Source organism: Perissodus microlepis, chromosome 20, assembly GCF_051167445.1.
Source record: "Perissodus microlepis isolate ML-2025 ecotype Zambia chromosome 20, ASM5116744v1, whole genome shotgun sequence".
Lineage (NCBI taxonomy): Eukaryota > Metazoa > Chordata > Actinopteri > Cichliformes > Cichlidae > Perissodus > Perissodus microlepis.
In genome coordinates, this window is record NC_140480.1 from 12,551,386 (window position 1) to 12,623,474 (window position 72,089).

Consider the following 72,089-nt stretch of genomic DNA (forward strand, 5'->3'; position numbering starts at 1 on the left):
GGACCTCCACATCTTTTTAGCGTTAAGTTATTTCCTCAGTGTCACACATGGATTAGTTTTCGTCTCTTTCAATAAGAAAGTCAAATCTTCAGACCTTAAAGCAATCTTTGTTTCTTTCAATCATCTTAATATTTTTAATCTCCTGTAATATAATTGCAGTTAACCAGAGCTTAGCTACTCTGATCTACAGTGATTTTGGGGGTTTGGATTTGTTTTTCACAGGTGCAGAGCCTTTTTCTACAAAATTATGAATAAACTGCATTTTTTAAAAGTACCATTAATCATGTAGACTGACAAGTAACTAAACATGTAACACAGTGATCAGTAGAGAAGAAAGAAAATAACCCATTTACACATTTCTAGTTCAGATCAAAATTATTGTTCTGATTAAGGAAACAGTAAATTTGGCCACGTTATTGTCCTGATCCTCCAATTTTCCCTTTTCAATGTGAAAAAATTCAACTTTTTTTTTTTTTTTTAAATAAAAGCAGATGCACACCCAGATATTTCTTACAGTAAGAATCCTCCAACAACCTTTCAAAAGAAACATTTTTTGTCTTTCCTCAATTTTGAGAGCAACTGAACCCACAAACCTGAAGCTCGAGACCCCAAACTAACCAAATGTAATGTTTCCTTAATCAGCACAGTCATTTTTAACTTTTTGTGTGTTATGTTTACTCACAGTTTTGATGCTTGCTTCTTCGACTTGATCCATGATTAGCTTTTCACCGTCGCTCTGCTGTTTTCTCTCTCCTCATGCTTCTCCTTCATGCGTCCTGTCCTCAAATATAATCCAACCTGCCTCCTTGTTTCCTCCTTGACTTGTATTAGCAAAATTTCCAGGTAAATTAAGAGAAATCCAAAAAAGTTTTCCTGTTTCAAAAGCTCTTCCAGTTGCCTGTCTTCTTGTCCTCCTTCAAATGTGCATTTTTCGACTTATGTATTTATTTGAATTCATATTGCCATGACAACATAGCACAGAGCATCATGGTAGTTTAAAGCAGGTGGTTCTGTCCTCTGCAGAAATGCTGGTGTTCCATAGTGATGTAGAAGTATGTTAATAGTCTTGAAACAGACACTCACTGATCCGGTAAGAGCAGGAATTTAACTACAAACCCTCATAGTCCCCATCAGTATTCTTCATTTTGCTCTGCAGCAATGGTCACAGTGGCTGCTTTAAGTACGTTTGCCCCATAGAAATCCACTGATGTTCAGTGAGTCCCTTTGATACATATTTAGACCTTCATAATTTTCAGGGTGCATGAGTGTTATATCTCCATCTCATCCTAAACATTTTACCAACCAACACGTTCTCACTCCCAACTCGTCAAACGTGTGACGCATGGTCAGGCTCCCTCTGCTTCACTTATTGACATGCAGGGTCCTCTCATTGAATACTATAGAGCTCCCTTAACGTTGCTTATTGACGACAAGAGATTGCCGCGGAAGAGCCTGTTGTCCGTATATTTATATATTTCCGAAATCACATTGTAGTGACGTATACTGAACACAATAAATTATATAATGTAAACAACTACCTGGAAAAACAGGTAGAACGATACTTTTGTATCGTTTATTGCATTTATGGAGGGAGTGATGTATGCTGGGTAATGGCACAGCTAGCGACTGGGTGACTTTATTCACCCGCTTCGGATGTTATCAGTCCATACAATGGGCGTTATTAGCACAAATCAGTCCCATAGATATGGGCCATCTCCTGCTAGATTGTTCAGAAGGTTGTTCTCATCCATCCAGATGGAGGATCCAGAATCCACTCTGGCTGGAATCCGGTGGATACAGCAGTGTGTACAGGTAAGACCATTTAAACAGACAGCATTTATAGAATGACTATTAAAAGTCAGCCAGTGTCAGTAATGTTAATGTGCTTATGTTAGTAATACACCGAGTGCTAATATAACAGCTTTAAGATGCATTTGTAGATATTATTACGTGTTTTACCGTCTTTATGGTGCTAGCTTAAAGTTACGGTGTAAACGTTAGCTTATATTGTAGTAAAGCTGTTACTGTTTAAACGATGTTAGCACAGAAATATTAGCTTCTGTCATGACTGATGAAGTTACTAGTTAATAAAGTTTTCAGTAAAGTGTTTAATCGCAGCCACAGATTGACAGCAAATATCTCGATTAGCTTCAGTGCATCTATAATAAATATGTGCAAGTTTCAGTGCTTCGTTTAAACTGTATGATACTTATACTGACCCAAGGTCAGTGTAAAATACAATCCTAGCTGTGTGAACAAAGCCTGGCTCCTTTAATCCTGCATGACAAACCTCAGAATGCAGGTTATTATTACTCTTTCCTGCTGGCACACCTGTCACACCTGAGAGTCAGCTAGAAACTCACAGTGACGTGGACATCATGCAAAGACTGCCAGACTCTGTAATACTGCAAATGATCAGTGACTCATGTTAACACTAAACTTTAAACGGTATCTCTGTGTCTCTCTGTGTGTGCTGAACATTTAGGATTGAGTCAGGCTGCATCAGCTGAAGCTGTTATTTGTATATATCAGTATTTTTTTCATTCAGGTGTGGGGAAAATACGTAAGACTGCAGTGAAGCGATGTACCAGATTAATCCCTGGCCAAAGGTATCGTACTTAAATCAGACTACTGATCCAGCCACATCAGCCTTTTGTGAGGTCTGTTTAAAGTAGACTAAAAATGAACTGCAGGTTCCTGAGAGGTGGACTGTGAGCACAGAAACACATGTTCATACATACAGCTGCAGCAAACTTACATTAATTTTAAATAGATTTGTTACTCTGATGTCTGTCTCTGTGTTTGTCCTCTGACAGACTGGTGACCTGTCCAGGTGTGCTCTACCTATGACTACTGGGACAGGCTCTAGCCTCTGTAAAAGAAATTTTCTGTTATTCTCATTTAAAGTATTTAAGTGCTTATGCATATGCTTAGTTGTGACACTGTTATAGACTGTTCAGTGAAAGTTTCTAAAACTAGATGAACTTACTTCAGCGTCAGCAGTTTGAGAAAACAACTCCCTTTACAGGTGCTGATAAGGCCAAGGGCACAAAACAGCATAACCATTGATCCGTTAGGTTTCATAGCGAGACACGTGAAGTGTGGTAGGATCAGTTTGTAACTTCCTCCCTCTTCCTTGGAATGCATAAAGGAGTAGGAGCACAACTTCTGTGGCAGCGCTGACATGACTGAACTGTGATGTTTGATGTGTGTTGGCGCAGTAATAAATAGCTTGATCACAGCTCTTTCTGTGTTGCAGACTTTATTTAAAAAATTCCACGACACCCCCCACCCTCCCACTGTGAACCTGAATTGAATATTCAGAAGACATTTGTTTAAATAGTTCTACAAATCTGAGCTGTTGGTGTGTCCTTGGATTGTGTGGTAATAATATTAGAGCTAGCAATCTTTCTTACTGAATCTCTACTATGAGTCATGTTACCTGAGATTAATTCTATGTTTACCTGTCAGCCTGGACAAATGTGCTGTGTGAAGGAAATTAAATTAAATCAGATCTTAACTGCATACATTTAAGGAACCTGTTCATATTTAATTGAAATATGAACCAGTGATTTTTTGATTGCTGATTCCAAGAGAGTCTTTGTGGAAATCCTGTTTGGCTTTTTGTTATTTTAATTCTCTTCTCTGTTTTCCAGAACAGTTCTCCACAGTCGCTGTCCACATGGGTCAGTGGGACCAAGAAGCACTCTGCTAATGTGTGGACTCTGACCAGCAACATCCAGCAAGACCCAGACAGCGTTTTCTATCTCCCAGCTGGAGTTTTTTGTTTGTCTGTGACTGGAGAGTCAGATTTTTGTTGAGCTTCACACTTGCAGAGGTAAGTCAGTTTGCAGAGATCCCTCCCACCCTGGCTTTTATGTCCTAGATTTCTTATCTGAAACAGTAATATTTCAGTGACTGCTGCTTATACCACAGGTTAATACACGCTACTGATCCCTGATAGGAGAATCATCAATTTTGGCAACAAAGAAGCCTGGTGGATGTTTGTTTGCAGTCTGATGATGGGACATCATGCTCTGCATCTTCAAAGTTTGCCCCCTCATTATTATTCATACCCAGTAATGTGAAGTATGCTTATATCTACTATAACTGAACCAACCTGGTGCTCTTCATTTATGGAGGCTGTTGAGTCTGAATGTTGGATGTTGTGTATCTCGTGTTCTCTGGGCTTTGTTGTCCTCAGTCTTTTTGCAGGATCAGAAAACAAAACCAGGAGGCGTGTAAATGTTTCTTCTCCATGATGTTTCTTCAAATGTTTCTTCTGGATGATGATAAGACTGTGACACGGGATGCCACCTTTGGTCTTGTGATGAAGCAAAGCTCAGGAAGAAGTGGGATTAAATGGTACCCACATGTGTGCTGCTGAGAAGGATGTACAGGGGCACCTGCAGCCAAATCCAAGCTTCAGGTTAGTTGTAGTTGCAGAACGCTATAGGACTGAGACAGCTGAGGCATCAAATGTTTGATTAAACGGATGAAAAAGAGAAGTTTTTTCCCTATAATTATCACTTCTTAAAATCTGTAGCAACTTCAAGTCTGTCAGCGTGCTGAGCATGCTCAGAATGTGACAATATATTTTTGTTCAATATTTAATTTCTTTCAGTTGCAATTGTTAAATGAAAAAAAAATAAAAATATATTCTTATAATTTAGCAAACTAATTTATCAAAAAATATATATACATATATCTGTATTAGTTTTAATAAATTAATTTGACACCTGTATTGAAAATACCATATTGTATTCATACAGAATCAGTATGGTATCATTGTTTGTCTGCTCACTGATTGTTGAAACTAAGAGCTACTTTGATCTGTTTAGATCTAAAGTATCCAAAGTTGAGCTCTAATGTTTCTTCACCCCTGTGTGTGTGATATCTGATTTCCTACATGCTGGCAGAGCAGCAGTTTGTGCTCACAGATGGTGACGGTGTGGAGAGACGGTGGTGTTTCCTCAGAAGAACCAGCAGAGTCACAAAGGACACCAGTCCATCTCACCACCTTGACTTGCTGACTGATGTTCGTCTGCACTGCACAGAGGAAATCAACTGACCGAGGTTTGTCCAGTGACGTGTTATGAAATGTATATTTGTTTTATGCTTACAGATATGTTTTTCTTGACAAAGGCTCTGCAGAGGTTAGACAAAGCAGAGAAAATATGTGCTTTACATTTTACTGTGATTTATTGAGATATTTGTTGCCTGATGTTCAGCAGGAATGGAGAAATAGAATCAAAGGGAGATGTTTTTGATGTTTTTGTAATGATGTAAGTAAATCTTCAATATTATTTATTTTCTTGGTTATATTAGGAGTGTTTCTGAGTGAGGGGGAGAGGAGTCATCATCCAGTTTAAGTGACGTAGATCAGTGGATACACTTGTCTCCCCTTTAAAGGAGACAATCCAAGTCATCCTTAAATGTTAGTGCTTTCAAATACACAAACATTTTTAAAGGACAAAAATGAACATCCAACTTTGACTGTAATACAAAATAAATCTTTGCATGTGTGTTTTCAAACTCTCAGATGGGCAGGATATCAGTCTTGGACTGTCTAACCTGCCGGAGCAGCACTGAATGACCACCACACATGAGCATGTTCCTGCAACATTCAGCATCTGATCTGTCATCTGTGTGCTTCTGCTTTTGGTAAGTAGAGTTACCCAACTCCAGTAACTCTAAACACATGCCATCCATTTCTAACGGCCTGGTTACTTCCTGTCAGTTACTTTAGAAACCATGTGGTCACCTGACCTAACACTGTTTCTTCTTCTTCCCCTTAATGTTCAAGTGTCAAATGTCCAACAGCTGGAGAGGAAACTACACCAGTGTACTGGGATGTTTCAGCAACACGTGCCAGATGCTGTTCCTTCATGGTGACATCACCAGAGACAGCCCCACCCACCTAAGGACCTCGCCATTGATCATGATGATTATAATGATGACAGCGAGCGGAACTAAGACTGTAAAAATCCACGACCACAATTTTTCTTTCTAATTATTAATGAATACTGAGAGCCTCTTTCTGTGTTTTGTCTGTTTTGGGGTTGTTGTTTTTTACCTCATTTGTTACTAACAAAGTTCACCAAACTCACACAGTTTACATTCTGTATGTTTCCATCTTTACCAGCCACACTCTAACTGCATTTAAGAAAATAATCCTTAGAAATCGTCGTTTTTCTCTTTCGTAATTGATGATAATTCAGTGAATATACTGCGCTGCTTCCTTTTATTGCGTCACACATTGCTTTAAGTTTTTCAGTGTCCAGTTATTTTTTACGGCTGTTTGAATTCTCTGTATGTTTGACCCTGTAGACTGTTTGATGGACTGCTTGTCTTCCTGTTTGTTACCGCCGCCTGTTTTTGACTAAAGATTTGGATTTCTGACTTCAACACAGCCTCTGCGTGTCCTCCCTTTGTGTCCTCTTCCTCTGTGAATGTGTTGCATGTGTCACAGATTCATTTTATTAACAGTTTTCACACAGTGAGTTGCATCAGCATTCATCCACAGCACATTTCAGAAGGATTCAGATTAATACAGTGATCTTATAGTCAGAATTATCCTGACAGACTGCCACTGTAAATTATCTTTCATCAGGTAAATTTTCAAATAAAGTCAAATAAAGTTCAGTATTTCAAAGCAGGAGTTATGAAGAATCATACTGGCATTAGGACTAATAATATGTACTTACAAAGTCAAAGTTTTTTAATTATGCTAGAATACTGGAAGACAATCAACTTTTAGTGTTTTCCGCATATTAATTATTCTGAAATAGAGATGGTGACCCTAACTGTACAGACGCACACTAAACAACTGACAATCTAACAGACATCATTGGCCTGAGCTGTCATGCACAGTGAGTCTGATCCTTTGCTGTGAGAGTCTGACAAGCATGTTTCTGGTCAGTTTGGAAGAAATAATATCACAATGTTGATCTTTTTTTCCAATATTCCTTCTCTTTTACAACATAAACTGTGATCAAAGCTACTTATGTTCACAGCATGTAATAATACTGACAGTCCAGGGCATTGTGGTCTGTTGAGCTAGGGTTAGGGTTAGCAATTCAGACATATGTAATCAATATTAAACGTCTCTGACGTGGGCCACTGTCCGCAGTGTTGGGAAATCCATACCAGGCTGGAACGAGTCAAGGTAGGTGAGCATCCACGAGAAGACACAGCAGATGCATCCTACTAATACTGACAGGACCAGGAGACTCCAGAAACCGAGCATCTTCTCTTCAGTGCCATCCTCTCCTGTCACCCTCTCTGCCCGCAGCTCTTTGAGTATGGGGTAGATAAGGGCGCAGAGAAAGCCTTATTACTAATTTGTATTATAATTCAATTTTCATGAAATATTCATATTCAGTATTGGTCCTTTTATATTATAACCACGTATCCACCCAGGCTCATGGTAGGGCAGGGCTCTGTCCTGGGATGCTTGAGTACAAGGTAATGTACACCCTGACCAGGTATCCAGTCTGTCAGAATTGTTTTCAATATTTGGTTCAAAAACATGAGTGACAACAAAAATCCAACTAGGATTCTTGCATATGATGAATGAAGTCTGTCTTTGACTGTATTGTCCAGCTGATCCATCAAACCCCCAGCAGGTGAACCTTATTCATGACATAACACGGCAACAATGTAAAAAATTAAACAGCAACAGTCTAAATGTAAAGTGCATTCTAAACTCCTCTTCAATAAATTATATGCAAAGAGTCATTCAGGACTGTAAAACGTGAACTACAGAACCCAGAGTCTTCATCATTAAATCTCTGGTTGCTTCATTTTTCTATCTATCCTATATCAGATACTTTAAAGGTTAGGTAAAGTTGCATTCTCATGGTGAGGCAAAGTGCTTTATGTGTGTGTGTGCGTGTCATGAACGGCTATAAAAGGCCTATAATTAAAGAACAAAGCGGGGTTTGAGTTCGAGTTGCGGCAGACTGTCACTACTTGTAAATGGAACGCAGCCTTCCTACGGCGGACAGCTAATAACAGGAATCGGACGCGGTCCACCCAAGTCCACAGCAACCACCATAGCAACCGCCTAGCATGACCTTAAAAACATATTCTGTCTTCATAACTATCAAAAACATGAAATGATTTGCAAAGTGTTTAAGTGTTACAGCTGCAGAGAGCTATGGCGGTATCTTTGGAAGCTGTTTACATAGCTAATAATATACGATGTAACCATGGACAGTCAGTCACGTGAGCTAGCGGTGCATGTTTACTACAGTGAATAAGGTGATTACGTGCACAGCGTCCACACGCTGCAGGGGGTAAAGACATTACTTCAATATTGTTTTATATTGATATATATTTGCCTTCTGTTGACCATCACCTCAGGTTCACCATTACAGTTTCAGCATACAGATGCACACTGTCTAAATATCAACACATTCAAAAACTCATGTCTCAGAAATAAGCACAGCTGTTCATGTTTGTCATTAGAGTTTTATTTGTAAGAAAATTATGAACTTCATATTGTGTATCAAATAAAAGAACATTTCACAACTCTGAGTCAACAGAAACAGGTAACAGAAATGTCTCTAATGTAGACATGTACAGTGTAGTGTAAGCATTAAAAGATCATAAAGGAAAAACTAACATTTATGTGAAACTAATTGTAATAAAAAAATGAACAGGTGGTTTATAGATGTAAAAGAAAGAATCTGAAAACAACACTTTTTTGGTCTAAGTGATCAAAGTAGAAAACAGAACTGATGTTCAAAAACAAACCGTAGCTGCACTAATATTACACATCTCCATTGTTGTGGTGAACAGACATGTTGCTTTTAAAACCACATGCAGTGTGTGACCGTGACTGTTCACTGAGACCATGAACGCCACTTCGCTGAAGCCTTCGCCTTCTTCTTCTTCTTCTAAAATGGAAGCAGAAGGAGCACGAGCTGCTTTGATCTACTGAAAGGAAAAAGCAGAACATCTGAGCTGAAACCAGTCAGCTGAAATCATTAAGACAGGAACAATCATTCAATGCAGTGTCTCAGGTGGCTTAGCCTGTTACAACTGTTGATACAAGCTAAATACGGTTAACACACAGTGTCAGGGAGCTCCAGTGTGGGAACTAGTGGCTTTAGGTTTGTAGTCATTTAACTTTCATCCATTCATTCATTTAATTCAGGAGGAAGAAATGTCAGGTTGATGCAGGCTGGTTACATGCATTTGGTCCCATGCTGTCTTTAACTAAATGACTTGGTTCATTTTATGGCTGGGCTGTACGTGGGGTTATATCATGTTATTTGGGCAGGAGTACCTGTCCCCTGTTAGACTTAGAAAGTTTCTCCATAAGTAGAGTTTCTAACTCTTCTAGCACATCTGTTGCTGACAGCTTTTTGGTGGCTCTTTTTACCCCACACTGGTTGTGAGTGTGTAAATAGCCCCACTAGTTCTTTTGGGTTGCAGTTAACTTGGGAGGAAGAGGTAGGTCTGCCATGACTAGATGAATAACAATTATCTGGGATACATAAATTTCATAATGCATGCATATATCTCTCTAAACCTGGCCTGAGGGCTGCCATTTTTTACATTCAGTTATTTCTTTGTTGAATCTAAATAATGAATGTGTTACAGTTAAACTGACACTGATCAGTGTAAATGGCTCATTGGGACACAGAAACCTTTAAATTAAACCCTATCACCTGATATCGAGTGTCAAACAATATCAAAGCTGTAAAAGCTGTTTACAGTCAGAATTTATAAAGCTATGATTGTAAATAAATTCAAACAAGTGAGCTTTTCTCTTTGTGCTGAATATCAACACTGTGATTTCTTAGACTGCAAGCTTTACTTTAGCACAACCAGTTGTAGAAGCTGCCACTCCAAATGTCTTTTGATAGCAAGAAAAAATACCTTTTCAGTACACGGCCTGAAGTTCTTCTCTGACATCTTCTGCAATCGGCTTTGTCTGCTGGTTTGAAGACAATAAACCACAAAAAGATGATTTAGTCACTTTGTCTGCGTCATGCAGCTCGAATGTGTCGTGTAACGATGTTGAATAGCCGTCGTTATCCCTCTGCTGTGTCAGTAGGATTGTACTGTACAGCATCTCATTGATATGTGAGGAATGCTAATGTAACACGATAACAGACTTCCATCATTAAAACATAAAGGACAGGAGATATTTACATATTTTTATATTTATATTACATTTTATAGCTGACGGATATTACTAAATAGATAGAATTTACTAAATAGCTGGATGAACATGAAAAATATGTCTATAATAACAAATGACCATGAGAGCCAGTAGAATTAATTCAACTGGACACTCAAAAGATGTCCTTAAATGCTCTTTAAGTGGCAGAACAAACGAACAAACAGTTAATTGCTTACTTGAGATGAAATCTGCTCAGCTACTTTGAAAACAGCTTCTAAGTGGTTCCTCCTTTAACAGGATGACTGCTCAGGGGTAAGGCCATCATGCAATCCAGCAACCTTTATGGTTCTGCTTTGATTCACCAGGAACTATTAGGGAAACCTTCCAGCGCCTCCTGTGAAAGACACAGGCATAAACACACAAACATTTATTAACATGTTCCACAGTCTTCCAGTTTGATTTTCTCATCCTGTGGACAACAACGTACATGGATGCAGGTTTATTGTTAACTTTTGTAAGGTTTATTTAGTGAACATATCCAGCTGCAGCTCCACTGTGATCCTGAACTGGATAAGCACTTAAGAAAATGTGTCAATAAATGGACATACATCAACTTACTATATTTATCCAAACAGACGGGACCAATAATGCTTCACTGAGTTAGAGACTTTAACAGTCTCTTCTATGTAAGAATGTCTCGTGCTGATATACCTGCAAACTTGACAACAAAGGTTTTTCAGACTACATTTAGCTGTCCTCTATGTCAGCTCACACAATCACATTCATGTCACACTTATTTCTGCTTTCCCATTTTATAATTATTACTTACATTTTGATTAGATACCTTGAGTTTGTAAATGATCAGATTACATAATTGGAATACAATGTATCCAATTCAGGGTTGCGGGAGGATGAAGCCTATCCCAGCTGATACAGGACAAAGACAGGCTGCCAGTTTATTGCAGGGCTAACACAATATGTGTAACAGAAAATCCACTTAAATGTTTGATATTTCTTATAATAATCATAATTATGACTATTATTTAAAGGTTTCTTTATAAATACATTTTGATTTTTTATAACACCTAAAATCCAAACCTGAGCTGTTTCAGATTCTGACCTCTGACCTCAGTGACCTGGCTGTGTCCTCACTGCAGCTCCCTCTTGGAAGTACGTCTGCTTCTTGTCTACCCCCAGTGTTGACCGCCTGCCCTTGATATCACGTACTGTACCTGAGGAACAAAAAAGGACAAACACTTGCCTTCATTTAAGAAGTACATTCATACAGAGGTAATCTATGGAAACACACTAGTTCACCCTTTGGGAGAAATCAGTTCCTGTGAAACATTTCTGTAAATGAACATCATGTGGAGAATGAATGAAATGAGTTCTTCAGGTGACTCAGCAGACCCACACTGACAAATGAAATCTAGTTAAACTATTAAGCATATTTGCTCTTCTGAAATCTGTGTTAAACAACAACAAACATAAATTAGTAACAAAAATACAGCTGAGTAGAGGCTTTACAAACCACCAGCAGCCATAATGCAAAATTTTAATCTTCAAATGTTTCTGAGCCGTCTTCAACCTGCTTTTAACACATTAAAGTCCCACAGTCAATGCAGCCTGACTCAATCCTAGATGTTCAGCACACAGAGACACAGAGGTACTGTTTAAAGTTTAGTGTTAACATGAGTCACTGATCATTTGCAGTATTACAGAGTCTGGCAGTCTTTGCATGATGTCCACGTCACTGTAAGTTTCTAGCTGACTCTCAGGTGTGACAGGTGTGCCAGCAGGAAAGAGTAATAATAACCTGCATTCTGAGGTTTGTCATGCAGGATTAAAGGAGCCAGGCTTTGTTCACACAGCTAGGATTGTATTTTACACTGACCCTGGATCAGTATAAGTATCATACAGTTTAAACGAAGCACTGAAACTTGCACATATTTATTATAGATGCACTGAAGCTAATCGAGATATTTGCTGTCAATCTGTGGCTGCGATTAAACACTTTACTGAAAACTTTATTAACTAGTAACTTCATCAGTCATGACAGAAGCTAATATTTCTGTGCTAATATCGTTTAAACAGTAACAGCTTTACTACAATATAAGCTAACGTTTACACCGTAACTTTAAGCTAGCACCATAAAGACGGTAAAACACGTAATAATATCTACAAATGCATCTTAAAGCTGTTATATTAGCACTCGGTGTATTACTAACATAACCACATTAACATTACTGACACTCGCTGACTTTTAATAGTCATTCTATAAATGCTGTCCGTTTAAATGGTCTTACCTGTACACACTGCTGTATCCACATGTATTCCATAAGTTCCAAAAATTTAAATGAGTTCTGACTGTGTTGGGATGATAGTGTTGTTTGTTGTCTGCAGTTGCTGGTCCCTGGTGGAGAGAAGCAGGTGATGCTGGAGTCACTGCAGCCAGATGCACGTTACAGCATCTTGGTCACCGCTGAGTACCACAACAGAGAAGGAGGCAGCGGTTCAGCTCAGGGCAAAACTGGTGAGTCAAACAAGGGAAAGATGCCAAGACAGCTCAAGTGCAACTTCCAGTTAAGACCGACAGGCTTACATGCAAAAAGTGCAAATGTCCCATTACTTTACCCTTACAGGAGGATATGCATACTTGAAGGTTTCCACATATAGAAACATCAAGGTTTTTGGGCAGTATTGTTTCTACAGCACTACACGTACAGTCATTTTGGTCCAGAGACACAGATTCCTTTCTCTGCATAATGATGGGCTGTCTGAACAATGAGACAGAAGCCAGTGCCGGTACAATGACAGTACTGCTCTTGATACTTGGTTGGAAGTTCAAAAATTACTGGGTGCACTGTGTCTACGGTTATTGTCCAAGCTAGTGTGCAGATGACATTCTTTGGCTTTGTGTTTTTTGTTTGTTTTCTGGCTTTTTTCTGTTTCTCTAGACACTTTGTGGGTAAGCAGTGCGAGTGTGGTCAGGTCAGACCACTCCAGTATCTGTGTGTCATGGAGACCAGTATCTGCCGTTGATGGATATCCTATTGTAATCCAGGATGTAAAAGGTATTCTGTAATCAGTGATGTGAAAAGGTGTTTCCCCCCAAGTTAATACAAAATGCAGTTTTTAAATGATGATTTCATAGATTAGGGAGAAAGATTATCCAAACCTCCCTGGTCCTGTGTAAAAACAAATTGCCCCCCTTGTTAAATCACGAGTTAACTGTGATTAACCAATTTTGGAAACCTCAGTTCAGTGTTACTAGACACACTCAGGCCTGATTAATTGCAGACTTGTGAATCAAGAAATCAGTTAAATAGAACCTGTCTGACAAAGTGAAACAGGCTAAAAGACCTCAAAAAGCAACACATCGTGTCACCAGCCATCCTCCTGGTCCTCAGTGTTAATGCCCACTTAACTGGGTCCTTCAGTGGAAAGGCTCAAGCAGATGAAGCCTAATATAACAAGATGAGACTGACAAATATTCTATTTGAATGTTTAAAAAGAAAAATATCACAGTATCTATGCTTTCACTGAGCATATACCTGCATCACGAGTGTCAATGATGAACTCTGCAGCCTGAAAAGTCCTGGCCTCGGTCAGCCCCGGTCCACTCACACGCACACGGCTCACATCACCAATCCCTGACTGCTTGATCATAACAGCAATTGGGCTGCTGGGAACATGACGGCCGTTCTTCTTGATGTTAACAAGGTGCTCACCAATGTCCCTGGGTTACAAATGAGATTCCTAACACAGACAGACAAAACAGATGAGGGTTAACGCTTATTCTTGTGTGTGCACGCAGCCCGTTTCAGTTGCTCCTGCTTCTTTCTCCATGTTTTAACTTTATTACTTTCCCCCTCTGTCTTTTACTTAGGGGTTAATAAAGTATTTGGATTCTGATGAGTCTCATTGTTTTGCAAACTTCTCACTTATCAGACGGACACTCACCAATGTGAGCATCTCAAACACACAACGTGTATCGTGCCTGTTTATCTGCACACTATACTGTATGACAGAGTTTGCTGCACAGAAAGTGCCGTAAGCTATTTTAAAGGAACAGTTTCACAAACAACCTGATTTCTTACAAAATGAAACAATTGTCTTTACACTGCAGTCCTTGTCACTGTTAGATGTAACGCTGGCTCTGGAAAGGCTGCTGACAGCTCTGTCACCTTTGTGATTCTTTTCCTCTGTCAGCGATGAACCTCAGTGGGAGTGACATTCGTGATGTTCACTCTGTCACTCAGTCAAAGAAAAAAAAACTATACATTCAGACGTGAGGTTGAGCTGAACACAATGATACCAAGCAAGGCGAAAAAACCTGAAGGTGAAATACAAATGCAAAATTAAAAGTAGTCAAAAATGGCCAGTTATATTTTGGACCTCAGAGGGTTAACCCAACAAATCATGAAAAATTAGGTTTAAATTTTTATTCATGACAGTGCAGATTTCTCACATTTCAATTTAAGCATGTAACAATTTGATTTTTTCTAACACAAAAGGAGTGAAACTTAGGTTAGACTTGTGTTTGCAAATGACCCACCCCATGTTTTGTAGCTTTCTGGATTTCATACTTATTGGGCTATATATTAATTTATTATACAGACTTATACAGTACATTAAATCAAAATTCACGTTTTATGTAACTGAAATGTTTAATTATGTGGGCTACAGAAAATAATTAAGTTATAGACTATATTTATAAGAAACATGTACACTTACACGAGGAAGTGGTGTCCCAGAAACGATGTGGGCTCCATAGATAATTGGCAAACCTTCTGGAGGAAACCTGGTCTTGTTAGGAGAGACGGCATCCATCCCACTTTGGATGGAGCAGCTCTCATTTCTAGAAATATGGACAAATTTATTAAACCCCCCAAAATATGACTATCCAGAGTTGGGACCAGGAAGCAGAGTTGCAGTCTTACACGCCTCTCTGCAGCTTCTCTCCTCCTGCTACCCCCCCAAAAACCCATCACCATAGAGACTGTGTCAGCTTCCAAAAAGACAAAAAACAAACTAAAAACCAGCAACAAACAACTTAAACATAAACAATTACAAAGAAAGAACAATACAGTATCCACATCTGAACCAAAGAGTAAAACAGTGAAATGTGGATTATTAAATATTAGGTCTCTCTCCTCCAAGTCTCTGTTAGTACATGACTTAATAATTGATCAACAAATTGATTTACTCTGCCTTACAGAAACCTGGTTGCAGCAGGATGATTATGTTAGTTTAAATGAATCAACACCCCCGAGTCATTCTAACTACCAGAAATCTCGAAGCACAGGCCGAGGGGGCGGTGTGGCAGCAATTTTTCACACCAGCCTATTAATTAATGAAAGACCAAGACAGACTTTTAATTCATTTGAAAGCCTGATGCTTAACATTGTCCACCCCAGCTGTGAAACTCAGAAACCAGTCTTACTTGTTATCATCTATCGTCCACCTGGGCCTAATACAGAGTTTCTGTCTGATTTCTCAGACTTTATATCTAATTTAGTTCTGAGCTCAGATAAAATAATTATTGTGGGTGATTTTAACATCCATGTAGATGCTAAAAATGACAGCCTCAACATGGCATTTAATCTGTTATTAGACTCAATTGGTTTCTCTCAAAATGTAAAAGAACCCACCCACCACTTTTATCACACTCTAGATCTTGTTTTAACATATGGCATAGAAACTGAACATTTAACAGTGTTTCCTGAAAACCCTCTCCTGTCTGATCATTTCCTGATAACATTTACATTTACAATAATTGATTACACAGCGGTGGAGAGTAGACTTTATCAAAGTAGATGTCTTTCTGAAAGCGCTGTAACTAAGTTTAAGAATATAATCCACCCACTGTTATCATCTTCAATGCCCTGTACCAACACAGAGCAGAGCAGCTATCTGAACGCTACTCCAACAGAGGTCGATTATCTTGTTAATAATTTTACCTCCTCACTACGTAGGACTCTGGATACTGTAGCTCCAGTGAAAACCAAGGTCTCTAATCAGAAGTACCTGACTCAGTGGTATAATTCTCAAACACGTAGCCTAAAGCAGATGACTCGTAATCTGGAGCAGAGATGGGCAGTAACGCGTTACTTGTAACGCGTTACTGTAATCTGATTACTTTTTTCAAGTAACGAGTAAAGTAAGGGATTACTATTGCAAAAACGGTAATTAGATTACCGTTACTTTCCCGTAGGAACGCTGCGTTACTGCGTTACTAAAACGGTGATTTTTTTGCGAGAATGTCTCATGACAGTGATGTAAGCAAGTGCGACGTTTGTGACAACAGCTGTCTGCAGATCAACAATGGATCATATATCGAGTGCAGGAGAGAGTATGAGCGTGCAGCGTTTAAAGCGTGGAAGTACTGACCTTAGCTGACCTCAGCTGTTGACTGCACCAACCAAACGTCTTCAATCAGGTTTGCCCTGCTCAACACTCGCTCAGTCACAAACAAATCGTTTATTTTAAACGATCTTTTTATAAAGGAATCTCTCAACTTCTTGTGTTTAACTGAGACGTGGCAACAAAACATGGATTATATACATCTGAAGGAAATTTGTTCGACTGGCTGCTCCGTCATCGGAACTCCACGTCTTTCGGGACGTGGCGGAGGTCTCGCTGTTGTGCACCAGGACAGATTCACATGCAGACTGATGAACTCGGATTCTTTTACTTCATTTGAAGTTCAGATGATCAAGGTCGGCTCTTTGCGCACCTTTTATTGTATTTTAATCTACCGACCTCCTGGCCCTGCCGGAGTCTTTTTAACTGAATTTAACGACCTCCTATCATCCATTATTAAATTAGAGAAGGTGGTAATGTTGGGAGATTTTAACCTTCATATTGATGATGCATCCTGTAATATGGCTGCTGACTTCATGACTATCACAGAGTCTTTTAATTTTATGCAGCATGTTTCTGGCCCTACACATGTAAAGGGTCACACATTGGACCTTGTTTTCTCCTTGGGTTTAAATATAAATGACATTCGTGTGGAAAATGTCCATGTGAGTGACCATAGCTGCATATATTTTAACTTGTCGTTTTATTTGGATCCCCTGGCTCCCAAAATAACGATTGAAAGGCGAATCATAAACCAGAACGCCGGCAAAAGGTTCTCTGCCATGTTCGACGCTGAAATGACTTACAATGATTTGGACTCTCTTGTCTCATCCTTTAATAACCAGTGTAATTCTATTTTAGACATAGTGGCACCTCTGAAAAAAAGTACTGTCCTACATTTGAAATCTCATCCTTGGTTAAATGAAAACATTCGTAATTTCAGGAGATACTGTCGCAAGCTAGAACGTTTGTGGAAGGCTTCCAAGCTTGAGGTTTATAAGTTACACCTTAAAGAATCTATCCTCTTGCTAAATGACATGTGGAAAAATGCCAGAACAGAGTATTTTTCACACCTCATAGCTTCAAAAAAGAAAGATCCTAAATTCTTGTTTAAAACAATTAAGAGTATTGTTTCTCCTGATGCTCCTTGTGCACCAGTTCACTCAACATCCGAATGCAATGAGTTTATGAACTATTTCAGAAATAAGGTCATTGCCATCAGGTCTAATATCTCTCCATCATCTTCTCAATATCAAACTTTTAACTTGCTCTCCTCTGATACTCGGTCCTCTTTTACTCCTGTTACATTACAAGACATCAGAGGCCTGCTTTGTCATATAAAACAGACTTCAAGCCCCCTTGATGTCCTTCCATCTTCATTTTTCACTAGTGTGTTTGATTCAATTGGCCCCTGTATTGTGGAAATGATAAATACTTCTCTTCATACTGGCTCAGTCCCCAGCTTCTTTAAACAAGCTATTGTTGAGCCAATATTAAAGAAACCCCAGCTGGATCCATCTCTTCCTAACAGTTATAGGCCAATATCCAAATTGCCTTTTATATCGAAAATTTTAGAAAAAGTAGTACTAGAACAACTTAACTATTTCCTGGATAAAAATGCTGTTATGGACACTTTCCAGTCTGGTTTTCGTAAATTGCATTCCACTGAAACGGCCTTACTTAGAGTATCTAGTGATATCTTGATGGCAGCAGACTCTGGAGAATATACAGTGCTGGTCCTGTTGGATCTCAGCTCTGCTTTTGACACTGTAGATCACAGTATCATGATAAACAGACTCGAGAACTTGTTTGGGATTACTGGTGTTGTTTTAAAATGGTTTATATCATATCTGTCTGAGAGATCTTTTACTGTTTGCATGAATCATGTCACATCAGAATCAACAGTTTTGCCGTGTGGGGTACCTCAGGGATCTGTCCTGGGTCCAATTCTCTTTTTACTTTATGTATTTCCCCTAGGCCAAATTATTAAGCGCTATAAATATATCTCCTATCATCTCTATGCTGACGACATCCAACTATACTGTTCCTTCAAAATGTCTGAGTTTTATAAATTGTCTAATTTAAGTAATTGCCTGACAGAAATCAACAAATGGTTATATGACAATTTTCTCCAACTAAACTCTGATAAAACAGAAACTCTAATTATTGCTCCAGACCACATGGTCCCAGAAATTAGACAGCATATCAGCTTCTTAGACCCTTATGTAAAATCAAGCCTTAGAAATCTCGGTGTCATATTTGACAGCTCGATGTCGCTCCAGCAGCATTCTAAGCAGCTGGTCCGAAACTGTTTTTATCATTTACGGAATATTTCTAAACTCAGACTAATGGTATCAAAGCTTGAACTTGAGATGATTATTCATGCTTTTATTTCTTCTCGTTTAGACTATTGTAATGGCCTTTTTACTTGTTTTAACAAATCAGCCTTAAATCGTCTTCAGACTGTGCAGAATGCTGCAGCACGTCTCTTAACAGGCACCAGGAGAAGATCGCATATCACTCCAGTCTTGGCCTCCCTTCACTGGTTGCCTGTAAATTTTAGGTTTCATTTTAAAATTTTAGTTCTAACCTTTAGGGCCCTACATGGTCAGGCTCCTCAATATTTATCTGACCTGCTGAAACCACATACATCTTCTCGGGCTTTAAGGTCATTAGATCAGAGACTGCTGGTGGTACCGCACACTCGTTTTAAAACTCGTGGTGATCGGGCCTTTCATACTGTGGCACCACGGTTGTGGAATTCTCTCCCACTGTCTCTTCGCTGCACGGACTCCATTGATTCTTTTAAGAAACAGCTGAAGACATTTTTATTTAGAAAAGCATTTGATTAATTTCTTCTTATGCTGTTTTTATAGTTTTATTGTTTTACATTGTTTTATTTACTGTTATATTGTTTTTATATTCCCATTTCCTGTGTTGTAAAGCACTTTGTGATTTTTATCTGTGAAAAGCGCTATATAAATAAATTTTACTTACTTTTTACTTACTTACTACTTTGAATTTGATTCCATAAAAAGTGACAAAAACATTAGTGTCCATTGTGCGTGGGAAGGAAACTTCTTTTTACACCGAAAAAAACCCCTAAACAAGCTCCGAGTGTCCAACGTGGTAATGGGAAATTCACAGAGAAACTGGCGGATTCTTCCACTGACCGCTGCGCCACACCTGCACCAGGGTAAACCTCCGCCTACCCTACTCCTGCTTTACAGGTGAAAATAGAGCAACAGGACCGCTAGTCTTTGATTTTATTTACTTTCTGCTGTGTTTTACTTGCATCTATTTGAAAGACTGAGTGTAAACACAAAAAATATTTTATTTTATGTGCTGGAATGTGCAGAAAATAGGTTTAAATGTTAAACTAATTTCTTCAAGTCAGAGAATGGTGCATATAATTTAATTTTTGCTTGATGCATAAAGTTAAAAGATTAAACTGATAAAACAAGTTTAAAAAAAAGAGACTTTTCCATTTGATTACATTTTGTATGATGGATTATGCAGAAAAAGTAGAATTGGGTTGACAGATCTATCGCTTTATCACCTATTCAGGTTGTAAATCGTGTTTTTAAAAAGTAACTAAGTAACTAAGTAACTAAGTAATTAATTACTTTTGAAAATAAGTAATCAGTAAAGTAACGGGATTACTTTTTTGGGGAAGTAATCAGTAATTAGTTACTGATTACTTTTTTCAAGTAACTTGACCAACACTGGTTGAGAGTGAATTGATTTAAACAGCACAATACGCTGCTGAATCACTCTCATTGTTATTGTTATTTTATTTCCTGTCAGTAGCTGAAGTACTGGTGACAAAAGAGAACGGTTGAGTTTCATCTCATAAAATTGACACCGCTCCAGAATAGCTGGAGTAGAAGGGCGTGTTAATAACCACTCTTATTCGTCTAATACCAGAGAAGGCTCTGCAGTTTCTGTTTAATGGGTAATCAGCCCACTAAGTTTACTGTTGACGAACAGTGGTTAGAAAAAAAATGTCCAGGCGCCGGACAAATTAGTGTGCAAGGATGGAGAAATCCATCTGCACTATTACAACTTAAAGAAGTAGGAGAAAGAAAAGATTTAAAGAAAGAAGGAAAACGCACATAAGAATTAGAATATTTCCAAGTGTGGAAGCGAGAGGTAACAGACAGGGACAGAGGAGAGGAAATAGAGGCAGAGGAAGAGGAGGATTTAGAGGAAAGGGCCAGAGATACGTAGGGCAGACAGACTTACGCGAAAGAAGTGAAGAAAGAGATAATACGTGCTGGAATTGTGGCAAGGAAGGGCATTTCGCCAGAGATTGCAGACATAAAACAGACAAACGGCAATATTCAAAAGAATGACTAAATGAGAAAAAGCCAAATGAAAATGACAAAAGTGACGCAGAAGTATTTAATGTCTATCAATTAGTGTCTGAAGTAAAAGGCAAACTTACGCTGACAGTATATGTTAATGGAAAACCACTGCAGATGTTATGTGATACAGGAGTATGTAAAACCGTTTTGAACAGAAAACCACGGGAAGTACAATTCTCAGAAGATACTTTAATAGTAAAATCAGCATCAGGTCACACTACAGTGCAGTGACTGATAAAACCCTTATTAAGTGAAAACCAGAGATCAAAATAGTTTAAAGTAGTTTAAAAAGGTTGGAAACAGACCCCACCGAACAGATATAAATATAAGAAGTACAAAAATAAAATAAACAAAGACAAAATTACATTAGAACTTATTTTTAACGTATTGAAACTAATAATAGCAAGGATAACAACCTGTAAACTGATATTAACAATGAAACATAGTTGGCATGACGACCATGCCCAGAATGTATAAAATGAATAAAAGGAAATAATTCACACGAAAACCTTTTAAATAAAATAGAGAGATGCATAAGGTACATTAGGGCTGTGTCATTGTTCAGCCAAGGAAAGTGTGTGAAAAGGTAAATGTCTCCAGCTTGGGAAAAGGTGAAACTGCAGATCACCCGAAGCCCTTGATGGATACAAAATAAAATATAAAATATATAATAATAAATTGCTTGGTTCGTCACGCAAAAGAGAGAATGAATGTGACTGAAGGTTGGATCGGAGATGAGACAAACAGAAGACCAGTCTAAAAAGTAGGCACAAACCTGTTCAGAGAAAAAGCAAATTTGTACAGATTGGATGAATTCTAAATTATCTGTTTGCTGAGTAAGATGATCCTAACTATTAAATTGGCTCAGTAGTAGTATAGTGGTATACACTAATAAAATATTGTAATATACTATTGTTATTATATAGAAAGAAAAAGATGATAATATTAATAATGACATAATATTAATAATAAGAAGCAACCTAGTCAGTTATGATGTGAGGTGGATGATTGTTATGAAGTAATCTGCATCAAGCTTAAGGTTTGCTCAAACTCAGTATAATGACATATGAGATGAAGAAAATAAAGAAACTATCTAAACTAATTAAGTGCATAGAGGCACTTGACCTGCTTGAAAACCTGTCATTTATCCTGGATAAAACATTACTGAGATATAGAGCACACCTATAATAACAACTAATAAGCCAAACCCTGTAGACAACAGCTAAAGCTACAGGATTGAGAAGCTGAATTAAATATGTGGACACCGCTAAGTTGATGAGCATGTTACACATTTTCTTTTATTTTTATTTGTTTGTTTTTAGAGCAGAAGCTGCATAAAAGCCAATACATGCAGCTGTCTGTGAGCTCAGTTTTTCCCTCACACTTCTGCTCTGTTTCAGTAGCAGCATTTTTCTTTTTGTGTCCTGACTCATGTATGTTTTCTGTTTTGTTTGATTATTTTATTTTGTTGATTTGGAAACGAATTTGTGACCATACTTGTGGATCACAGTGACACATAGTGATTAGGCATATGATTTATAAATGCCTAGTTTTAGAATTGTGGGCAATTCAAAGTTTAAAAAAAAATATATATATAAAAAACCCTAACTTCAAAGTTTGAAATATGTAAGATGTGTGAGATGGGTGAATTCTTTGAAAAACTAGAAATGATCTAAAAATGCATTAAGTGAAAATATAATGTTGCATCTATAGAGAAGAAAGAAGAAGCATTCAGTTATTTAAAAATAGGCATTACAGACAGATACAGTTTTAGCACTGCCTGACTATGATAAGCCTTTCTACTTACGTGTAGATAGAGGAGCAGGTTATATGAAAGCTGTGATAACACAGGCATTTGGAGAAAAATAACACCTGTTAACATTCCTGGTGAAATTTAGACTCGTGTAAATTAGACTCTGTAGCGTCAGGCCTGCCTGCATGTGCAAGCCTGTGTAGCCGCAGCAGAGGCAGTAAAAGAGTCAGCTGCACGTATGTAGTCATATGTGCATATGAATTGCACGCAGGCCAAGATATAAATATATACACTGACAGCCAGTTTGTTTTTTCAGCAGTGCACCACTTTGCAAAAATTTGGCATAATAGAGGTATGGTCACCTCTACGGATAACCCCGTGCAACACGGCAGCTTATTAAAAATCTTATTGGAAGTGATCAGCTTGCCAAAACAATTGGCACTTTGCAAATGTGCAGCAAATCAAAAAGACAATTTTATTGTCACAAAAGGAAATAATTTTGCAGATCAAGCAGCAAAACAGGCTGCACAACAATCGGCAGAGCTACTAGTATCCGACTACTGCCCACAAATACCACTTGACGTACTAAAAACCGAACAAAAAGCTGCAACAACCACTGAACAGAACAAGTGGCTGAAATGTGGAGCACAACTGAAAGATGACTTAATGGTCTGTGATGGAAAACCAATATTACCAGAGTCGTTACACAGGACAGCGGCTGTAGTGACACATGAAGTAATACATGTGTCAACAGGAGGGAAATATAGTATAGATAAACAATACACACTTTTACACTATAAATTTTGAAACTTCAGCGAAAAATTTGTAAGAACATGCCTATTCTGTCAAAAACACAACTCACAAGGAAACTTAAGACCTAAGAGAGGCCAGTTCTCCACACCATCCACATGGATTTTATTGAATTGAATGAATGTCAAGGATCAAAATATACCTTAGTGATCATAGATGTGTTTTCAAACTGACCAGAGATATATCCAGTAAAAAGCAGAGGCAATCTCCATTGCAAAATGTTTATGTAATCATTTTATTCCAACATATGGTATCCCTTCTCTGATAAGATCAGACAATGGGACACATTTTGTCAATGATGTGATCAGTAAGGTCTCTGAAGCACTAGGATTCAGCATAAGAAATCACTGTGCTTATCATCTATGGAGTGCAGGGTTAGTAGAGAGAACTAACGGCACCATAAAACAGAGACTCAGAAAATGCCTGAAATAGATAAAAATGCAAAGAGTTTAGTTTATTTAAAAGGCAGTGTGTGTGAGAGGAATATGAAATTATTGTGTGAATGATGCTACATTTTAGATTAAAAGTTAGTAGAATTACAGAGGGTTTGTAGATTGTAAATACAAAATGAGTTTGATTAGCCTGTAGAAACACAAAAGAGAGTAACAGGAAGTGTGTGTGTGACAGGACCTTTGCATGCCCATAGAGGGAGTGAGCACCCAGAGAGAAAAACAGAAGAGACAGACTCTAGCCAGATGAAGCAAATGGAGGCTTTAAGAAAAGAAATGAAAATGATATTAATGGTATGGTTTAGTGTGTCAATATAGGTCACAAATAAATAAAGGTGGACTTTTCTCAACCTAGGATTTCGAGCATAGCAGCAAAACCATAGATCAACATAATTGGGAGAAAACAAGCCAAAGTTTGGCTTAAAATTTTACAGCTTGACCTCCCACTTGTCCCGATCCTGAGAAGAAGCTCAAAGGACAGTCAATCTCCTGATGAAGACCAACGGAACATCGTGGACTTGAAGAATTAACAGCAGGCTGGTAAGAACAGTGTGACATAACTGTTTAAAGGCACTGAATGTGATATTTTGCCTGGCTGGGACTTAATCTAAAAGGAAGAAACAGAGAAGAAACAGATTGTGTTTGCTGGAGATTTAAGACAACAAAGGACACTTTGAGAAGGGTACAGGGGCCAGTGGGAAGGTGAAGCCCAGAGGAGTATAATTGGGTTGAAATTGAAGCCTGAACTCATGATGGTGTTTAGAGATGTCCACCAGATCACAACAAAGAGGTAAACAAAAATAGAAAACACACATATATAAATTGTTACATGTGAAATTATTTTTGGAAAGAATCAGAAGTAAGATAGTTTGAATCAGACCTCAGTGAAAAGATGCATGAATTGATGCAAGTGAACTAATAGATAAATCTGTTAGAAAGACAACTTTACGCTGAGAGGCCCTCTTGGATCCACCAGAGCCATTGCAAAAAGTGGAAGTGAGTGATAGCACAACCTAAAGACACCACCACCCCGACTCTTTGGTGATCTACAGGTGAAGGGAGGGCTGATTGGGTATATCCCGCCTTCTACTTCTCGCCTGTAGTCTACTCACCAGAGTAAATCGGTGTGTCTGGTCATCATGAAGATTATTCTGTTTACCACCTTGGCCCTGCTGCTTACAGCATGGACCCTGATGCACTTAAAGGATCAAGAAGCCAACTTGCATAGAAGGGCATGGATATATGACAACTCACACCTGACTGAAGTGACACAGGACTACATCCATCCCTGGATGAACAACGCCTGGTATAGAAAATATATAATCGCACAGAAGGCAAAGATTGATATATATGCTCACACATGCCTGCTACAACACAGCATGCTACATTATATGGCAGACTTATGAACATGACTCAAGTGACATGCGCAGCAAGCTTTGCCAGTCTAGGTTATCAATATTTAGGAATTGTCCTAAACCACAGCGACTTCCTGACTATTGGACTATCGTTTTGGGCTGTTTTTAAATGCATTGACCAGCATCAACAAAGAACAAAATCAGGAAATTGATGCCATGAGAATAACTGTTATGCAACACCGAGTTGCCCTGGACATGATCTTGGCAGAAAAGGGCGGACTGTGTGTTTTGTTTAATATAACTTGTTGTACATATATTCCAGACAATGTGCATTCTGATAATATGACAAATGCTCTACAATTACTTAGAAACGTTCAACAGGCACAGGTAACCGATTGGGCAAATTTACAAAGTAATTGGTGGGATTGGTTTATGAGCGGCTCATGGAGAACATTGATGTTTAAGGTTTTGATGTTTATTGGCCTAATACTTATCATGTTTTGTATCTTTACTACATGCATTATCCCCTGTGTAAGAGGAATGGTATCAAGAATGATATCCCAATCTCTTGTTGCATATGTCACTGTGCCAGACGAGGAGGAAGGAGAAGACGATGAGTATGAAACTAATGTGATGAATGATTATATTTGAATGATACACATTTTATGACGACCAGACCGAAAGCACTCACAATGTAGGGTCTGTGTCTGAAACACATTGATGTATCTGTTTAATTTCAGCTACAAACAGGAGGGAATGATGAAAGATTTTTAATTTTGTGATTATTGTTTAGTTGTAGCTTCATTTAAGATAGGAGAGCTTGTGAGTTGGAACCACCACAGGAAAGGAAAGTGGAACCAGATGTGTAGAGGAATGCGGTGACATACGATACTACCTCCTGAGTTAATGGTCTCTCTCTCTCTCTCTCTCTCCTTATATGGGAATGTTTAAATTTCTATACATACCAAGCTATCTCCTGTTTCAACAGACAAGCTAAAGGTCTCTCCTTTTATGGAAATGTTTTTGTATTCTGAACATGCCACTCCTACTTCCTTGGAAACTTGCTTGAAGTATAAATAAAGGATGTGCTAAGAGCCCTGGGCGGTTTTCCTCTGGGTCACATCTGTTCTGCACACAGTTGGTGCAGAGCAGATTGGACCGTGATGGGGGATCGCCCATGTATATGTACATGTAAATAGATATCTGAGTTTGAGTATCTTTGCCTTCTAACAATTTTCTCTTCACAATAGGCCTTTTATAGCCGTTCATGACACGCACACACACACATAAAGCACTTTGCCTCACCATGAGAATGCAACTTTACCTAACCTAACCTTTAAAGTATCTGATATAGGATAGATAGAAAAATGAAGCAACCAGAGATTTAATGATGAATACTCTGGGTTCTGTAGTTCACGTTTTACAGTCCTGAATGACTCTTTGCATATAATTTATTGAAGAGGAGTTTAGAATGCACTTTACATTTAGACTGTTGCTGTCTAATTTTTTACATTGTTGCCGTGTTATGTCATGAATAAGGTTCACCTGCTGGGGGTTTGATGGATCAGCTGGACAATACAGTCAAAGACAGACTTCATTCATCATATGCAAGAATCCTAGTTGGATTTTTGTTGTCACTCATGTTTTTGAACCAAATATTGAAAACAATTCTGACAGACTGGATACCTGGTCAGGGTGTACATTACCTTGTACTCAAGCATCCCAGGACAGAGCCCTGCCCCACCATGAGCCTGGGTGGATACGTGGTTATAATATAAAAGGACCAATACTGAATATGAATATTTCATGAAAATTGAATTATAATACAAATTAGTAATGAGGCTTTCTCTGCGCCCTTATCTACCCCATACTCAAAGAGCTGCGGGCAGAGAGGGTGACAGGAGAGGATGGCACTGAAGAGAAGATGCTCGGTTTCTGGAGTCTCCTGGTCCTGTCAGTATTAGTAGGATGCATCTGCTGTGTCTTCTCGTGGATGCTCACCTACCTTGACTCGTTCCAGCCTGGTATGGATTTCCCAACACTGCGGACAGTGGCCCACGTCAGAGACGTTTAATATTGATTACATATGTCTGAATTGCTAACCCTAACCCTAGCTCAACAGACCACAATGCCCTGGACTGTCAGTATTATTACATGCTGTGAACACAAGTAGCTTTGATCACAGTTTATGTTGTAAAAGAGAAGGAATATTGGAAAAAAAGATCAACATTGTGATATTATTTCTTCCAAACTGACCAGAAACATGCTTGTCAGACTCTCACAGCAAAGGATCAGACTCACTGTGCATGACAGCTCAGGCCAATGATGTCTGTTAGATTGTCAGTTGTTTAGTGTGCTTCTGTACGGTTAGGGTCACCATCTCTATTTCAGAATAATTAATATGCGGAAAACACTAAAAGTTGATTGTCTTCCAGTATTCTAGCATAATTAAAAAACTTTGACTTTGTAAGTACATATTATTAGTCCTAATGCCAGTATGATTCTTCATAACTCCTGCTTTGAAATACTGAACTTTATTTGAAAATTTACCTGATGAAAGATAATTTACAGTGGCAGTCTGTCAGGATAATTCTGACTATAAGATCACTGTATTAATCTGAATCCTTCTGAAATGTGCTGTGGATGAATGCTGATGCAACTCACTGTGTGAAAACTGTTAATAAAATGAATCTGTGACACATGCAACACATTCACAGAGGAAGAGGACACAAAGGGAGGACACGCAGAGGCTGTGTTGAAGTCAGAAATCCAAATCTTTAGTCAAAAACAGGCGGCGGTAACAAACAGGAAGACAAGCAGTCCATCAAACAGTCTACAGGGTCAAACATACAGAGAATTCAAACAGCCGTAAAAAATAACTGGACACTGAAAAACTTAAAGCAATGTGTGACGCAATAAAAGGAAGCAGCGCAGTATATTCACTGAATTATCATCAATTACGAAAGAGAAAAACGACGATTTCTAAGGATTATTTTCTTAAATGCAGTTAGAGTGTGGCTGGTAAAGATGGAAACATACAGAATGTAAACTGTGTGAGTTTGGTGAACTTTGTTAGTAACAAATGAGGTAAAAAACAACAACCCCAAAACAGACAAAACACAGAAAGAGGCTCTCAGTATTCATTAATAATTAGAAAGAAAAATTGTGGTCGTGGATTTTTACAGTCTTAGTTCCGCTCGCTGTCATCATTATAATCATCATGATCAATGGCGAGGTCCTTAGGTGGGTGGGGCTGTCTCTGGTGATGTCACCATGAAGGAACAGCATCTGGCACGTGTTGCTGAAACATCCCAGTACACTGGTGTAGTTTCCTCTCCAGCTGTTGGACATTTGACACTTGAACATTAAGGGGAAGAAGAAGAAACAGTGTTAGGTCAGGTGACCACATGGTTTCTAAAGTAACTGACAGGAAGTAACCAGGCCGTTAGAAATGGATGGCATGTGTTTAGAGTTACTGGAGTTGGGTAACTCTACTTACCAAAAGCAGAAGCACACAGATGACAGATCAGATGCTGAATGTTGCAGGAACATGCTCATGTGTGGTGGTCATTCAGTGCTGCTCCGGCAGGTTAGACAGTCCAAGACTGATATCCTGCCCATCTGAGAGTTTGAAAACACACATGCAAAGATTTATTTTGTATTACAGTCAAAGTTGGATGTTCATTTTTGTCCTTTAAAAATGTTTGTGTATTTGAAAGCACTAACATTTAAGGATGACTTGGATTGTCTCCTTTAAAGGGGAGACAAGTGTATCCACTGATCTACGTCACTTAAACTGGATGATGACTCCTCTCTCCCTCACTCAGAAACACTCCTAATATAACCAAGCAAATAAATAATATTGAAGATTTACTTACATCATTACAAAAACATCAAAAACATCTCCCTTTGATTCTATTTCTCCATTCCTGCTGAACATCAGGCAACAAATATCTCAATAAATCACAGTAAAATGTAAAGCACATATTTTCTCTGCTTTGTCTAACCTCTGCAGAGCCTCTGTCAAGAAAAACATATCTGTAAGCATAAAACAAATATACATTTCATAACACGTCACTGGACAAACCTCGGTCAGTTGATTTCCTCTGTGCAGTGCAGACGAACATCAGTCAGCAAGTCAAGGTGGTGAGATGGACTGGTGTCCTTTGTGACTCTGCTGGTTCTTCTGAGGAAACACCACCGTCTCTCCACACCGTCACCATCTGTGAGCACAAACTGCTGCTCTGCCAGCATGTAGGAAATCAGATATCACACACACAGGGGTGAAGAAACATTAGAGCTCAACTTTGGATACTTTAGATCTAAACAGATCAAAGTAGCTCTTAGTTTCAACAATCAGTGAGCAGACAAACAATGATACCATACTGATTCTGTATGAATACAATATGGTATTTTCAATACAGGTGTCAAATTAATTTATTAAAACTAATACAGATATATGTATATATATTTTTTGATAAATTAGTTTGCTAAATTATAAGAATATATATCTATTTTTTTTTCATTTAACAATTGCAACTGAAAGAAATTAAATATTGAACAAAAATATATTGTCACATTCTGAGCATGCTCAGCACGCTGACAGACTTGAAGTTGCTACAGATTTTAAGAAGTGATAATTATAGGGAAAAAACTTCTCTTTTTCATCCGTTTAATCAAACATTTGATGCCTCAGCTGTCTCAGTCCTATAGCGTTCTGCAACTACAACTAACCTGAAGCTTGGATTTGGCTGCAGGTGCCCCTGTACATCCTTCTCAGCAGCACACATGTGGGTACCATTTAATCCCACTTCTTCCTGAGCTTTGCTTCATCACAAGACCAAAGGTGGCATCCCGTGTCACAGTCTTATCATCATCCAGAAGAAACATTTGAAGAAACATCATGGAGAAGAAACATTTACACGCCTCCTGGTTTTGTTTTCTGATCCTGCAAAAAGACTGAGGACAACGAAGCCCAGAGAACACGAGATACACAACATCCAACATTCAGACTCAACAGCCTCCATAAATGAAGAGCACCAGGTTGGTTCAGTTATAGTAGATATAAGCATACTTCACATTACTGGGTATGAATAATAATGAGGGGGCAAACTTTGAAGATGCAGAGCATGATGTCCCATCATCAGACTGCAAACAAACATCCACCAGGCTTCTTTGTTGCCAAAATTGATGATTCTCCTATCAGGGATCAGTAGCGTGTATTAACCTGTGGTATAAGCAGCAGTCACTGAAATATTACTGTTTCAGATAAGAAATCTAGGACATAAAAGCCAGGGTGGGAGGGATCTCTGCAAACTGACTTACCTCTGCAAGTGTGAAGCTCAACAAAAATCTGACTCTCCAGTCACAGACAAACAAAAAACTCCAGCTGGGAGATAGAAAACGCTGTCTGGGTCTTGCTGGATGTTGCTGGTCAGAGTCCACACATTAGCAGAGTGCTTCTTGGTCCCACTGACCCATGTGGACAGCGACTGTGGAGAACTGTTCTGGAAAACAGAGAAGAGAATTAAAATAACAAAAAGCCAAACAGGATTTCCACAAAGACTCTCTTGGAATCAGCAATCAAAAAATCACTGGTTCATATTTCAATTAAATATGAACAGATTCCTTAAATGTATGCAGTTCAGATCTGATTTAATTTAATTTCCTTCACACAGCACATTTGTCCAGGCTGACAGGTAAACATAGAATTAATCTCAGGTAACATGACTCATAGTAGAGATTCAGTAAGAAAGATTGCTAGCTCTAATATTATTACCACACAATCCAAGGACACACCAACAGCTCAGATTTGTAGAACTATTTAAACAAATGTCTTCTGAATATTCAATTCAGGTTCACAGTGGGAGGGTGGGGGGTGTCGTGGAATTTTTTAAATAAAGTCTGCAACACAGAAAGAGCTGTGATCAAGCTATTTATTACTGCGCCAACACACATCAAACATCACAGTTCAGTCATGTCAGCGCTGCCACAGAAGTTGTGCTCCTACTCCTTTATGCATTCCAAGGAAGAGGGAGGAAGTTACAAACTGATCCTACCACACTTCACGTGTCTCGCTATGAAACCTAACGGATCAATGGTTATGCTGTTTTGTGCCCTTGGCCTTATCAGCACCTGTAAAGGGAGTTGTTTTCTCAAACTGCTGACGCTGAAGTAAGTTCATCTAGTTTTAGAAACTTTCACTGAACAGTCTATAACAGTGTCACAACTAAGCATATGCATAAGCACTTAAATACTTTAAATGAGAATAACAGAAAATTTCTTTTACAGAGGCTAGAGCCTGTCCCAGTAGTCATAGGTAGAGCACACCTGGACAGGTCACCAGTCTGTCAGAGGACAAACACAGAGACAGACATCAGAGTAACAAATCTATTTAAAATTAATGTAAGTTTGCTGCAGCTGTATGTATGAACATGTGTTTCTGTGCTCACAGTCCACCTCTCAGGAACCTGCAGTTCATTTTTAGTCTACTTTAAACAGACCTCACAAAAGGCTGATGTGGCTGGATCAGTAGTCTGATTTAAGTACGATACCTTTGGCCAGGGATTAATCTGGTACATCGCTTCACTGCAGTCTTACGTATTTTCCCCACACCTGAATGAAAAAAATACTGATATATACAAATAACAGCTTCAGCTGATGCAGCCTGACTCAATCCTAAATGTTCAGCACACACAGAGAGACACAGAGATACCGTTTAAAGTTTAGTGTTAACATGAGTCACTGATCATTTGCAGTATTACAGAGTCTGGCAGTCTTTGCATGATGTCCACGTCACTGTAAGTTTCTAGCTGACTCTCAGGTGTGACAGGTGTGCCAGCAGGAAAGAGTAATAATAACCTGCATTCTGAGGTTTGTCATGCAGGATTAAAGGAGCCAGGCTTTGTTCACACAGCTAGGATTGTATTTTACACTGACCTTGGGTCAGTATAAGTATCATACAGTTTAAACGAAGCACTGAAACTTGCACATATTTATTATAGATGCACTGAAGCTAATCGAGATATTTGCTGTCAATCTGTGGCTGCGATTAAACACTTTACTGAAAACTTTATTAACTAGTAACTTCATCAGTCATGACAGAAGCTAATATTTCTGTGCTAACATCGTTTAAACAGTAACAGCTTTACTACAATATAAGCTAACGTTTACACCGTAACTTTAAGCTAGCACCATAAAGACGGTAAAACACGTAATAATATCTACAAATGCATCTTAAAGCTGTTATATTAGCACTCGGTGTATTACTAACATAAGCACATTAACATTACTGACACTGGCTGACTTTTAATAGTCATTCTATAAATGCTGTCTGTTTAAATGGTCTTACCTGTACACACTGCTGTATCCACCGGATTCCAGCCAGAGTGGATTCTGGATCCTCCATCTGGATGGATGAGAACAACCTTCTGAACAATCTAGCAGGAGATGGCCCATATCTATGGGACTGATTTGTGCTAATAACGCCCATTGTATGGACTGATAACATCCGAAGCGGGTGAATAAAGTCACCCAGTCGCTAGCTGTGCCATTACCCAGCATACATCACTCCCTCCATAAATGCAATAAACGATACAAAAGTATCGTTCTACCTGTTTTTCCAGGTAGTTGTTTACATTATATAATTTATTGTGTTCAGTATACGTCACTACAATGTGATTTCGGAAATATATAAATATACGGACAACAGGCTCTTCCGCGGCAATCTCTTGTCGTCAATAAGCAACGTTAAGGGAGCTCTATAGTATTCAATGAGAGGACCCTGCATGTCAATAAGTGAAGCAGAGGGAGCCTGACCATGCGTCACACGTTTGACGAGTTGGGAGTGAGAACGTGTTGGTTGGTAAAATGTTTAGGATGAGATGGAGATATAACACTCATGCACCCTGAAAATTATGAAGGTCTAAATATGTATCAAAGGGACTCACTGAACATCAGTGGATTTCTATGGGGCAAACGTACTTAAAGCAGCCACTGTGACCATTGCTGCAGAGCAAAATGAAGAATACTGATGGGGACTATGAGGGTTTGTAGTTAAATTCCTGCTCTTACCGGATCAGTGAGTGTCTGTTTCAAGACTATTAACATACTTCTACATCACTATGGAACACCAGCATTTCTGCAGAGGACAGAACCACCTGCTTTAAACTACCATGATGCTCTGTGCTATGTTGTCATGGCAATATGAATTCAAATAAATACATAAGTCAAAAAATGCACATTTGAAGGAGGACAAGAAGACAGGCAACTGGAAGAGCTTTTGAAACAGGAAAACTTTTTTGGATTTCTCTTAATTTACCTGGAAATTTTGCTAATACAAGTCAAGGAGGAAACAAGGAGGCAGGTTGGATTATATTTGAGGACAGGACGCATGAAGGAGAAGCATGAGGAGAGAGAAAACAGCAGAGCGACGGTGAAAAGCTAATCATGGATCAAGTCGAAGAAGCAAGCATCAAAACTGTGAGTAAACATAACACACAAAAAGTTAAAAATGACTGTGCTGATTAAGGAAACATTACATTTGGTTAGTTTGGGGTCTCGAGCTTCAGGTTTGTGGGTTCAGTTGCTCTCAAAATTGAGGAAAGACAAAAAATGTTTCTTTTGAAAGGTTGTTGGAGGATTCTTACTGTAAGAAATATCTGGGTGTGCATCTGCTTTTATTTAAAAAAAAAAAAAAAAGTTGAATTTTTTCACATTGAAAAGGGAAAATTGGAGGATCAGGACAATAACGTGGCCAAATTTACTGTTTCCTTAATCAGAACAATAATTTTGATCTGAACTAGAAATGTGTAAATGGGTTATTTTCTTTCTTCTCTACTGATCACTGTGTTACATGTTTAGTTACTTGTCAGTCTACATGATTAATGGTACTTTTAAAAAATGCAGTTTATTCATAATTTTGTAGAAAAAGGCTCTGCACCTGTGAAAAACAAATCCAAACCCCCAAAATCACTGTAGATCAGAGTAGCTAAGCTCTGGTTAACTGCAATTATATTACAGGAGATTAAAAATATTAAGATGATTGAAAGAAACAAAGATTGCTTTAAGGTCTGAAGATTTGACTTTCTTATTGAAAGAGACGAAAACTAATCCATGTGTGACACTGAGGAAATAACTGAACGCTAAAAAGATGTGGAGGTCCAAATGTTTTATAAAAATGGGCAAACTTGATTTAATGACATTAGAAAGAAAAAATGGGATGTTTAAAAAGGTAATAAATAAAAACGATTTTTATATTACTTGAAAAAATGATGTTGGTTAGTGCAGCTGTATTTGGAAAAGCTACTGGGTCACTAGTAAGATGAGATTTAATGTGATAAACTGAGGATAGGTAATATAATCTGCACACTCGCTATTATTGTTGTAATCCACACACCACCATTATTGTTGCATCCATACACCAGCTAATGTTTTATCAAACATTAATCATAATTGGTGATCAATGCAAGTTTTAAGCAATTATATTTATTTGGATTCAAAACCAATTTACAAAATATAAAAAAGAATCTTGTTTTTTTTAAGATAAAAAGACGTTTCTAACTGACTTCAGTTAGCTGAGCTGTAGAGGAGATTGATGAGCACGCAATAAAGTGAACTTGTTAGGGAGAGTTTGCAATCAACTCAAATTTTGATGATAGACACAGATAAAAATGAGCGTTTTTTTAGACACTGATGTGTGGACCGATCACATGGTTATAAACCAGGTGAAAATTGACTTCAAACTTTTGAGCTGTGGTGTAGATTGATTACAATGATAGCGTATAGTTATCTATTACAGAAGAATATATAGAAGTATGAGGACAGAGAGACACTGTTAAAAGGTTATGAGCTGTCTTGATGCAGAGAAAGTGGAGTTTGTCATCCTGGAGCTGTTGCCAAGATTGAACGATGCTCTGGCTCTGTGGTCAAGTTCAGACATAGGCTTTAAGCAACCATGAGCCACTGATAAGCGTGATAGATTAATAAGCATGTATAAAGTGGACTTGTTAAACAGCTCTGATAGGAGAAAGTCAATGAGCACGCAATAAAGTGGACTTGTTAGGGACAGTTTACCATCAGCCTTGATAAAGTTTAACTTCATTTGTATTGAAAGACAGACTTTAAAGAAGATTCTTATTTGAAACTGGTGATAAAATCCAGGTCAGATACAGTTACATACAAGCATACAGTACACACTACTGCTCAAAGGTCAGAGGTCAGTTAGAAAAGACCCTGATTTTAATAGAAAATTGGCTTTAATGTAACATCACATGAAGTTTATCAGTAATGTTTCACAGCTTTAATCAAATCCTTCATCATCCATAAGTTGTGATGGAAAAATGTCTGCAAGCGTGCAGGAGCCCATTTTTAGAGACAATCATTCCTGTGTTATAATGCTCATTGAAGTTTATCAGGTCAGACGACCAACAGATGATAAGAAATATAATCTTACTAATTATTAGTTGAAAAGTACTTTGCTAAGCAAAATTCAATGAGGTTAGGCTGGAGATTGAGACGTTAACATAAAAGGGTCAGTTGGTGATGCATGAAAAAAAAAAATTTCTTCTGAAAATCTATTGGAGAATTCTGATTGTAAGAAATGAAAAATATTCAAATAGTTAAACTGTTAAAAAAAAGTGAAGGTTTTGTGCAGCTGGGTGTTGCAGCCCCTTTAGAGGAAAATGGAAACTTGGTTTCATGAGGTTAAAAACAAACACTGGGATGATCCAGACACATTTATTGTTTCTTTAATCACCACAATAGTTTCAGTTTGTGCTAAAATCTCTTAAAAAGCTGTTTTGAGTGATAAGTTTGGCTTTAATGTGTTAAGCTTGCATTAGATAAGACAATGTACCACTGAACACAGGAGGGATTATTGCTGAAAATGGGTCTCTGAACACCTCTGTAGATATTCTATTAAAAATCATTCATGATTTGTGATCAGTGTTAATATTAAGCATTTATATGATTATTTTTGATAAATTGCTGTGATTCAATCTGAAACCAAATTTGAGTCTATTCTGAAAACAAGACATTTCTAATTCACCTCAGACTTTTGAGCTGTAGTCTACATTGTAATGATAGTGTATGGTTATTGATTAGAGCAGATGATATGAGGCTATCAGGAGAGACTGTTAAAAAGTTATGAGCTGTCTTGATGCAGAGAAAGTGGAGTTTGTCATCCTGGAGCTGTTGCCAAGATTGAACGATGCTCTGGCTCTGTGGTCAAGTTCAGACATAGGCTTTAAGCAACCATGAGCCACTGATAAGCGTGATAGATTAATAAGCATGTATAAAGTGGACTTGTTAAACAGCTCTGATAGGAGAAAGTCAATGAGCACGCAATAAAGTGGACTTGTTAGGGACAGTTTACCATCAGCCTTGATAAAGTTTAACTTCATTTGTATTGAAAGACAGACTTTAAAGAAGATTCTTATTTGAAACTGGTGATAAAATCCAGGTCAGATACAGTTACATACAAGCATACAGTACACACTACTGCTCAAAGGTCAGAGGTCAGTTAGAAAAGACCCTGATTTTAATAGAAAATTGGCTTTAATGCAACATCACATGAAGTTTATCAGTAATGTTTCACAGCTTTAATCAAATCCTTCATCATCCATAAGTTGTGATGGAAAAATGTCTGCAAGCGTGCAGGAGCCCATTTTTAGAGACAATCATTCCTGTGTTATAATGCTCATTGAAGTTTATCAGGTCAGACGACCAACAGATGATAAGAAATATAATCTTACTAATTATTAGAGTTGAAAAGTACTTTGCTAAGCAAAATTCAATGAGGTTAGGCTGGAGATTGAGACGTTAACATAAAAGGGTCAGTTGGTGATGCATGAAAAAAAAGAATTTCTTCTAAAAATCTATTGGAGAATTCTGATTGTAAGAAATGAAAAATATTCAAAGAGTGAAACTGTTAAAAAAAAGTGAAGGTTTTGTGCAGCTGGGTGTTGCAGCCCCTTTAGAGGAAAATGGAAACTTGGTTTCATGAGGTTAAAAACAAACACTGGGATGATCCAGACACATTTATTGTTTCTTTAATCACCACAATAGTTTCAGTTTGTGCTAAAATCTCTTAAAAAGCTGTTTTGAGTGATAAGTTTGGCTTTAATGTGTTAAGCTTGCATTAGATAAGACAATGTACCACTGAACACAGGAGGGATTATTGCTGAAAATGGGTCTCTGAACACCTCTGTAGATATTCTATTAAAAATCATTCATGATTTGTGATCAGTGTTAATATTAAGCATTTATATGATTATTTTGATAAATTGCTGTGATTCAATCTGAAACCAAATTTGAGTCTATTCTGAAAACAAGACATTTCTAATTCACCTCAGACTTTTGAGCTGTAGTCTACATTGTAATGATAGTGTATGGTTATTGATTAGAGCAGATGATATGAGGCTATCAGGAGAGACTGTTAAAAAGTTATGAGCTGTCTTGATGCAGAGAAAGTGGAGTTTGTCATCCTGGAGCTGTTGCCAAGATTGAACGATGCTCTGGCTCTGTGGTCAAGTTCAGACATAGGCTTTAAGCAACCATGAGCCACTGATAAGCGTGATAGATTAATAAGCATGTATAAAGTGGACTTGTTAAACAGCTCTGATAGGAGAAAGTCAATGAGCACGCAATAAAGTGGACTTGTTAGGGACAGTTTACCATCAGCCTTGATAAAGTTTAACTTCATTTGTATTGAAAGACAGACTTTAAAGAAGATTCTTATTTGAAACTGGTGATAAAATCCAGGTCAGATACAGTTACATACAAGCATACAGTACACACTACTGCTCAAAGGTCAGAGGTCAGTTAGAAAAGACCCTGATTTTAATAAAAAATTGGCTTTAATGTAACATCACATGAAGTTTATCAGTAATGTTTCACAGCTTTAATCAAATCCTTCATCATCCATAAGTTGTGATGGAAAAATGTCTGCAAGCGTGCAGGAGCCCATTTTTAGAGACAATCATTCCTGTGTTATAATGCTCATTGAAGTTTATCAGGTCAGACGACCAACAGATGATAAGAAATATAATCTTACTAATTATTAGAGTTGAAAAGTACTTTGCTAAGCAAAATTCAATGAGGTTAGGCTGGAGATTGAGACGTTAACATAAAAGGGTCAGTTGGTGATGCATGAAAAAAAAGAATTTCTTCTAAAAATCTATTGGAGAATTCTGATTGTAAGAAATGAAAAATATTAAAACAGTGAAACTGTTAAAAAAAAGTGAAGGTTTTGTGCAGCTGGGTGTTGCAGCCCCTTTAGAGGAAAATGGAAACTTGGTTTCATGAGGTTAAAAACAAACACTGGGATGATCCAGACACATTTATTGTTTCTTTAATCACCACAATAGTTTCAGTTTGTGCTAAAATCTCTTAAAAAGCTGTTTTGAGTGATAAGTTTGGCTTTAATGTGTTAAGCTTGCATTAGATAAGACAATGTACCACTGAACACAGGAGGGATTATTGCTGAAAATGGGTCTCTGAACACCTCTGTAGATATTCTATTAAAAATCATTCATGATTTGTGATCAGTGTTAATATTAAGCATTTATATGATCATTTTTGATAAATTGCTGTGATTCAATCTGAAACCAAATTTGAGTCTATTCTGAAAACAAGACATTTCTAATTCACCTCAGACTTTTGAGCTGTAGTCTACATTGTAATGATAGCGTATGGTTATTGATTAGAGCAGATGATATGAGGCTATCAGGAGAGACTGTTAAAAAGTTATGAGCTGTCTTGATGCAGAGAAAGTGGAGTTTGTCATCCTGGAGCTGTTGCCAAGATTGAACGTTGCTCTGGCTCTGTGGTCAAGTTCAGACATAGGCTTTAAGCAACCATGAGCCACTGATAAGCGTGATAGATTAATAAGCATGTATAAAGTGGACTTGTTAAACAGCTCTGATAGGAGAAAGTCAATGAGCACGCAATAAAGTGGACTTGTTAGGGACAGTTTACCATCAGCCTTGATAAAGTTTAACTTCATTTGTATTGAAAGACAGACTTTAAAGAAGATTCTTATTTGAAACTGGTGATAAAATCCAGGTCAGATACAGTTACATACAAGCATACAGTACACACTACTGCTCAAAGGTCAGAGGTCAGTTAGAAAAGACCCTGATTTTAATAGAAAATTGGCTTTAATGCAACATCACATGAAGTTTATCAGTAATGTTTCACAGCTTTAATCAAATCCTTCATCATCCATAAGTTGTGATGGAAAAATGTCTGCAAGCGTGCAGGAGCCCATTTTTAGAGACAATCATTCCTGTGTTATAATGCTCATTGAAGTTTATCAGGTCAGACGACCAACAGATGATAAGAAATATAATCTTACTAATTATTAGAGTTGAAAAGTACTTTGCTAAGCAAAATTCAATGAGGTTAGGCTGGAGATTGAGACGTTAACATAAAAGGGTCAGTTGGTGATGCATGAAAAAAAAGAATTTCTTCTAAAAATCTATTGGAGAATTCTGATTGTAAGAAATGAAAAATATTAAAACAGTGAAACTGTTAAAAAAAAGTGAAGGTTTTGTGCAGCTGGGTGTTGCAGCCCCTTTAGAGGAAAATGGAAACTTGGTTTCATGAGGTTAAAAACAAACACTGGGATGATCCAGACACATTTATTGTTTCTTTAATCACCACAATAGTTTCAGTTTGTGCTAAAATCTCTTAAAAAGCTGTTTTGAGTGATAAGTTTGGCTTTAATGTGTTAAGCTTGCATTAGATAAGACAATGTACCACTGAACACAGGAGGGATTATTGCTGAAAATGGGTCTCTGAACACCTCTGTAGATATTCTATTAAAAATCATTCATGATTTGTGATCAGTGTTAATATTAAGCATTTATATGATTATTTTTGATAAATTGCTGTGATTCAATCTGAAACCAAATTTGAGTCTATTCTGAAAACAAGACATTTCTAATTCACCTCAGACTTTTGAGCTGTAGTCTACATTGTAATGATAGCGTATGGTTATTGATTAGAGCAGATGATATGAGGCTATCAGGAGAGACTGTTAAAAAGTTATGAGCTGTCTTGATGCAGAGAAAGTGGAGTTTGTCATCCTGGAGCTGTTGCCAAGATTGAACGATGCTCTGGCTCTGTGGTCAAGTTCAGACATAGGCTTTAAGCAACCATGAGCCACTGATAAGCGTGATAGATTAATAAGCATGTATAAAGTGGACTTGTTAAACAGCTCTGATAGGAGAAAGTCAATGAGCACGCAATAAAGTGGACTTGTTAGGGACAGTTTACCATCAGCCTTGATAAAGTTTAACTTCATTTGTATTGAAAGACAGACTTTAAAGAAGATTCTTATTTGAAACTGGTGATAAAATCCAGGTCAGATACAGTTACATACAAGCATACAGTACACACTACTGCTCAAAGGTCAGAGGTCAGTTAGAAAAGACCCTGATTTTAATAAAAAATTGGCTTTAATGTAACATCACATGAAGTTTATCAGTAATGTTTCACAGCTTTAATCAAATCCTTCATCATCCATAAGTTGTGATGGAAAAATGTCTGCAAGCGTGCAGGAGCCCATTTTTAGAGACAATCATTCCTGTGTTATAATGCTCATTGAAGTTTATCAGGTCAGACGACCAACAGATGATAAGAAATATAATCTTACTAATTATTAGAGTTGAAAAGTACTTTGCTAAGCAAAATTCAATGAGGTTAGGCTGGAGATTGAGACGTTAACATAAAAGGGTCAGTTGGTGATGCATGAAAAAAAAGAATTTCTTCTAAAAATCTATTGGAGAATTCTGATTGTAAGAAATGAAAAATATTAAAACAGTGAAACTGTTAAAAAAAAGTGAAGGTTTTGTGCAGCTGGGTGTTGCAGCCCCTTTAGAGGAAAATGGAAACTTGGTTTCATGAGGTTAAAAACAAACACTGGGATGATCCAGACACATTTATTGTTTCTTTAATCACCACAATAGTTTCAGTTTGTGCTAAAATCTCTTAAAAAGCTGTTTTGAGTGATAAGTTTGGCTTTAATGTGTTAAGCTTGCATTAGATAAGACAATGTACCACTGAACACAGGAGGGATTATTGCTGAAAATGGGTCTCTGAACACCTCTGTAGATATTCTATTAAAAATCATTCATGATTTGTGATCAGTGTTAATATTAAGCATTTATATGATCATTTTTGATAAATTGCTGTGATTCAATCTGAAACCAAATTTGAGTCTATTCTGAAAACAAGACATTTCTAATTCACCTCAGACTTTTGAGCTGTAGTCTACATTGTAATGATAGCGTATGGTTATTGATTAGAGCAGATGATATGAGGCTATCAGGAGAGACTGTTAAAAAGTTATGAGCTGTCTTGATGCAGAGAAAGTGGAGTTTGTCATCCTGGAGCTGTTGCCAAGATTGAACGATGCTCTGGCTCTGTGGTCAAGTTCAGACATAGGCTTTAAGCAACCATGAGCCACTGATAAGCGTGATAGATTAATAAGCATGTATAAAGTGGACTTGTTAAACAGCTCTGATAGGAGAAAGTCAATGAGCACGCAATAAAGTGGACTTGTTAGGGACAGTTTACCATCAGCCTTGATAAAGTTTAACTTCATTTGTATTGAAAGACAGACTTTAAAGAAGATTCTTATTTGAAACTGGTGATAAAATCCAGGTCAGATACAGTTACATACAAGCATACAGTACACACTACTGCTCAAAGGTCAGAGGTCAGTTAGAAAAGACCCTGATTTTAATAGAAAATTGGCTTTAATGCAACATCACATGAAGTTTATCAGTAATGTTTCACAGCTTTAATCAAATCCTTCATCATCCATAAGTTGTGATGGAAAAATGTCTGCAAGCGTGCAGGAGCCCATTTTTAGAGACAATCATTCCTGTGTTATAATGCTCATTGAAGTTTATCAGGTCAGACGACCAACAGATGATAAGAAATATAATCTTACTAATTATTAGAGTTGAAAAGTACTTTGCTAAGCAAAATTCAATGAGGTTAGGCTGGAGATTGAGACGTTAACATAAAAGGGTCAGTTGGTGATGCATGAAAAAAAAGAATTTCTTCTAAAAATCTATTGGAGAATTCTGATTGTAAGAAATGAAAAATATTAAAACAGTGAAACTGTTAAAAAAAAGTGAAGGTTTTGTGCAGCTGGGTGTTGCAGCCCCTTTAGAGGAAAATGGAAACTTGGTTTCATGAGGTTAAAAACAAACACTGGGATGATCCAGACACATTTATTGTTTCTTTAATCACCACAATAGTTTCAGTTTGTGCTAAAATCTCTTAAAAAGCTGTTTTGAGTGATAAGTTTGGCTTTAATGTGTTAAGCTTGCATTAGATAAGACAATGTACCACTGAACACAGGAGGGATTATTGCTGAAAATGGGTCTCTGAACACCTCTGTAGATATTCTATTAAAAATCATTCATGATTTGTGATCAGTGTTAATATTAAGCATTTATATGATTATTTTGATAAATTGCTGTGATTCAATCTGAAACCAAATTTGAGTCTATTCTGAAAACAAGACATTTCTAATTCACCTCAGACTTTTGAGCTGTAGTCTACATTGTAATGATAGTGTATGGTTATTGATTAGAGCAGATGATATGAGGCTATCAGGAGAGACTGTTAAAAAGTTATGAGCTGTCTTGATGCAGAGAAAGTGGAGTTTGTCATCCTGGAGCTGTTGCCAAGATTGAACGATGCTCTGGCTCTGTGGTCAAGTTCAGACATAGGCTTTAAGCAACCATGAGCCACTGATAAGCGTGATAGATTAATAAGCATGTATAAAGTGGACTTGTTAAACAGCTCTGATAGGAGAAAGTCAATGAGCACGCAATAAAGTGGACTTGTTAGGGACAGTTTACCATCAGCCTTGATAAAGTTTAACTTCATTTGTATTGAAAGACAGACTTTAAAGAAGATTCTTATGTGAAACTGGTGATAAAATCCAGGTCAGATACAGTTACATACAAGCATACAGTACACACTACTGCTCAAAGGTCAGAGGTCAGTTAGAAAAGACCCTGATTTTAATAGAAAATTGGCTTTAATGCAACATCACATGAAGTTTATCAGTAATGTTTCACAGCTTTAATCAAATCCTTCATCATCCATAAGTTGTGATGGAAAAATGTCTGCAAGCGTGCAGGAGCCCATTTTTAGAGACAATCATTCCTGTGTTATAATGCTCATTGAAGTTTATCAGGTCAGACGACCAACAGATGATAAGAAATATAATCTTACTAATTATTAGAGTTGAAAAGTACTTTGCTAAGCAAAATTCAATGAGGTTAGGCTGGAGATTGAGACGTTAACATAAAAGGGTCAGTTGGTGATGCATGAAAAAAAAGAATTTCTTCTAAAAATCTATTGGAGAATTCTGATTGTAAGAAATGAAAAATATTAAAACAGTGAAACTGTTAAAAAAAAGTGAAGGTTTTGTGCAGCTGGGTGTTGCAGCCCCTTTAGAGGAAAATGGAAACTTGGTTTCATGAGGTTAAAAACAAACACTGGGATGATCCAGACACATTTATTGTTTCTTTAATCACCACAATAGTTTCAGTTTGTGCTAAAATCTCTTAAAAAGCTGTTTTGAGTGATAAGTTTGGCTTTAATGTGTTAAGCTTGCATTAGATAAGACAATGTACCACTGAACACAGGAGGGATTATTGCTGAAAATGGGTCTCTGAACACCTCTGTAGATATTCTATTAAAAATCATTCATGATTTGTGATCAGTGTTAATATTAAGCATTTATATGATTATTTTTGATAAATTGCTGTGATTCAATCTGAAACCAAATTTGAGTCTATTCTGAAAACAAGACATTTCTAATTCACCTCAGACTTTTGAGCTGTAGTCTACATTGTAATGATAGTGTATGGTTATTGATTAGAGCAGATGATATGAGGCTATCAGGAGAGACTGTTAAAAAGTTATGAGCTGTCTTGATGCAGAGAAAGTGGAGTTTGTCATCCTGGAGCTGTTGCCAAGATTGAACGATGCTCTGGCTCTGTGGTCAAGTTCAGACATAGGCTTTAAGCAACCATGAGCCACTGATAAGCGTGATAGATTAATAAGCATGTATAAAGTGGACTTGTTAAACAGCTCTGATAGGAGAAAGTCAATGAGCACGCAATAAAGTGGACTTGTTAGGGACAGTTTACCATCAGCCTTGATAAAGTTTAACTTCATTTGTATTGAAAGACAGACTTTAAAGAAGATTCTTATTTGAAACTGGTGATAAAATCCAGGTCAGATACAGTTACATACAAGCATACAGTACACACTACTGCTCAAAGGTCAGAGGTCACTTAGAAAAGACCCTGATTTTAATAGAAAATTGGCTTTAATGCAACATCACATGAAGTTTATCAGTAATGTTTCACAGCTTTAATCAAATCCTTCATCATCCATAAGTTGTGATGGAAAAATGTCTGCAAGCGTGCAGGAGCCCATTTTTAGAGACAATCATTCCTGTGTTATAATGCTCATTGAAGTTTATCAGGTCAGACGACCAACAGATGATAAGAAATATAATCTTACTAATTATTAGAGTTGAAAAGTACTTTGCTAAGCAAAATTCAATGAGGTTAGGCTGGAGATTGAGACGTTAACATAAAAGGGTCAGTTGGTGATGCATGAAAAAAAAGAATTTCTTCTAAAAATCTATTGGAGAATTCTGATTGTAAGAAATGAAAAATATTAAAACAGTGAAACTGTTAAAAAAAAGTGAAGGTTTTGTGCAGCTGGGTGTTGCAGCCCCTTTAGAGGAAAATGGAAACTTGGTTTCATGAGGTTAAAAACAAACACTGGGATGATCCAGACACATTTATTGTTTCTTTAATCACCACAATAGTTTCAGTTTGTGCTAAAATCTCTTAAAAAGCTGTTTTGAGTGATAAGTTTGGCTTTAATGTGTTAAGCTTGCATTAGATAAGACAATGTACCACTGAACACAGGAGGGATTATTGCTGAAAATGGGTCTCTGAACACCTCTGTAGATATTCTATTAAAAATCATTCATGATTTGTGATCAGTGTTAATATTAAGCATTTATATGATTATTTTTGATAAATTGCTGTGATTCAATCTGAAACCAAATTTGAGTCTATTCTGAAAACAAGACATTTCTAATTCACCTCAGACTTTTGAGCTGTAGTCTACATTGTAATGATAGTGTATGGTTATTGATTAGAGCAGATGATATGAGGCTATCAGGAGAGACTGTTAAAAAGTTATGAGCTGTCTTGATGCAGAGAAAGTGGAGTTTGTCATCCTGGAGCTGTTGCCAAGATTGAACGATGCTCTGGCTCTGTGGTCAAGTTCAGACATAGGCTTTAAGCAACCATGAGCCACTGATAAGCGTGACAGATTAATAAGCATGTATAAAGTGGACTTGTTAAACAGCTCTGATAGGAGAAAGTCAATGAGCACGCAATAAAGTGGACTTGTTAGGGACAGTTTACCATCAGCCTTGATAAAGTTTAACTTCATTTGTATTGAAAGACAGACTTTAAAGAAGATTCTTATTTGAAACTGGTGATAAAATCCAGGTCAGATACAGTTACATACAAGCATACAGTACACACTACTGCTCAAAGGTCAGAGGTCAGTTAGAAAAGACCCTGATTTTAATAGAAAATTGGCTTTAATGTAACATCACATGAAGTTTATCAGTAATGTTTCACAGCTTTAATCAAATCCTTCATCATCCATAAGTTGTGATGGAAAAATGTCTGCAAGCGTGCAGGAGCCCATTTTTAGAGACAATCATTCCTGTGTTATAATGCTCATTGAAGTTTATCAGGTCAGACGACCAACAGATGATAAGAAATATAATCTTACTAATTATTAGAGTTGAAAAGTACTTTGCTAAGCAAAATTCAATGAGGTTAGGCTGGAGATTGAGACGTTAACATAAAAGGGTCAGTTGGTGATGCATGAAAGAAAATAAATTTCTTCTAAAAATCTATTGGAGAATTCTGATTGTAAGAAATGAAAAATATTCAAAGAGTGAAACTGTTTCACACAGTAGAAATTTGTATTCATCGTTTATATTGGTTTTTTTTTCTGATTTTAGTGTTTATTTGTGAGTGTAGTTTTTATTTGCATGATTTTATTCTGTTTGTATCACATTGTTTCAGTGTGTTATTTTACATTGTTTTAATCCACTGTGGATTGGCTGGCAATGGGACAAATTAGCTGATAGTGATCACATGTTGAGGCATGGGTGTGTCCAGAGGTGTCCTTTCAGCTGTTTAAAGGTCGTATTAAAAGGAAGCAAGCTGAGCACTGGGAGGAGAGAGGCCCTAGATTGGAAGAGGAACGCATGAAGGCCAGGTGGAAAAGAGGGAGCCGCTGCGTGATCGTGGGGGGTGCGACGCCTCGTCTGGAGACCGGTCAGCGTGATGTGGTGACCCAGTCCCGACAGCAGGAACGGCGACAGTAGGAGACAACGTGTGTGATTGACATCAGGGCAGATGTATACTGCCTGCATTTGTGAGTAGTGTCTCACTGTTGTTCACTGGGTGCAGCCGTGTTGGGAGAGGGTCGCCATGGCTATAAGCCAGGGCAGCTTCCGGGATGATGGTTCTGGCTCCTATTTGTTTTTACTTACAGGTGATGACGTGAGGGGAGCCGCGGTGGTATCGAGCGACGGACTCCAATGCAGAATGCGAACTGGGTTGGGATGTGATGGACCCAGTTGACGGACGAGACTGGGACAGGAGGCTCCTCGTCTGCCTGACACGAGGCTGGCGTGGACCCCGCTCAGCAAGAGGAATTTCTGTCCAGCTCAAGAACACACAAGGAATATTTGTCCTGGGTTGTGGGACTGGGTGGGATTTCTGTGCATGAAGAGAATTGTATTTTGACCAGTTTTAGAATAATCTTATCCAGTCTCAGTGGGAATTTTAGCATATCGAGAATATTTCATTGTATACTTTATTTCTTAGTATCTGGTTTGTTCTATTCCTGCTGTCCACCTCATGGAATAAACATGAATGAAACAATACTTTCCTGTCAAAAACAATATTTTAGTCAGGGCTAGCGGAAAGTTTCATATATATCATGAACATCTTTCCTCTTTGTCTTCCTATAGTTTCGTTTCATTTTCTTACCCCAACCGGTGGAGGCAGATGGCCGCCCCTCCCTGATTCTGGTTCTGCCGAAAATGGAGTTTTCTTGCTCATAGGGGGTCATTTGATCGTTTGGGCTTCCTCTGTATTATTGCACAACCTTTATCTTACCATATATTTCAAGTTTATATGTTGTGAATTGGCTTGATTTAAATCAAATTGAACTCATTCAATTAGAACCAAATATAACTTGTAATCGAATCTATTCAAATGTAAAGTCATCTCACTCAATTTGTACAACTAGCACTGAAACATACACTGACATCCTCTGTTTCCCAATTAGCAGATCAGAGGTTGCTGTTTTATTCATGACTCAATACTTGAATGGTTTTAATAAACATTTAAAAAGTACATTGCTTCATTGTATGATTAATTCTTTGTCTGTGTCAGTCCTTAATACACACACGTATACAATAATTCTAGTTGCCACAGTCTCCGGAGATCCTATGCTCCCTTTTCTCATACTTTTCTTCACTGTTTACCTCATTTTGCGGAATAAAATGTATATTTTTGTAAACAATGACTTGTTTTGGGCCATTAAAAAAAACTGTCTCCATATGAGGACGTACTTGAAGAGAAAAAGTCACCACTTTGCATTTTACAAATCAAGTAAACAAACACGGGGCTGTTTATCATATAACTAACTTTTAGGTCTGTGGGATGGAAGGACAGGAGCTTTAAATGTTGTGCCTCCATAATTATTCTAGAGTCTTTACAGTGTTCAGCGCCTGCTGTGATTTAGTGCTACATACATAAACTTGAAATGAATGAATCCACCTGTTCACAGGAGATCACAGGAAGATGACACCAAACATCAGAAGATCTTATTGTGCGCCACAGGGTGGTTTCTTGGGGCTAAAAGCACATAATAAACTACAGCAGAAGCTCACATAAAGCAGGAAATAAGCAGGCAGCACTTGATCTGCTAATGCACGTTTCCCACTTTTATTGTTGCCTCATTCACTAACAGTTCAATGGTGCAAGATTACCATACACAGAATTAGGATATCTGCATGACACATCTATGCTGTACAGCTAATGGATTATAATTATTACAAATACAGTAAACATATTTATATTTTAGTTCAAGCTCCATACAACATAGATATTTACAAAGCATGAAAATGAAACCGGTCTGACAAATAATAAACAGCGTTAATGACGTTTTATTTTTATTTTCTTTTGGTGAACAAATCTGAAAGGGGGCGGGGTTAACTGATATTAATTGTCAGAGGGGGAAGGTGGAAAATATCATGGCTAGTTTTGTTTGAAAGGCATTGTGATGGCCAAACCCGTGGCCACACTCTAAAGTCGTTGCTGGACAAAAGATGGTAGCCAGGGTTTGAAACCATTAAATGCAAAGGAAGATAATTGGACCACACCACCACTTCCTGCTGAAGGGGGAATGTGTGTTTTCTTTACTTTAAAAACAAAGTATTTGTATTTAATTAAATATTTGAGTTTAGGGTTTAATGGGGTTTTTGATTTTCTTCTTTGGTGTTTAGTTTATTAACAAACTAGATTGTACTGCATTGTTTGATTGTGTTTTGTTTGTTACCCCTCATGTGTCACAATGGTCTGATCAGCCATTATATATACCTTTGTATGTCATTTCATGTTTTAGGTCAGTTATGTTTGTTTGTAGCAGTCATTTGGTTTGTTAAGTTTGCAGTCTTTGCCTGAGTTCAGTTTTGTTTCTTTGACCTCTTTTATGAGCTCAACATTCATTACTCTTGTAAATATAATTTTGGGGGTTAAATAAATGGAAACTATATTTTTCTAATAATTCCTGGGACTCCTCCTGTTTTTCAACTCGGTCCATCACATGTGGTGTCAGAAGTGGGATCCTTCAGTTGAGGAGACAGGATTTTTTTTTTGCATTTTTCTGCCCTTTTTTGTCCCCTGACAAACTTTTTGAGCCATGCAGAATGCTGTGCGCCCAAAGAGAGGAAATAAAATGGAGGCCAAAGAGGCCTTGCAGCAGCCAGAGAGGGAGATGGAAGAAGGAATTTCAGTTGTGGCTGGAGACACTGAAGGAGAGGATACCAGGGAGCCAACTCTGCTTGATATTGCTGGGATTCTTCAGGCTTTCATGGGACAGCAGGAAGTTCGAGATAAAAAGCAGAGAGAGGATGCTATACTGCAAGAACAGCGTTTTAAGAGTTTGCAACACCAGTTTCGGCTTTTGCAAATGGAAGTGCAGGCCAGAACCACCCCACTTCCAGAGCCCACATCAACTGATCCAGAGCCTGTTGAAACTCCAGCTGATTATCAGACACAAGCAACATCTCAGCATGAGGGTTCTGGCTCAGCCTCCATATTAACAGGTCAGTCTGTGCATATTCATCATCCTAAACTAGAGAAACTAGCTGTTGAAGATGATGTTGAACATTTTCTGACCACTTTTGAGAGAATTGCAGCTGCTTGTCGCTGGCCAGAGTCAGACTGGATTTTTCACCTCATTCCTCTTCTTACTGGTAAGGCTCGAAGTGCCTATGTTAATATGGATGTGGACGATTCACTGCAATATGATAAGGTAAAAGCTGCCATTTTGCAAAAATATGATATAAACCCAGAAACATACAGGCAAAGATTTCGCTGTCTTGAAGTTTTTGATGAGAGTCCCAAGGAACTGTATGCAAGACTGAAAGAACTTTATGAAAAATGGATTCAGCCAAAAAACAGAACTGTAAAAGAAGTTGGTGAAATTATTATCTTGGAGCAGTTTTTAAGAATGCTGTGTCCTGAGCTTCAGGTCTGGATTAAGGAGCATAATCCAAAGTCTGCTGCAGAGGCTGCCACCCTGGCTGATGTGTTTGTAGCTGCCCGAAGTAAGAGTCAGCCATGGAGCAACAGTGCATGGAAGGCTGCCAGAGATTCACGTCGGTCGCAACCCCCTCAGCATCCTCAGAGGTCAGCGACGGGTGTGGGTAAGCCCTTTACAAGGGAAAAGCAGCCTCTGAATACCTTGAAGCCAGGTAAAAGGCCACCAGTGTGCTACCTTTGTGGACAGGAAGGTCACACTAAGCCCATGTGTCCTAATAATCAAAGCAAATTATCTCAGATGTGTTTTGTGCCTCACCAGAATGTGGATATTACATCTGAGAGAAAGCAGTCAAATAAAATCACCACAGTTAAGATTAATGGACAAGAAATTAATGCTTTAATAGATACTGGCAGCACACAGACTCTGGTACACAGGAAATATGTGTCAAACGATTACACATGCTCCTCTGAAACCATATCAGTTTGCTGTATACATGGTGATGAAAGACCATACCCTACTGCTGATCTGTTTATTGAAGTGCAGGGGACACCCTATCTGTTAAAGGTTGGTGTAGCTGATAATCTGCCCTATCCTGTAGTTCTTGGGGAGGATCTGCCAGTCATCTATGATCTGTTGAGGGAAGTACATGAGTGTAATGTTGCTATAACAAGGGCTCAAACTAAAAATCAGGATGAGCATTATGCAACCCTCAGTGCTTTACCCTTCTTTGAGGCTGAACTAGAGACAGAACCCGGGAAGTCTCGGAAGCCACGCAGTCAAAGAAGAAGTGAAAAATTTCAACACACTGTTGGAAATACATCAGTTCAGGCTGCTCCAGATATGCCTTTAGGTTTTTCAGTACCTACAAACATTAGACAAATGCAGCAGGCTGATCCAACTTTGTCTGCCATGTTGCTGAGGGCTAAGGAAAAGGACTCTGTTGAATCTGACACAAATAAAGAGCTGTACATTCTGCAAGATGGCATTTTATACCACCAGCACGGCCAGGTTAAACAGTTAGTGGTCCCTAAAGTAGCCCGTGAAACAGTGCTTACTTTGGGGCACTCTATTCCCTGGGCTGGCCACCTGGGGAAGCATAAGACCACCGCTCGCATCAAGCGATATTTTTTCTGGCCTGGTTTTTGCGCTCAGATGTTGCTATGTTTTGCAGGAGTTGTCCTCAATGTCAGAAGACTTCAATTAGGGTCCCCACCAAAGCACCACTCCAACCTCTCCCAATCATTGGTATACCATTTCAGCGTCTTGGCATGGACGTAGTTGGTCCTGTAGAAACAAGTAAATCTGGAAATCGCTTTATGCTAGTCATTACAGACTATGCTACGAGGTATCCTGAAGTCTTTCCACTAAAAACTGTTAAAGCAAAAACTGTAGCTTCCTCATTGATTCAACTGTTCTCAAGGGTTGGATTCCCACAGGAGATTTTAACTGACCAGGGCACTAATTTTATGTCCACACTGTTGAAAGAGGTCTATAAGCTGTTAGGCATCAGGAGTGTGCGGACAACCCCTTATCACCCACAGACAGATGGACTGACGGAGCGCTTCAACCAAACTCTCAAACAAATGCTCCGAAAGTTTGTCAATGATACAGGGTCTGATTGGGACCAGTGGCTGCCATACCTCCTTTTTGCCTACAGGGAAGTTCCTCAAGCCTCCACTTGCTTCTCCCCGTTTGAGCTTCTTTATGGCAATGAGGTGAGAGGCCCATTGACCCTGCTAAAGGACTCATGGGAGGGAGAGCAAGTTAAAGAGGAATCGGTCAATGTTATTTCATATGTCATTCATATGAGAGAAAAGCTTCAGCAGATGAGTGAACTGGCTCAGAGCCATATGGCAGCTGCTCAGAGGCAACAAAAGACTTTGTTTGATAAAAAAGCTCGCCACAGGAGTTTTGTCCCTGGCCAGAAGGTTTTGGTAATGTTGCCAACTTCTGACAGCAAGTTGCTGGCAAAGTGGCAGGGACCCTTTGAAGTACAGAAGAAACTTGGACCTACTACCTACAAAGTTTCCACACCAGGTCTCCAGCGAGGGAGTAGAGTGCTCCATGTTAACCTTCTTAAGGAATGGATTCCACGCACTGAGAATAAAACGGAGGGTTTGCTTATTCACAGCGTGGATGAGGAGGAAGAAGTTAATGACTACTTGCCTTCAGTAACAGTCTCTGTCCTGGACCTGAGCCATCTCACCAGTGAGCAACAGTCTCAGGTAACACCTCTGATTAATTCAGACATATTTCAAAAGTACCCAGGTCGCACGAGTCTGGTGGAGCATGACATTGTTTTAAAACCTGATGCAGCTGTGAAGCGTATGAGTTACAGGATACCGGAACGCTTCCTGGTGGAGTTAAAGGAGGAGGTGGACCTCATGCTGTCTCTTGGAATCATCCAACCTTCAACAAGTGAGTGGTGCAACCCTGTTGTGTTGGCTCCGAAAAAGGATAGCACGATACGTTTCTGCATCGACTTCAGGTACCTCAATTCCATATCAAAATTTGACTCTTACCCGATGCCACGCATTGACGATCTCATTGAGCGTTTGGGGAAGGCAAAATATCTAACGACCATTGATCTCTCCAAGGGATACTGGCAAGTACCTCTCACTAAACAGTCTCAAGAGTTGACAGCATTCCGTACTCTGTGGGGATTGTTCGAGTTCACAGTCTTGCCATTTGGTCTGCATGGGGCCCCAGCAACATTTCAAAGACTAATGGATAAGATACTCTGTGGGCTCTCAGCATTCACCTGTGCGTACCTTGATGATGTTGTTGTTTTCAGTGGAACTTGGGAAGAGCATGTGGATCACCTAAGGATCGTGCTGGATCGGCTGTGTTCCGCAGGCCTTACCATCAATCCAGCAAAGTGTGCTCTTGCTAGGACTGAAGTCCAGTACCTCGGGTTTACTGTTGGAGGTGGGACAATTAAACCACAGGTTGACAAAATTAATGCAATTGCATCATGTCCTCTTCCACAAACCAGGAAACAGCTGCGATCCTTCCTCGGCATGGCTGCGTTCTACAACAGATTCATTCCCAACTTCTCAGCTAGAGCAGCCCCACTGACGGACAGGATTGGCTCAAGATGTCCCAATAAGATTCGGTGGACAGCTGAAGCCGTTGCAGCTTTCAAAGACCTTCGCCAGTCCCTGAGTAAGAACCCTGTTCTGCACTCACCAGATTTCACAAAAGACTTTACATTGCAGACTGATGCTTCTGAAAGGGGTTTGGGAGCAGTGCTTCTGCAGGGACCACCAGAGGATCGACATCCTGTCGCTTACATCAGCCGTAAGCTGCTACCAAGGGAGAGCCGCTACGCAACGGTTGAGAAGGAAGCCTTGGCCATTAAATGGGCACTTGACTCTTTCAAATATTATTTGCTGGGAAGAGAATTCATCCTTCAAACTGACCACAAAGCCCTGCAGTGGCTGGAAAGAATGAAAGACACTAATGGGAGAATCACCAGGTGGTATCTGGCTATGCAGCCATACCGGTTTAAGGTTCACTATATCCCTGGTAAAGACAACACCACTGCTGATTACCTCTCTCGCTGCCTGATGGAAGATCCAGAAGTGGGGGGGTGTGTGATGGCCAAACCCGTGGCCACACTCTAAAGTCGTTGCTGGACAAAAGATGGTAGCCAGGGTTTGAAACCATTAAATGCAAAGGAAGATAATTGGACCACACCACCACTTCCTGCTGAAGGGGGAATGTGTGTTTTCTTTACTTTAAAAACAAAGTATTTGTATTTAATTAAATATTTGAGTTTAGGGTTTAATGGGGTTTTTGATTTTCTTCTTTGGTGTTTAGTTTATTAACAAACTAGATTGTACTGCATTGTTTGTGATTTATGATTGTGTTTTGTTTGTTACCCCTCATGTGTCACAATGGTCTGATCAGCCATTATATATACCTTTGTATGTCATTTCATGTTTTAGGTCAGTTATGTTTGTTTGTAGCAGTCATTTGGTTTGTTAAGTTTGCAGTCTTTGCCTGAGTTCAGTTTTGTTTCTTTGACCTCTTTTATGAGCTCAACATTCATTACTCTTGTAAATATAATTTTGGGGGTTAAATAAATGGAAACTATATTTTTCTAATAATTCCTGGGACTCCTCCTGTTTTTCAACTCGGTCCATCACAGGCATCAACAGAAAAATAAACACACAGAAAAAAGTGATGAGGTGAAGAAAGACACAATAAGTCTGCTGTCGTTTTAGATGTCACCAGCTACTTTGTATAGTCCTATATCTCTGATATTAGAAAAAATTAAAATGAGTTCAAATACACCTTTATTTTGATAGAGCTCAGATGGATGCCTCGCATGACTAATGAGTAGATCTCCTCCAAAAAAATAACAGACTTCTAATTCACTCAAACCGCTTTCTAATAAAGAGGAAGCACTAATGTAACTCACCTCCTCAGTCGAGCTGCAGGGGTTACATGTTAGGTCTGCTTTTCCTTTCCCCCCTCTCTTACATTCAAAGCCTCTCTTAGTTCACACTAGAACAGGCCGCCACACCATCATTTGGTTTAATATGAGTGGAACAACTAAACCGCACAGACTTTATTTGATCAGTTAGTTGAACCTTTTATTAATATGTGCAAAGAGCTGCAAACTAATATTTAAAGATTGCAAACAATAAATACACAATCCAAAATAAAAACATCTCTGCAAATGCAGTGGAAACGTTTGCTCTGGCAGCGCTTCGCATCAACATGTATATGAGGTACATTGCACTTTTCAGACTTGATCTGTGCATAGGTGCATCTTTGATGTGCAGCTCAGAGATCCACAATCCAGCACGTTTCTGTTTCTCTGACCGTCAGGCTGGCTGACCCGAGGTCACGTCAGAGCTTTATTTTTTATCTATATGTAACAGACAGTTGGTACCTCTCCTTCCATCCATTTCATACGACACAGCAGGCAGACTGCTGGTTGGTTGACCAGAGTTTTTCAATACCTTTCTGCATTAACACATCTCGAGAGGCGTAGGTGCCAAAAAGTGAATCCGAAGCCAAATGTAGCAGCTGCAGCACGGCACACAGAGCAAATATTTTCATGGGGTAGTATCAGAAATAAGACCTTTGAATATGTAGTCCCTTTAACTTCTTTCCTTCTATTAAACCATTCATTCATTCTTTTTCCTTAAGTCCTTCTAACCTTTTCACTGTGTTTTCTTTGCGTCTTTACAAGAAGAGTGTAAAGTTAATAGCAGTAAATGTCAAGGCTTTCTGATTCTCAGTGAGATAGAGCGAGCTAGAGGAGCAGAGAGGAATGTGTTAAATGAGGGTTAACTACCACACTGATCCCAGAACAGACTGCATGTACAAATCAAGTTCTCTCCTTAGTTTGTTTTCATCCTCCTAGTCCTCGTCCTCATCTCCTTGTAACCCTGTTTTTTTTCCTTGGGATGAAAAAGCAAAAAGGGGCCCAAATCTACTCCTGCAGGAACAATCGGTCATTGTTTGTTTTTTAAACTGCTGAGATATGAAGCGATCCGCGCTTGTTTGTCTCTAGTTAGTCTGCAGTTTTTATGTTAACACAAATGCATGAGTATTTTACTGACTCACTAACTGACACTGGCACTTTCGGGGGTTTAGAGGCGGCGTATGTACACAGATTGAGGAGGATCTAAGTATGACGTGGATGACAGTGGAAATCGGGCGTGGCCCTCCTGTCAAAGTTCATTCCCACTTTGAGTTTTTGTTTCAGAGACGGTTCAGCCTGATGCAAATTCACTGCGAGAAGAAAAATACCCTATAAATCTATTAGCAGCTATAGTTTAGGTAGCAGAGCGTAAACTAACACGTCACTTGGAGATGTAAGCTGTCTCATTTGGTTCATTTTTGTTTTTTGTTTGAAACTGAGCAAACCTGGTCTTCTCCTGAGGACTGCTGCAGGTATCATGCGAGCATGTTAATTTAATAAAAAACCAACAACAAAAAAACCCAAAATAGAATGAAACTCATTTCAGGAGACAAATAAAACTGATAGAGACATTTTTTTTGTACAGATGATTGGCAAACGGAAAGTTTCTAAAGAGTCGTGCACACACAAGTAGACTACTACAACATGCTACTTAGTTAGGGGAGTTTGGGAATGACAACCAAGCGGAACAAAATTAGACCCAAACATTGTCATCGAAACAAAAACACAAAAAGCTGAGGGGAGGGAATAGAGAGGAGGAAAGCTAAGCTGGCAGCGGGGTTGCTGGAGGGAAGCGGGGAGGCAAAAGTTCTGTGGAACTTAAACGTTTGAGTTGCATGAAAAGAGACTTAAGCCACAAGTCTACTTACAAGAGAAAACCGTCAAGAATCACAATGATTAATAAGTTTTAACACTTGGTATTTTCTGTATTTTCAAAGGCTTTTCAGAAAGGATGGAAGCGGTGGTTTTCCCGCGTACCGCTCCGCCCGATCAGTTCTTCGTCAGGCTGCCACGCCGCCTCGCCAGCTTAGATCTGCTGGGAGAGTTTTACGTCTATCCTGCCTCCGACGTTTTTCTCACCTTGGTGGCCAGCTCCTTCTCACGATCCACCAGCTCTCCATGTCAGCGGAATCGTAGCCGCTGCTCTCGCTCGGCGTGATGGCGCTTTCAAAGGTGGTGCTTGAGATCTGCAAGGAGATGGAGGTGGACGTGGACAGAGTACCCGAGCTCACACTGGGGGACAGAGACTCGCTCAGGGACTTGGAGGTGGGAGCTGTTCCCACGGGAGCCGCCTCTCCCAGCTTCTCTCTCAGCGCCAGAAGGTGACGGGTCTTTTCATCCACCTGGACGAAGGATGGGGGCGAATGTGAGGTGGGGAGAAAAGGGGAGGGTTAGTCATGTAAAGTCTGTACTCTAAAAAAAACTTTTTAGAATAGCACTTTGGTCTTTGAGTTGAAAAGTCTTTTTCCCTCTACGATATTAAACAGAGATTCATTTCTTTATAAATCTTTTAAGGCCCCACCTCCTGCAGCTGCTCCATCTTCTCTAGCTCCCACTGGTGCTCTAGGACAGCGGTCGCCAACCTTTTTTGCGCCACGGACCGGTTTATGCCCGACAATATTTTCACGGACCGGCCTTTAAGGTGTCACGGATAAATACAACAAAATAAAACCAGTACCGGTACCGAAAAAAAGAAGATTTATTCAGAACACACGTGAAAAGACCCAGGAAAACCGAGTTAACGATAAAAACGATAACAAAATAACGCTGAAAACCGATAAAAACCCTGAAAACCATACATTTTTCACCCGAGCCTCAACTCTCGCGGCCCGGTACCAAACGACTCACGGACCGGTACCGGTCCGAGGCCCGGGGGTTGGGGACCGCTGCTCTAGGATGAGGCTATCTCCTCTGGGCCTCCAGCCAGCGAGGCTCTCCTCGCACGTAAGCCACTGATGTGTCCAAGACCTTCCTCCTCCTCCTCTGCATCCCTGCTCCGGACATGAGCCCTCATTAGGATGAAGCTCTCCACAGAATTATGATAAAACAGCTGCTGTTCTTTAAACATGTTTCATGGCCGCCCACCTGGGCTTTCAGTGTCAGACATCTTACACAAGCTCAGCTCGTAGATCCCAGTCACTCGGTTGCTATAATGAAGCAGAAGTTATGAACAAGGAAACTTTGTAACAGGGCAGATATCTTTGATTGTGAAACAGAGATGGCCACAGTGCAGCAGCCCAGATTTACCAGTCAGGAGTTTTGGAGTATCCAGTCCCAAAGAGGTTCTTGAGAGAACAGGTGGGGACAACTTGGCGTCTCGGGAGTAAAAGACCATGCAGATGTCTTTGGTGATAATGGCAGGCTGGATGCAATGGTCCAGCTGCAGAGAGGAGATAAAGGGTGTGTGTTAGACACGATGACATCAAGACACTTAAAAACACGTACAAACAGGTACAACACGGCGGAGCAGCGGCTGACCTCCAGATACGCAGATAAGGTCATGTAGATCTTCTCTCCATAGGGAGTGACGCGGTTGAGCAGGAGGGAGTTGTGCAGGGATCTGTCCCACACTGCCTCAAAGCGATAGAAAGTGCTGAAAAAGACAGAAAGAGGAAAAGTTAGCTTGACAGCATTATTTTTTATGAAGTCCTACTTGGTGCTAACATTACAGGGTCTCTGTTTACAGCAGTGTGTCATGCTGTTAAAAAAAAGTGAGTGACGTGAGCACAGTTCTGACATATCAGGAAGTGAACACAGTGACTGAAGCGGTGTTCACATTCATCCTTGAATCATGACAAAACGTGAGGAATCGCACTGAGGTGAGACCTTGACAACAGATAAATCAGGAGCCACAGAGTGTCAAGTGTCAGCCGACACCAATCGGGACAATGATAAGAAATTCATTTACAGACACGTGAAAAAGCAGTTTAAGGATCTGGATCTAGATTATTACACCACATCATCATTATACCTGTGATGCAGCAGCTGATGGAACCAACTTTAGCAGCACAAACTTGAGGTAATCATTTTTTATTAGTGTTTCACAGCAGTGTGGATGGATTTCTGGCCCATTTGTCTTTACAATGGTTCTTCGGTTCATTGAAGTTTGCAGATATTTATTCATTCACAGCTTTCTTAACATTCAATCATGTTAAAGTCTCAACTTTGAGCCACTGCAGCACCACTCTGTTGTTGCTTTGCTGCTGCGCTCTGGAGTCAGACCCAACGATGATCTCTTTGACTCTAGAGTACTTCATGGCTCACTCAGTGACCTGGACACTTTGCAGGTTCTTTGCCAGCAAAAAAAAGCCCAAATAATCATCACCCGAGCAAAACCGTTGGTATGAGGTGTTTGTGCTGATATGCCGTGTTTGGTTTTTACCAATGTTGAAGCTGTGCATTAGGGCTTAGGTTTTCAACTTTGCAAACCTAACCCATGCTGCCATGTTGTATTTAGAGGGAAAATGGTTTCTCCTGGAAGCCTTTCCAAACAGGCCATATATGTTGAGTCTTTTTCTAATTGCACTGCCATGAACTCCAACATTTAGCATGCTAACTGTGGCCTGTAGAGCCTCAGATGTGTGGGGTGAATTTTCTGGGACGTCCACTCCTGGTAAGATTGGAAACAGTCTTTGATTTTTTGAACTTGCAAATAATCTTTCTTGCTGTAAAATGATGGACTTCAAAGCCTTCCCACATTCATGGGTATCAACAACTGCTTCTCTCCTCCTCAGTATGTTACCACTTACCTGAATACGCCACACCAGCAAACTGACAGTAGTGGTTACACTTACTGATGATCTATTGCATTTGATTAGCACCTGGCTGATACTGACCCTCTTAACTAATTATGGAAATAGTCTTGGATGTACTTAGTTTTTTAAACATCTGAATTTCGGCTCAGTGTTTGTTAAATAAATAATGACCTGGTATAATGTGTTATGTGTTGTTCATCTGAGGTTGCATTTACCTCATATTAAGACCTACTAAGGACCTGATTTTTTTTAATTATGTCCTGATACATAAAACCTGAGAGCTCACATAACTGCATATGCTCAGAATATACAGCACACATGGATACAAATTAGTGCCTTGCAGCAGCAATCTTAAGACCATCACTATGAGCTCTATACAAGGTTACACTGTTCCTGTTATTAACAGCAGGGGGCACTATCAGCCACAGACTGAGAGCCAGATATGCTCTGCTGGTGCCTCATTGTTACTGAGGTAAGACTCTATAGCAGGGGTAGGCAACGCCAGGCCTCGAGTGCCGGTGTCCTGCAGGTTTTAGATCTCACCTTGGGTCAACACACCTAAATCAAATGATTAGTTCATTACCAGCCCCCTGGAGAACTTCAAGACATGTTGAGGAGGTAATTTAGCCATTTGAATCAGCTGTGTTGGATCAAGGACACATCTAAAACCTGCAGGACACCGGCACTCGAGGCCTGGAGTTGCCTACCCCTGCTCTATAGTGAGAAACAGCTGAGGGGGAAAACATTGATCTGGAAACGTCTGAGTGTTACAGAGGATATACATAGCACTGTGGTTCAGTGTCACACAATCACAAACAAATACAGAAAAGTACTACAAAGGGTGTTGCCTCCAAAGATCGCTTTTACTGGTTTGGAGCTTAGGAGGCTTAATATCGACAGGCATGAATGAAGACAGATCAGAACAGCTGTTTGATCACAGCATCCAGTACCAACACAATCATCCACACTCAAGAGCCCTGTTGGCTTCAGAGTCAGCAGCTGAATGTCTAAAATATGAAATGTAATTTTTTTGGTCCATCAGCTACAGCTACAGCATGAACTGCTTAAAGTGAGAAGCAGCCTAAAGCCCGACAGATTCATCTTTCCAGACTGAAAATATCTCAGAGTGAACCGAGTGGTGCGTTTTCAGTGTGATCTCACAAAGTCAAATCCCTTTAATGATGTTCTGTCCTGTCTTCTTCTATCAAAAGCACACAAACACTATAAAACATTGTTTCTGAGCTTTGGGGTTTTTGTTTACTACAGAGAGGTATAGTACGACTAGACCCTAAAGGTAGGCTGCTCACCTACAAGCAGCTCACGAACATCTTTCCAATGGAGCTCGCTGCCCTTCTCGTGGATGAGGGTCACTGTGATCCTCCGCTGGATCCCCTGCAGCAAACATAACAGGAGCTCAGGATCACAGTGGGCACAGCTAGAGCAACATTACGCTTTAAAAGAAGAGATTCAACTGTATACAAAGGAAGCAGTTACCACTGTGTGAGTAATAAGAAAACAACATGTGCACCAATCCTGTACCTGGTGCAGCAGGTAGGTACCATGGCAGGGCAGGCCTCCACTGTGATCCACGATGGCTGGGATGTACCTGTGCATGGAGGGAGGAGGTGACACAACATCCGTTCGAGGAGACAATATAATTTTTATGTTTTCTTTAAATCTTGCTGACACACTGACCCAGGTTGGATTTGGTGATGGTGTTCATTCAACTTGGTGGCTGGAACTTGCACGCACACACACACACACAAGCTCAATGTTAACAAGTGGGAATTTTATATTATTATATTATTTATATTATTTATTTATATACTTTATACTGAGCCAATAGCTCACACACTTCTATTAAATCTGTCTAAAGAGCCAGTAATCACAGAGGATAGATACTGGAAGCAAACTGAAATGTTAGGAGGAACTAAATCACACATTACAACACCAGTGGCAGCACCCTGCTGTCTCACACATCAGGATCACGGTCCTGTTGAAACGGGCTAATCGCTAAAGCTCACAGTTGCATTCGTCTATACTCAATATGATCGAAAAAACAATTTCAAACAAACAATTAAGAAAGGAACAAGTAAAAGATCTACTATAGCCAAAAGAAGACCATTTACAGACTATAGCGCTGTGAAAAAGTATTTGCCTCCTTTCTGATTTTGTATCTTATTGCATATTTGTCACACTTACACCTTTCAGATCAATACATTTATAACATTAGACAAGAATGTCTAATATGAAACGGCAGTTTTCAAGGGCAAAAAGCTATCCAAACATACTTGGTCCTATATGAAAAAGTAATTGCAGTGAAAACCCGATACCTTGTGTGTCACCTCTGACACCAAGAACTGCAGCAAGCGTTTGGTGCTAGAGGTCACATTTTGAGTTTGTGAAGATATTTAAGGTAGACACACGTAATTAGCGGCAGCTGTGTTGTTGATCGGGGGGAAGCAAACAGTTTGTGACCACTGAGCTGCTGTTAAATCCTGGAAATAAAGAATCTGAAGGACAAGATGAGTAAGGCTGGAGTTATTGGACTCTATCAAGTTTAATAACTTCATGCATACCAGTGACATCGCGTCACCGTCGCCAACGAACACCCCAGTGGCTTCAAGCCTAGGCTTAGCCTCTACAGGAGAGGTTTCAGCCATGAAAAGTGTGTCCATCACAAGCCCACCACCATGATCTCAGGCCTTGAAGCAACAATCATGAAAACTAATCTTAACTGAGAGTGTTGGATGTCCTCATTGTTGCAGAGCACATGGACAGCATACTCACCTGGTTCTGTGGGCCAGCAGCACATGTCACACCATCCATCACCCTTGTCATCACATTCAATCTTGATCTGAGAGAAACCTGAAGACAGAAACGTTCAATGATAAAAACACACAGTAGAATAAAATTGTAAGACGTCATCAGTTGATGCAGTTTAAGGACACTTGTTCTTCTGTGCAGTCTCACCTGGAGCTCACGTTTCTAGTTCATGCCATCATGACCAAAGATTCTTCAGTTAATAGTTTAAAGATGTCCATGAATGCACTGCTAACTGCTCTTCACCCTTATAAAAATCAACATGCATTTAGAATAAGAAACACTTTTACAAAACCAAAAGCTTCACTGTACTTAGTGATTTATATGTCTAAAAAACAGGTTCAGTTTGTAACTGAGAGAGCGGCTCGGTGGTGCTGAATTATATTTCCAATAGAAACACAATTTCATATGTTGTAGTAACAACACACTGCCACAAGATGGCAGCCTAGGCCTACTTTACCATGCTGTTCCAGTAAAAAAGAAAAAGTGACAGAGCCCTGAAAGAGTGACAGTGACACTTTTTATGAACTCATCTGTAATGTGTCACCTTTTCTGTAGAATGAAGAAGTGCTTCCCTTCTTTTAAAGTAAATACAGGCTTACAAAGATCCTCTTAACATGTTTCTGAAATAATCCTAAACACAATCATTAAACCAAAAATGCAAGAAACAATTTATTTAATCACTCTTCTTAACTTAATTCCTTAACTTAGTAAAAAAAGAAATAAACAAGAACTTTTCTGCTGTCTCACCTCTGTCAGTTTTCATGCTTTTGCAAGAACAGGTGGAGGTGCAGGTGGAACTTTGACTTCACTGTGGTTTGTATGTGCAGGCAGGAGTGTGACATCTCAGAACAGCAGAGGATTGTCGAGCACGGTGACTCCTGCTGCGACGCCCCCGTCTGACTGTCCTGAGCTCTTGGTCCTCAGCAGACGGCCCACACACTCATTCATCACCATGTCTTTACCCTGCCTGTAAGAAAAGCAAGAAAAGGCTAACATTAGAAACAGCCACCAACCAATCCCTTTTACTCCACCACCCCAAAACCAGTGAGAAACACTAGCTAGTATTGACTTGGAATCAAAGTCCACTAATCCCCAGGCTCCCAGCATAACATACAGTCCAACACAAACTCCACAAACTGTCTTGCTTCAGCTGACTTTCCTTCACCTTCTCTCCAGACAATCTGTTGTGCTCTTTTCAGCACAAAGCCACACTCCTGCTCACTGATCCTCACCTCTTTTTAACCTAGTCTCAGCAACTTTGTCCCATAGCTCGCACATCCTTTCCACCTCCATCTTTCTTCCCAGCCAACTGATACATACCTTTTCTCCTTCCTTAAAAGCCAGCCTAAGAAATACGATTTTATAAACGCCCGATAAATGAAACTGTCATTTTCAAAAATCGTATCATCCAAATTCATGCAGCGTGGCTAAATTAAGAATGAATTGCAAACCCGAGCTTCCTTGCTAACATGATTAACAGCTAAATACTATCATAGTGGAGGTGTAAAATTACTGCTAAAATAGCTCATATGAACCCTGATACTGGACTATGTATTTATCAAAACAAATGATCTGATATTACAAACTAATGATTGCTTTTTACAGTATTAGCCCAGAGTGATGTAAGGCAGGGTGGTTAGTCAGCCATAACCTGCTGACAACTTGTATCTGGTAGCTTTTTCACATCCTGATCAATGTTGTTGTCAAGTGTGTCTCACATACACTATTATCTCAGTCACAGTACAGCATGCATGAATCACAGTAGATACACAGTAATGCAAAACAGCAGGCAGTCATGTATGTGTCGTCACTGTTTTGACTGAGGCTAGCTCATACATGGAATGCAAGAAAAATGCTGCATGTGTGTGCAGATCCACACATGCACTGCTTAAACTTCCCAAGTTTAACAAAGGGTGAGCAATAAACAGAAGTTTTCAACATTTTTAAAGATGCTTCTATCCCCCCGCTGTACCTCCTCCTTCTCGCTGAGACTTCAAGACAAACCGTTCTGCTGCTGACAAGGCCATTGATACTGTTTTGTCCCTCTCTGGACCCTGTAGACGAGCGCAACCACAGAGAAATAAATCAGAGGAATAAAATGCAAATGATATTGCTTACACTGAACAGCAACACCCAGGTGAGGATTATGTACACAGACTGACACAGCGACAGGTCTGTTGTCACTTATATCATCCAATCAGGGCTAGACTTGGTGTTGCTTAGACGTGAAAAAAATAAACTCAATGATAATGTCGTTCCAGTTGCTCATGAATACGAATCATGAATCGCAAGTCTGCAGGTTTCATTTTAGTGTTTTTAACTAAACTCTTTGATGTAATCATTCTGAGTGCAAATCAAAAGTTGGACCTGTTCAGAAGTGTAGTTGTCAGTAGGGCTGGGCCATATCATACTGTTAACGGTAATACCGGTATAATTTTGGGCAACGATAGAAAAATGAAATATCGCGATAGAATCTGGGTAAAACGCGCACGCGCAGTGCCTTTGTTTTCATATGCACACGTCGGAAAAAGCATGGCGGCGAAAGCAAATCGTTGAATGAAACGGATGAACCAGAATTGGTTTGTAAAAATGCTGCAACTTCAGTGGTGTGGAACTGGTTTGGCTTTCGTCCGTCAGATACACAACAAAGCACTATTTTTGGTAGCGCATGCTAGCGGGCCGTCGTTATTACTAGGGATGGGTATCGTTTAGGTTTTATCCGATACCGGTGCCAAACCGGTACTTTTGAAACGGTGCCGGTGCTTAAACCGATGCTTAAAGAATGGAGAACACAAACTTGGTCCAAAAACCTCTCATGTTCAGCTGTTTTTTTGTAAAAAGATAACAATGTTAGCCTTTTCTGCAGCTATGGGGCATATATGGTATCACTCTTGGCTGGAAGCAGTGCTTAAACAATGGAAAAAACTTTGTCCAAAAACCTCTCATGTTTAACTGTTTTCCACTTTTTCTTTGGTCATTTTAGCCTTTTTGGCCAGGGTGAAGGGAGTATCTGCCATCAAACAAGAAGACAGCCGCATGTAGCTATGATGATGTTTGCTAGTTCACCTTACATGCATTAATGTAATAACGTGGTTAGCCTACTCAACGTAAATTATACACGAACAACATTAAGCTACTCACGCAGAGAAGAACGGCTGCTGCTGCCATCATCATCCGTCATCATTTCTGCTACACTGGCAGGGCTAGGGGCCAGGACTCTCCTCTTCGGGATTTTGGGGGATGTTGCTAACTCCAGGACCGATAACAGGCACCACACCCGCAGTAGATGCGCACGGTGTGAGGTCTCGCAGCAAGCTATCAAATACGGCGCATTTTTCGGCTTTTTAAAAAAAACGCTATGCGTCGCCAGGTGTTTCATCGGATTTGAGGTGTTACCTCCTTTGACAGTATCACAGTATCACCTTAAAGCACTTGTTGCAGGCTGCTGAGTTTCCATCTTTTGCTGTGAAGTACAGCCAGACTTTTGACCGCTTCGCCTTGGGCATTTTTAATCTGTAGCTCTGCTCTAAAAGAACGTACGTACCTGGGCCCGCCTACTATCCTCGGAAACGTAAGATGATTGGCTAGAATCTAAAGTGTATCACAGCTCAGGAAAAAAAAGCACCGAAATGTGCGCTGCTTTTCGGTCTGGTTACTACGGTTTATGTCAGAACCGGTGCCATCATGGCACCGGATACCGGTACCCATCCCTAGTTATTACTGTGTTTTTTGGAAAATACGGCACACTTAAAATCAATCCTTAGAATTTTCTGAAAATCGACAGTGCCCCTTATAATCCAATGGGCCTTATGTATAAATTCTGGTTGTGTTTACTGACCTCGGAACGATTGTATGTACATGGCGCTCGAAAATCTGTCAAATGTTTTAGTACGACTTTGCTAAGCTACGAACCCGCACCGCTTGATGGATTGTCGGAGCATTACGGCTATCGTAGGCAGGCGCCTTGCGGAGTGATACGTACTGTGCTTCAACATAATATTACCGTATTGTGTGTGTATAACCTCTTTTTAAGTTTTGTGGATATTATACATGGTTATGCTGAGGATATGTCGGCCAATTTCCACTGGAAATGCCTTTTGGTCAAACTGTCAGCGAGGAATTTGCATTTGCACAGGAAATGGAGATCACTCACCCAGTGAAAGTGCAACTGTCATTTAAACTCAGTCTACAGTCAGACCAAGCCACCTTGCCAAATTTATTTACACAGCTGTGTGGCCAAAGGCAGGGGGCCAGCTTGGGTACAGCTCTAAACATTAACCTCTTTAACTGCAGCTGAACGCCATCCCTTATTATCTGCTACTTATAATGCAGTTATAAAATAAGATCTACGGGTTTTCCTAATATCATTCACCACTGAAAAATATTTTGGTCTGTTAGATATTTCAACAGCATACACAATTTACATCCAATACTGTAACAAGCTTACTTAGCAGCATTTTTTTAATCAGATAAACTCAAATGAAACAAGTTGGTTAATTGGTAACAATTTCAAGTTTCAAATCATGTCACTGTGTGTTTATTGTAAAGGAGATTAAAATGCATGATAGTTTGAACCCACCTGAGGGACTCATTAAGTTTGATCTATGAATTCCTCATACATTTTTGCTTTATAGTGGCAGAAATGTTGATCATGAAAGCTTTTTGTAGTGAACTATGCTGCTTTCACCTACAACATCCAGAGCACACAGTACATGTTGCTATAAGCTACACCACATAGCTGCTATAATTTAAACGCACCAACGATTTGTGTATAATCGTTATCACCAGACTATGTCTCAAGAGCATATGATCTGTTGACAAAACTCACTGTTATGAAGATAGATTGGTTCCAGTGTCTTCATGAAACGCTGGCTTTATCCATCTTCTGGGGCGTGCCTGCAGTGGAGTTCTGAAGAGTTCCTTGTGAGGGAGCTGCTGGTGAAGATCACAATGTCCTCCTTGATTCCTGCCATGAGCTTCAGTCTTTCTGATGTTTCTCAAAGATGCCTCTTTCAGTGGGTCAACAGAACATCTGGCACAGGACAGCTGTGATGAAAGAAAAGGAAGAAGTTTCTCCAAACCTCTGGGCTAACGAAACCCAGCTGGGTCCTGATGGTCTCCCACACTACTTTCACCCCGGGTGGATGTAGCTGTTCATAATAATCTGCACTCTCTTCACTATTATGAAATGAAAAGAACAAGTTACACTACAGTACTGATACCTTCTGCTGCTCTTTTCAAACTTTCCATGTTACCGGGCTGTAGAGTGCTCTGAACATTTTAACACTTTTAAATCCATTACACACTCACAGTCTTATGTGAAAATCTCCTAAGGACAGCATTACATTTTTGCTATTAACAGTAACTCTGGACCTCTGTGGAGTGTGCAGATGATCTCATTACTGTCTAAAAATCCAAGGAGTGCTGAATCATTGAAAAATACACAGTAACAGGTGTGTAGCATCGCTAACTAGGTAGCAACAAGCCTCTAACACAGTGTGTGTATGCTAGCGGCTAATCTAGCAAACAAATGAACAGAGTGGTTTTAGGTGTTGCCCAAGGATAAGATGATAAGCTGTGTGTCTTTTTTATAATGACCTGCTTGAATTTACCTTAATCGAAGGAGTGGTCAGTGTGGGTAAAGCCATGAGCAGATAAAGTGGATGAGTGGGACTAGGTAGGTGTGCCGAAAAGAGGCAACAAAGCTGAAGAGTGTGTTGAGAACATAGTGGCGCTGCCAGCAGGTTTCCGGCTAGCAGGAAGGCTCTGGGTACCACCTCCAACATTGGCAGTCCCATTTTGTGAAAGCCAATTAAAAAAATAACTAGGTTTCCATGTGTAATTTGTGTGGAACAATACTGCACAAGAAGCTAAATAGATTTAGAAAAACGAAAAAAAAAATTGTTGAAGAACAGAAGATAAATGTCCTTTTTTTATATCGTTAACTGGCCTGCTGTGTGGTGCACAGCGTTAACAGGCCAGCATTCAGACCCCAGAGTTTAACGGCCAAGTTCGAGTCTCTGACGGTCTGTCTGCTACAGCGGGGTAGGCCGAGCGAAAGACGAAGCTCCGGGCTCCTCCTTTTTCCAGCTTTTTTTTCCATTACCATTTATTTAGATTTCAAGCTGCAAGTAAAAGCTCAGGGAAACACTTTTAAAGAGCACAACGTGCACATCGCGCAACCAGCCTTTCCAAATTAGCTGGAGACCACACATTTTTGCACTCAAATACTCAACAAATTTCACACACCCACACCTGCTTTTTTCCCTGCACACCTCTTTCTACACTTATTTCTCAACAACCACTCCTTTTTCATCTCTGCTACCGTGCCTTTATTACATCCTCTTAGCTAGCATCAATGACTCCCTTCTATGGATTAGCTAAACCAACTTTACATAACAAGTTTCCCCGAAGAGCCCACTTCTCATCTTACCTGCCTAGATTTCAGGACCTAGCAAGGACGGTAGTTACTGACAAACACATTTAACTTACCAGAAAAAACAAGCAGCGGACCTCCTCTCAGCGTCCTGCTCTATCTGCCATTCCCGAACAGAGATAAGCAAGTTTCTCCATGACTGCAGCTTTGTTTGGCCTGCTAAATTGGCGCCCCGGCGGCCACGCCCCCTGCCGTGACATCACGCTCCAAAGCCCCATAGACAATAGAACCAAATTTTTAAAAAAAGAAGAAAAAAAGAATGTTGTTGTTACATTATGTTATGACATCATCATGATGTCATAACATGCCTTTGATCTGTGAATCCTTAAATCCGGGTAAGAAGCCCAAACTTTCATGCAGTTTACTTGTAACACTCGAGATTGCAGCATTCAAAGGTACGCCTGAGAAAAATTTTAAAACAGTTGAATCTTTAAGACAGTCACTTCATCAACACTCTGACATGTCTCAGAGTAAACACGGCAAAGGCTTTACTACAATGGACCACCAAAATCCAGAGCCAAATTCTGATGAAACACATTTCCAGCTTCCACTCAAGAGGAAGCGAGGCCCGAATTATGTTGCACAGAATTGCAGAAGTGACGACAGCTGCTCTCCACCAAGGAAAAAAAGACGAATCTGTGAAGAAAAAACTGTGTTGAAAAGAAAATACAGTCAGATTTCCAAAGGCAGCAAAAACAACTCTGAGAGCTACTCTCCAGAGAGAAAGAGGATGAGAATAGACACTGAGAAAAAAGAAACAGCAGTGACTCGGAGCATCCAAAAAAGTTCTTCTTCAAGGACTATCCAACTCCAAGTTCAGAAAAAGAACGATATGAACTTGAGTGATACCAAAAACTCTCAAAACACACCAAAAGACAACAAGAGGCCAGAACAAGCTGCAGTGACAAAGAGCAGCCAAAAAAGTTGTTCGCCAAGGACTATCCGACTCCTAGTTGAGAAAATGAACAATATGACCTTGAGTGATACCAAAACCTTTGAAAACACACCAAAAGACAACAAGAGGCCAGAACAAGCAGCAGTGACACAGAGCATCCAGAAAAGTTCTTCGTCAAGGACTATCCAACACGTAGTTGAGAAAATGGACGTTACGACCTCGAGTGATACCAAAACCTCTGAAAACACTCCAAAATACAACAAGAGGCCAGAACAAGCAGCAGTTAGACAGAGCATCCAGAAAAGTTCTTCGTCAAGGACTATCCAACACGTAGTTGAGAAAATGGACGTTACGACCTCGAGTGATACCAAAACCTCTGAAAACACTCCAAAATACAACAAGAGGCCAGAACAAGCAGCAGTGACACAGAGCAGCCAAAAAAGTCCCTGGTCCAGGACTATCCGACTCCCAGGTCAGAAAACAAACGATACGGCCTTGAGTGATACCAAAACCTCTGAAAACACACTGAAAGACAACAAGAGGCCAGAACAAGCAGTAGTGACACAGAGCATCCAAAAAAGTCCCTGGTCCAGGACTATCCGACTCCCACGTCAGAAAACAAACGATACGGCCTTGAGTGATACCAACACCTGTGAAAACACACCGAAATAGAAAGAGAGCCCAGAAGACCAGAGAGAAACAAATGTGTGGATCATTGGGTCCAGTTACATCAGACGAGCCGAGGGTGAAGCAAAAGAGATTTTCGGAGAAAATTTCGGACTTAATACCAAAGTCCAGTGGTTTGGCAAAGGAGGAATGCGCTGGTGGGGAGTCCTTCCTCGTTTTTATAAGGAGCTATCCACACAGAGCCCACCTGACATACTGGTAATCTATGCTGGGGGCAATGATTTGGGACTCTTTTCTGCTTATAAACTTTCTTCTGTCATTGAGAAGGAATTAATGCAATTGCACACAGAGTTCCCCTCAATGACAATTGCATATTCATCCATCAACGAGCGTCAAGTGTGGATATATGGAAATCCAGGCAAAATCAATAAGGACAGGAAGACTGTGAATGCCAGCATTAGAAAGGCTGTCGACCGCTTCGATGGAGTGATTATTGAGCATCCGCATATCAGGTTTTTCGACAACTCCATTTTTTTGCGCAACGGAGTTCATTTCTCCAAGAAAGGAAATGAACAGTCCAGAAAACCATACGTTGTTCATTTTAGGCAATGTGAGCAACATATAGCTAACATGTGCTCTCTTTTTTCTTTTCCTCTGCCTCTCACCCCCCAACCAGTCACGACAGATGGCTGCCCCTTTCTTAGCCTGGTTCTGTCAAAGGTTTCTCCCTTTTTATAAGGGAGTTTTTCCTTTCCACCGTTGCCAAGCGCTTGCTATTAAAGGAGATCATTCGATTGTTGGGGTTGATAGTTTAGAATCTAAACTAAACTAATAAACATAAAACATCAGGTGAGGGGTTCACATAGTAGGGAGCACTACAAAAATTACAAATAAAAACATGTAATTGGCGGCAAATCAAAAATAAAAAAATAAAAAATTGAAAAATATCTCTTACTGCTCTGTTTATTTCCTTAAATGAACACTTGTACTTTTTGTCATAGAAGAATAAGAATATTAATATGAATATGAACACCAAAGCGTTCCCAGGCCAGCCGGGAGATATAATCTCTCAGCCTGTCTTGGGTCTGCCCCTGCCTCTATCAGTTTTATTTGTCTCCTGAAATGAGTTTCATTCTATTTTGGGTTTTTTTGTTGTTGGTTTTTTATTAAATTAACATGCTCGCATGATACCTGCAGCAGTCCTCAGGAGAAGACCAGGTTTGCTCAGTTTCAAACAAAAAACAAAAATGAACCAAATCAGACAGCTTACATCTCCAAGTGACGTGTTAGTTTACGCTCTGCTACCTAAACTATAGCTGCTAATAGATTTATAGGGTATTTTTCTTCTCGCAGTGAATTTGCATCAGGCTGAACCGTCTCTGAAACAAAAACTCAAAGTGGGAATGAACTTTGACAGGAGGGCCACGCCCGATTTCCACTGTCATCCACGTCATACTTAGATCCTCCTCAATCTGTGTACATACGCCGCCTCTAAACCCCCGAAAGTGCCAGTGTCAGTTAGTGAGTCAGTAAAATACTCATGCATTTGTGTTAACATAAAAACTGCAGACTAACTAACTAGAGACAAACAAGCGCGGATCGCTTCATATCTCAGCAGTTTAAAAAACAAACAATGACCGATTGTTCCTGCAGGAGTAGATTTGGGCCCCTTTTTGCTTTTTCATCCCAAGGAAAAAAAACAGGGTTACAAGGAGATGAGGACGAGGACTAGGAGGATGAAAACAAACTAAGGAGAGAACTTGATTTGTACATGCAGTCTGTTCTGGGATCAGTGTGGTAGTTAACCCTCATTTAACACATTCCTCTCTGCTCCTCTAGCTCGCTCTATCTCACTGAGAATCAGAAAGCCTTGACATTTACTGCTATTAACTTTACACTCTTCTTGTAAAGACGCAAAGAAAACACAGTGAAAAGGTTAGAAGGACTT

General features: G+C 39.4%; 2 protein-coding genes and 3 long non-coding RNA genes across 18 annotated transcripts; 2 read left to right on the forward strand and 3 right to left on the reverse strand.

Annotated features, from left to right (window-relative positions):
- The first annotated feature begins 497 nt into the window (after window positions 1–497).
- On the forward strand, window positions 498–6,736 carry LOC146364220 (uncharacterized). 4 transcript variants are annotated; one of them, XR_014799042.1, is made up of 5 exons: window positions 498–4,429; window positions 4,920–5,076; window positions 5,329–5,437; window positions 5,543–5,664; window positions 5,807–6,736. It is a non-coding gene; the product is annotated as an uncharacterized LOC146364220 (long non-coding RNA). The 4 variants fall into 4 exon arrangements; XR_014799041.1 differs by having other exon boundaries at window positions 508–1,812; window positions 3,657–4,429; window positions 5,329–5,664; window positions 5,807–6,733; XR_014799039.1 differs by having other exon boundaries at window positions 502–4,429; window positions 5,329–5,664.
- Window positions 6,737–8,422: 1,686 nt separating this feature from the next.
- On the reverse strand, window positions 8,423–15,548 carry LOC146364221 (uncharacterized). 2 transcript variants are annotated; one of them, XR_014798980.1, is made up of 7 exons: window positions 14,876–15,548; window positions 13,693–13,897; window positions 12,445–12,668; window positions 11,259–11,370; window positions 10,375–10,532; window positions 9,892–9,949; window positions 8,423–8,943 (listed from the first exon to the last, which is right to left on the reverse strand). It is a non-coding gene; the product is annotated as an uncharacterized LOC146364221 (long non-coding RNA). The 2 variants fall into 2 exon arrangements; XR_014798979.1 differs by having other exon boundaries at window positions 10,375–11,370.
- Window positions 15,549–27,498: 11,950 nt separating this feature from the next.
- LOC146364222 (uncharacterized) lies at window positions 27,499–33,916 on the reverse strand. 4 transcript variants are annotated; one of them, XR_014799007.1, is made up of 5 exons: window positions 29,973–33,916; window positions 29,326–29,482; window positions 28,965–29,073; window positions 28,738–28,859; window positions 27,499–28,595 (listed from the first exon to the last, which is right to left on the reverse strand). It is a non-coding gene; the product is annotated as an uncharacterized LOC146364222 (long non-coding RNA). The 4 variants fall into 4 exon arrangements; XR_014799006.1 differs by having other exon boundaries at window positions 27,785–28,595; window positions 28,738–29,073; window positions 29,973–30,745; window positions 32,590–33,444; XR_014799005.1 differs by having other exon boundaries at window positions 28,738–29,073; window positions 29,326–29,477; window positions 29,973–33,909.
- Window positions 33,917–54,827: 20,911 nt separating this feature from the next.
- On the reverse strand, window positions 54,828–68,789 carry LOC146364223 (kinesin-like protein KIF1B). Of its 7 annotated transcripts, XR_014798907.1 has the most exons (12): window positions 68,676–68,789; window positions 67,012–67,229; window positions 64,156–64,237; window positions 62,931–63,150; window positions 62,148–62,225; window positions 61,053–61,098; window positions 60,897–60,963; window positions 60,665–60,749; window positions 58,081–58,195; window positions 57,850–57,982; window positions 57,688–57,749; window positions 54,828–57,593 (listed from the first exon to the last, which is right to left on the reverse strand). XR_014798907.1 is itself a non-coding variant. In XM_084917233.1 (11 exons), exons 6-10 carry the CDS (start codon window positions 62,170–62,172, stop codon window positions 58,101–58,103), a joined length of 318 nt encoding a protein of 105 aa, XP_084773359.1. In that variant the 5' UTR covers window positions 62,173–62,225; window positions 62,331–62,427; window positions 62,931–63,150; window positions 64,156–64,237; window positions 67,012–67,229; window positions 68,676–68,789; the 3' UTR covers window positions 54,828–57,982; window positions 58,081–58,100. The 7 variants fall into 7 exon arrangements, 4 of the variants coding, with proteins under 4 accessions (XP_084773359.1, XP_084773356.1, XP_084773358.1 ...); XR_014798906.1 differs by having other exon boundaries at window positions 54,828–57,749; XR_014798905.1 differs by having other exon boundaries at window positions 54,828–56,945; window positions 57,125–57,982.
- On the forward strand, window positions 67,044–71,047 carry LOC146364224 (uncharacterized). The gene is made up of 2 exons (XM_084916737.1): window positions 67,044–67,121; window positions 70,187–71,047. The coding sequence occupies exons 1-2, from the start codon at window positions 67,044–67,046 to the stop codon at window positions 70,877–70,879; spliced, it is 771 nt and encodes a 256-aa protein (XP_084772863.1). The 3' UTR covers window positions 70,880–71,047.
- The last annotated feature ends 1,042 nt before the right edge of the window (window positions 71,048–72,089 follow it).

Excerpts from the sequence above, each read along its gene's own strand:
- LOC146364223 (XM_084917232.1), bottom strand. Across the intron at positions 60,750-60,896 it reads GTACCTACCTGCTGCACCAG|GGGATCCAGCGGAGGATCAC; the intron begins GTACAGGATTGG and ends TGTTTGCTGCAG. Across the intron at positions 58,196-60,664 it reads TGTTCGTGAGCTGCTTGTAG|CACTTTCTATCGCTTTGAGG; the intron begins GTGAGCAGCCTA and ends TGTCTTTTTCAG.
- LOC146364224 (XM_084916737.1), top strand. The coding sequence starts at position 67,044 with ATGAAACGCTGGCTTTATCCATCTTCTGGGGCGTGCCTGCAGTGGAGT. Across the intron at positions 67,122-70,186 it reads TCCTTGTGAGGGAGCTGCTG|AAAGAGAGCCCAGAAGACCA; the intron begins GTGAAGATCACA and ends ACACCGAAATAG.